General features: G+C 34.0%; 6 protein-coding genes across 7 annotated transcripts; 4 read left to right on the top strand and 2 right to left on the bottom strand.

Annotated features, from left to right (window-relative positions):
* Positions 12,386-18,882, top strand: LOC18592188 (uncharacterized WD repeat-containing protein C2A9.03). The gene is made up of 10 exons (XM_007018760.2): positions 12,386-12,685; positions 13,105-13,267; positions 13,377-13,544; positions 13,704-13,790; positions 17,485-17,619; positions 17,714-17,824; positions 17,915-18,006; positions 18,096-18,201; positions 18,297-18,383; positions 18,469-18,882. Exons 2-10 carry the CDS (start codon positions 13,109-13,111, stop codon positions 18,880-18,882), a joined length of 1,359 nt encoding a protein of 452 aa, XP_007018822.1. The 5' UTR covers positions 12,386-12,685; positions 13,105-13,108.
* On the top strand, positions 30,208-32,294 carry LOC18592186 (ethylene-responsive transcription factor RAP2-4). Its single transcript, XM_018125842.1, has one exon. The coding sequence runs from the start codon at positions 30,813-30,815 to the stop codon at positions 31,947-31,949; it is 1,137 nt and encodes a 378-aa protein (XP_017981331.1). The 5' UTR covers positions 30,208-30,812; the 3' UTR covers positions 31,950-32,294.
* LOC18592184 (endoplasmic reticulum-Golgi intermediate compartment protein 3) lies at positions 35,480-43,065 on the bottom strand. Its single transcript, XM_018125841.1, has 13 exons — positions 42,646-43,065; positions 41,244-41,317; positions 40,858-40,941; positions 40,113-40,193; positions 39,907-39,987; positions 39,396-39,488; positions 38,519-38,698; positions 38,347-38,414; positions 38,184-38,235; positions 37,027-37,080; positions 36,815-36,907; positions 36,480-36,546; positions 35,480-35,890 (listed from the first exon to the last, which is right to left on the bottom strand). The coding sequence occupies exons 1-13, from the start codon at positions 42,785-42,787 to the stop codon at positions 35,799-35,801; spliced, it is 1,161 nt and encodes a 386-aa protein (XP_017981330.1). The 5' UTR covers positions 42,788-43,065; the 3' UTR covers positions 35,480-35,798.
* LOC18592182 (probable trehalose-phosphate phosphatase D) lies at positions 54,392-57,298 on the top strand. 2 transcript variants are annotated; one of them, XM_007018748.2, is made up of 12 exons: positions 54,392-54,575; positions 54,702-55,000; positions 55,109-55,249; positions 55,349-55,420; positions 55,545-55,637; positions 55,802-55,858; positions 55,982-56,083; positions 56,208-56,285; positions 56,460-56,529; positions 56,642-56,712; positions 56,824-56,916; positions 57,028-57,297. In XM_007018748.2, the coding sequence occupies exons 2-12, from the start codon at positions 54,743-54,745 to the stop codon at positions 57,085-57,087; spliced, it is 1,095 nt and encodes a 364-aa protein (XP_007018810.2). In that variant the 5' UTR covers positions 54,392-54,575; positions 54,702-54,742; the 3' UTR covers positions 57,088-57,297. The 2 variants fall into 2 exon arrangements, with proteins under 2 accessions (XP_007018810.2, XP_007018812.2); XM_007018750.2 differs by lacking the exon at positions 55,982-56,083 and having other exon boundaries at positions 57,028-57,298.
* Positions 65,198-66,672, top strand: LOC18592180 (F-box protein At1g22220). The gene has a single exon (XM_007018746.2). It carries the CDS (start codon positions 65,630-65,632, stop codon positions 66,548-66,550), a length of 921 nt encoding a protein of 306 aa, XP_007018808.2. The 5' UTR covers positions 65,198-65,629; the 3' UTR covers positions 66,551-66,672.
* On the bottom strand, positions 67,921-69,528 carry LOC18592179. Its single transcript, XM_007018745.2, has one exon. The coding sequence runs from the start codon at positions 69,253-69,255 to the stop codon at positions 68,113-68,115; it is 1,143 nt and encodes a 380-aa protein (XP_007018807.2). The 5' UTR covers positions 69,256-69,528; the 3' UTR covers positions 67,921-68,112.

The raw sequence follows: 72,089 nt of genomic DNA, 5'->3' as shown, positions 1-72,089 counted from the left end.
TTAAAAGAGTGATTATGGTAATTGATGTTGACATTTATTTCAAAGATTTAACTTCATATATATACACTGAGCCTAGCTTCCTTTTTTTTTTTTGACGTGAAATGTACATTTCCATCCAGGGAGGACTCATAATTGATCTTTATAAACAAGGCAAGCAGATAGCTGGGTAGCCCTCCAGGTTACTACGAATTGATAGCAGGGGAACCAATCGGATTCAACCAAAGTTGGACTGTCACCAAAACACTCATCCATTAATGGTTCCATTCTCTCACAACCATCATTTTCTTTTTATCTCTTCTTTGACAACAAGCACCTTATCTTTGAAGCCATCGATCATTTGAGTATGCGTGTATGGTTTATTTTTTTCTGTTTTAAGCAGCTAGAACAATAGTAAAAAGCATGATTGTTTTCATAATTTACAAAAAGAGAAAGGCCCGCGTGGAAGAAATTTGTGATTCGTTCCGTAGGAATCAATTATAATACAAGACTTTGAGGTAGGATGGCTGTCAATTTTCCATTGTCATGGAGTTTCCTAGAAAAGATTCCGATTTCAAGTTGGTCGGAGGTGAACATGGAGAATGATGCAACGGAATATTGAATGATTGGATTTTACTACAGGAAATCTCGGTTGAGTCTTTGTTTGGGAAGTAAGAAAAAACATCTTCCAACTTCCATGACAAGCAAATATCTAAGCTTTTGCACAGCAATGTAAAGGACATGGATCACTTAAGGTTCAGGCCAGGTAAGCGAAGGAGAAATTTCATGCAAGACCATTTCATGTCGACTGGACCTTGAATTTGATATAAAACCTTTCGAGGATGGGATTTTTGTTTTGAACATTTTAGGCTTGAATTGATTCAATTGAATGCTCCACACCGACTACCAGCATTCAAATTCTGTAGGCATTAACTGCATGCTTGTCTCTTGTAAGTCAATATCAAAGATAGATAGTTTGTAATTAATTTTTCAGTTTACAGTTTCTTTTTTTTTTTTCCCTGAATGATTTTATTTGTCATCTTGAATAGCTGTCAGTCACAATCAAACCTGGCTGGAAACTCTTTCTTCCATCAAAAATAAAGCCAAGAAAACAGCAGATGATATTAGCAATGGTTCGTCACATTTCTGTATATTATGTTAGTATTGATTGGTCCGCAAAGAGGATTAATATTGACCTATTGTCTTCTTCTGTTCTTTTTTAACGGGTTCCCATCTGATATATCATATGAATACATGCTCCTAAATGGGTTGATCCCACTCTGATGGTGGCTTTTTCTAGTGTTTTTTTCCCCTAAACCTCGCTCGCCAGCTAGATCTTGATTGAACCTGCCGAGCTTTTTACTGTCTCCTGGACCCTGCTCCTTGATAACTAAGCTTGGTATTTTTCTTTACTTCTCCTCAGACAGTGTTACACCATAAGTTTGAAATCAGCTTTGTTTTCAGTGATGGTGTAAAACCTCAAAGGCCCCACTGATTTGGTGCACAACAGCACAAGGCACTAGGCTGCCCCATGATCCATTTTCTGCCATTGCAAAAATCCTGTGGCTCAGTGGGCACGTACTGTTCTCAATCAAGAACCTTTGAGAAATCAAGAAGCTCGATATAGTGCTTGCAGATAATGGGCTCTGAACCCCCACTCTATATGTTTGCGTGCATCGACATAAATTAAGGTCCGAACAAGACATAGTTCCCCAATCGAATGATTAAAAAGGGGGGGGGGGGGGGGGGAGGTGATTGGTTACCTAGAATATGAAAGTACAGCCACCAACAAAAAAGTAGAAAGTTTAAATTCTCGATTATGACAGAAGAGTCTTGCCCTCATAATGGTACTAATCTTATAGTTTAACGCAAATCTACCTTTTTTTGCTCTTAATTAAGCTGTGATTCCCTCTTAAAATATGTTCTATTACCCTTCTTTAGAATTATATATTGTCCTCTACCAAAGCTTAATTGATATTTTAATGTTTCGAAGTCTCGAGAAAGGTTGATTTAATATCAAATCGTGTATATATATATATATATAAGTTAGATCCTCAGTGAGGTTACTGCTTAACCAATTATGCCATATTAAACAATGACAAGGAATCACAAATAAATATAATAGAAATATTTTGACACGTTTAGCAGCTCCTCGATCAACATAGAAAACGCATCTCATGACCTAATTTGAAAAAGCAAGAACCACTTTAATGCACAAATCATATTAAATTAGATTAGTAAGCTGTAAATGCCACGATTTACTCGTTGCTGATCACTCCTAAAAAACAAGAAAAACTATCTTTCTTTTCCCCCTTTTCTATATGATTTTTTTAAAGAAGATTTTGTATAGGACTTCAATTCTTTTTGATGGGCAAATTTGGAAGTTTGAAAGAAAACGATAGGCGTGGCAGCTAGATATAATTAGATAAAGTAGATATCTGATTTTTATTAATATTTATTTTTTTACAAAAAAATTATTTATAATGTTGTACTATATATAAAATAGTAAGAATAATTAAAACAAGTGAAGTATAATTTCACCTAAAATAAATAAAATATTATTTTACGTAAAATAATTAAAATAAGTGAAATATTACTTCATGTAGAACAAATAATTTAAGTGAAACAACTACTTTATACAAAATAACCACTTTACACATATGTTAATAATAGTAACTCAGAATAAATAGCAGAGTTTATAGATTACTTTCATTCTGAAATGTTCCGGAGTGGCTTAGATATGGAAGTAGTTAAGAAATGTTTTTCTTAATCTTTTCTTGAAATACAAGTGTTTTCTCTTTTTTGCTTTATTATCATATATCTATTCACATACAACTTCTAATGTACTTGTTCACATACATCTTCTTTTGTACTTGTTTAATAGCCTGTTTGGCCTAATTTTTTTTTAATTTAAAAACTATTATTAAGTTCTTATGAAAAATAATAGTTTTAGAATAAAGCTAAAACTGTTTGGTAAACTGTTTAACAAAATAAATTATATAAGCTCTAATTTCGGTTAAAATTACTATATAGGGTATTCATGCTATCTTCAATCACCTAATAAGTTATAATGTAATGCTTCAAATTTATATATAATTTCATATATTAAAATCAAATAAATCAATAAAAAAGGAATAATTTTCAAACTTGTATAGTAGTAATAGTATTAGATTTTTGTTGATCTAACAAGCAATCGGACCATGATGTTTCAATTCTCAAAAAAAAAAGAGAAAAGAGGAAACGATGTATTTAATATTAAAATTATTTTTGGTGAAAAGGAGAGAAAATCTTTAAATAGTATATAAATACAGTTTTGAATTTTAGATTTTTTTTCTCTTAATCTTTGTAAGAACAAAAAAATTTTAGATTTTGATATTCTGTTGTTGGGTCTTCTATTTTTTTATTAGTTTTTGTTGAGAGGTAGAGAAAAGCAATATCGTTATTTATGTTGAATAATGGTAATTTGTAGAAGGAAGGAGAGGAGAGGGAGATTAATTGAGAGATGGGTATTTCCTGAAAATTAATGTATTTTTAAAAGAAGAGAAAAAAAAAAGCTCATCCTTGGAGCTTTTTTTTAAGCTCTTTTTTTTAAATTTTGTTTTAAAAAAAAGTTTTTTTTTTAAGAACTTATTAAAAGATCATGTTTTGCCTGACTTTAGCTTTTAAGATGTAGATAAGCTAAAAAAAACTAAACCAAACATGCACTAAGTATATTTTTTTCTCTTTACTTGTTTTCGTATAGTTTTTTACACTTTTTTTATTACCTTCTATTCGAGAACAAGTATTATTACATCCAATTACTTCAACAATTATAAAATGAGTTTTTAATTATTACTCATTATATGTAATAAAATTATTTTTTTTATATTTACATAATGAGTTATAATAATAGCTACTAACATTAAACCTTTTCATAATAATTTCATTCATTACGTGCATTAAAACTTATTTTTTAAAAACTATTACTTTTGACACTATATATAAAATCTTCATAATTCATTTGAGAGATTTTAACTTTTTCAAAACTTTTCTCTAACTTTTCTTTAATTCTCTTTTATTTTTTAATTATTTTTTCTTATTCTCTTCTACTTATCACAATACTCTTTGTAAGTAACATAATTAATTTAAAAATTAATTAAAATTTTAATATCTTAAAATATAGTAAAATTGTCTTGTTAGATAAGATCAGCAAGAAGTCATCGACAAGCTCCACTTTTCCTTCTTTCTCTATTTAATTTCTCTCTCCCCCATTTTCTTTTTCTTCCTGATTTTTTTTTTAAATTTCTACTTTATATTTTAATTTCAAAAAAAAAATTCCTTAAAAATAAAAAAAATGGCTTGACACTTTTTAGACATATGATAATTATCGTGGCACTTGTAGGACAGTTGGCACGTCTTCGTTCACCATTTGAAACGCTTCGATTAACTGAGTTAATAAAGTATTCAATTTTCTTAACGTGATCAAAGTTAAAATACTTAATTACGATTTGTTTTGCCGATACCAAATCACACTTAATTTAAAAGCATGATTTAGTTTTTAAAATTTATTTATGAGTGCTTTCATGCTCTTAAAATTTAAATAAATCATATAATCAAGATTCAATTTTAATTCTTGCAAAAAATTAAAATTCGATTGTAATTTATATGACTTATGCATTTGTAATTAATAAAACTTGATAAATTTTATAAGGAATATAATACTACTATTAAGATTAAAAAAATGTTTGAAAACTTATAATCAATCAAATGTTATTATTTTAAAAAATCAATGGTAATAGTTATAAGCTCTCTCTCTCACAGTTGTTTTGGATGGAAATTGTTTATTGTTCAACATGTTAAAATAATCTTGTTAACCAAAAACCTTTTATAATTTCGTCATGTTGACAATGGTAAAGTTACATCTATTTTAAAAAAGCTAAAAAAATAAATAATATAAATTACAATTGGAATAGTTAATTAACTACCTCTGCCACCTTGTACAATTTTTTGTTTTTAAAATAAAAAAAAAGAACAAAAAAAGAAAGAGGTATCTACTTACCCAACCTTTAATTATATTTTTCAATAATTAAAATAGATTTTTCTTATTATTAAACTTGTCAAGATCACGAAGACTTTTAAAGTTAATCAAAAAAGAGGAGCGCTTGATCGTAAACGGACAAATGAGACAAGGTTTGAATAACGGAATTCTAAAAAGGGCAGTAGCATTGAGGAAAATATAACCTTGTTTTATTCTAGGAGAATATTGAGCAGTTAGGCATGAATATTTTTACTTTAACAGCTATGCTTTTGCGGTTGACCAAGTGATGGGCATTTATAAGCAGAAGTTTCTAGGTATACTTTTTCTTTAACAATATTAGGTAGTCTACTTTCCAATGCTTTCGGCTGTCTCCAAAGATGTAGTGAAAATCCATAAAAAAGCATATACTTCTCCAACTAATGTGTATAATCCTTATATTAATATAATTACATGCCTTTATGTTCATTGATCCAAATTTATGAAATTTTGGAAACAAATAACCCAATTGAATAGGAGATAAATATAAGTGATTGCAAAGAGTTCTTATGGTAAAGAGAAGAATATTGGAATAGTTCTTAGTGTTTTTGTGATAGGTGGTGAAGGATAAAATAATATGAAGGAAGCGATGGATTACGATGAATGAGAAGGGCTAAATAGAAAGAATATCTAGAGGAGCCTAGAGAGAGCTTTCAGGATAATATTTACTAAGTTTCTAGTGATTTCTGAGTGCTTCCCAACTTCCAAAACTCTTAAATTTATATTGAATGAAATTATTTTCTTAGGAATAGTTAAAAGAACACGTTCAATCATAAGAGAACATATTTATCATAGAAGAGCAGTTAAAGAATTACCATGTTACATTAGGTAATGAGTATAAGTTTTAGGTAATAGAGTTGTGACACTTGATAGTACACCACGTGTATTTTTAAGAAAAAAAGAAAAAAAAAAGATAAAGCACATATACTTCAAGAAAAAATTAAGAGAAAGTTCTCATAACTATCTTAATATTTGAATCACTAAGCCAAACTCTCTAAAACATCCAAAATGCAAATGTAACTCATTAGCCCTGCCACTTGTTCCGAGTTACTTTTATTTCCTTGAATAAACAACTATTCCATGCTTACTTCTGGACGCTTTTGCGTTTGAAACACTCTTGGGCATTTCTGCGCTTGGAACACTCTTGGGCACTTCCACCTGTGGAACGTACTTGGGTGCTTCCATGTTCGGAATGCCCTTGAATGCTTCTATGTTTGGAACACTCCTTGAAACGCCTCTGAGCACTTCCGCAATTAAAACAATCTTAGGTGCTTTCGAGTTTAGAACATTCTTGAACACTTTTGTGCTTGGAACACCCCTAGGTGTTTCTGTGCTTGGAATGCCCTTTGACGCTTCCGTACTTGAAGTGACCTCGAGCTTCTACACTGTAACGCCTTTGATGTAATTTTTACTGTAACACAATACTTCAAAAATAATAGTTAGTCAAAATTGAGCATCTACAGTGATAATTAACGTGAAACCAGATATAGATTCTCCCATTTAGATCCCTTCCTTTAGTAAAGAAGAAGGTAAATTTGGCAATTTGTATATTTGTGTCTTAATCTTGTTGTGTAAATATAAGATATTAACAGTTACATCGGTAAACATGAATATGTCATGATTAAGGAATCATGTCAGGATCTTAAACACGTACATGAATATATTTAATATATATATATATATATATATATATAACACGACATGAGATAACTAACACGTTTATTAAATATGTTGGGTTAAATTTTATATAACATGACACGATTAACACAATTAAAATAATTAAATTGAAATATGTACAAGTAAAATATTATTCTATGATTCAAATTTATAACAAAAAATTATAAATATTATAATATATACTAAATATAATAAATTTTAATATTAATAAATTTTAATTATTGTAAAAATATTAATATTTATATGCATCAATAAATGAGTTTTAGTTGTGTACTAAATGTATTTGCATGACACGTGAACACAATTAAATAAATAAGTAATAACCATGTTACAAGTTATACAAATACATAATAACATGATTAACTAATCACAAGGACAAACCTACATTCATGATAATTGTGTCACATGACACCACTCAATTAGAAAAATATTTATTTTAATATTATTTTTTAGAATTTTATATACTTAATAATATTAATGAACTCATTAATATTTTATAATTTTGTAAGGAGTGGTCAAAAAGTAGATTTTATTAAAAAATCTATATATTAATAATATTTAAATATTATCAAAAAATAATTTATTTATTAATATTAAATACTACATGAAAAGACACAAAATTTTCTTTTTATAATTTAAAATTTAATTAAAAACAAGTCAAAACGTAAACTACTCCCTCTCCAAAAATTCAAATCTTACTCTTCAGATCAGCAGTGACGTTTCCTCTCCTCAATTCTTAGTTGTGTTTTTCACTCTTTTAAAACAACTTAACTAAGCTTTAATTATAATTAATTTTCAATTCAAATTAAGTTTTTAAATACTTCATGTCTAAATATTTGATAGTTTAAGTTCATAATTATAATATAGCTAATTGAAAATAATATTGCATGTCAAATAAGATCTGAAAATTATGAGTCGTTTTTTTATTTATTTTGTAGATTTTGATTATTTGATTTTTATATTTAATTTTATGTGGTTTGTGGATGCTTATATTTAGTTTTGATCAATGAATTAAAAATTGTCATATTGTTAATTGTTAAACCTAATAATTGTTATGTAAGATCATATTTTATTTAATTCTAATATTGTTAGATGTATTTTATATTGTTTCTATTGATACTATTATGTAACATTTTCAAAATATGAAAAATCGTCATGGACAATTATAGTTTTCTTAGATATTTTTACTTTGAACTATTAAATGAATGTACTGAATTTACATTTTCTGTAATTTAATGTTAAAACTTCTAGTTTATGAATTTTAACATATTTATTTTTTAATTATTATTATTATTATTTTAATTATGACATTACTTAAAAAAATTTTAATTCATCCTTGATTAATCATGTCTTAAACAAGTTAAACGAATTTGATACAGTTAAAACACAATTTATTGATGTTTTTAATTATATAGATACAATTAATACATAAAACACGATTAACTTAAACTTAAATTTATTTAAATAAATCCATATTGTATTTGTATCGTGTACAAACTTCTCAAAATCTAAAAGAAGGTTGAAGGAAGTTGAGAGGGTAATAATTCAAGGGGACATTTTAAAAAGTAGTCCTTAAAGATAAGATATTTTTAAAAATGACCATCTTTATAGTTTTAACTATTTGTAACCAAGTTGGACAAAATTATCCTTAATGAAGTTATACGTTATGATGTTACACGCAATGTACAAAAATCTGTAACAAGTCATGATTAGCGTGTTACACGCCATGTACAAAAACCTGTGACAAGCCATGGTTCGCGTGTGACACGCCATGTACAAAAACGTGTGACACGTCATGTACAAAAATCTGTGACAAGCCATGGTTAGCGTGTGACACGCCATGTACAAACACATGTGACACACCATGTACAAAAATCTGTGACAAGTCATGGTTAGCATGTGACACGCCATGTACAAAAGCCTGTAACAAGTCATGGTTAGTGTGTTACACGCCATGAACAAAAGTCTATTACAAGCCATGGTTAACGTGTGACACGCCATATACAAAAGTCTGTGACAAGCCATGTACAAAAACCTGTGAAAATTCAAATCCTCTCAACTTTTTTCTTTTTTTTTTGGTTTTTTTTTTGACAATTTGGCATAGATTAAAGTGTTTCTAACATGTTTTCATAAATCAAAATACAAATATTTTTTTATCTAAAGCACCCACTCTGACTAAAAATAAAAAAAAAATTCTTTGAAAACCTAGATTTATAAATTTTAAAATTTTGAGTTTATTGATATCTAGGTCCTGAATTGATTCAATTAAAAGTTATTTCATACATTTGTGATTATTTCTGCCGTTTTAGTTTTATCCAAAACACCTAAAAATCGAATCTCCCAAACAACCACCCATCCAAGTATGTCAAAACTATTGTTTGGTGTCTTGAAAGCGTAAGAAAGAGAAATATGAAAACGTAAGAGAGAGAAATCGAAAGTATAGCAGATGAATGTCGAACAGAGAAATTTGATAAAATTTGAGAAATTGAGATGAGAGAGAAATTCGAAACACAAATGAAGGAAAATGAGAAAAAATTATGATGAATGGTTTAATTTATTTAAAATAATTTAAAAAAGTATTTCTGTCAAATCATGATTAAATATAATTAAAAATAATTAAATTTATTTTAATAATTACTTTTAAAATATTTTTATCAAAAAATATCATTTTCCACAATTTTTTCTAATTCAAGTGTAGAGTTGGCACCTCTCCAATAAAACCACGCAAATTAAGCCCAAAGTATCTCACGTGGTTGGCCTCCCAAGAAGAATGTAATTTCATTTCACTTTGAAAGCGATGGTTTTGACCCATGTTTAGGCTTGTAACAGGTCACCTGGATCAGTCCATTTACATGGGCGTGGCAGGAAGTGAGATATGGAATAATGCCTTTCAATGTCCTATTCAAGTCAGGCTCGCTTTTAAAATGTTCAGATATTAAAGATGGTTTTTAGCCTATTAGGCATATTGTCTTTCTTGCCAGCTATGTCTGGAATTTGGGACTTTGATTTATACTTACCGTTCACAGCTTATTTTCTTTGATATACAAGATGTTCACTGTTTTACAGTATAAAAGACAAATTTTTATAAAAAATAAAATTGAAAATTGGAAAGAATTTTAATTCTAGTACCCTAAAAATTACAATAAAGGAAAAAAAAAACACTAAAATTTAATAAAAAGAACGACGAGCAAATACAAATTAGGTGCGGGTGTTTTCCTTTTAAGTTATACCGAGCTGTCCTACGGTTCTAGATTCTAGACTCTGGAAAACACCAAAACACCAAAACACCAAAACGAAAATAATGCTAACAACAAAGAAAAGGAGAGGAGCCTTTAGTACACAAAACTGAAAAGTAGACAACCCAATGACATGATCTGCATTTTTGGTTCTTTGCAGTCACACTGACCGTCATCATTATTCCTCAGCCACTTGTTTTTCTTTTATTCTTTTAAAAGATTATTTAAATTTTATAACTTTGAATTTTCATTAGCGATATATCTTATTAGAATATATTTAAAATAATTAATAATTTAATATGATAAATAAAAAATATAAATATTTATTTGGTATGACTTGTAATGAAAATGAACGATGAAAGAATAATAATTTAATTAAAATACACAACTTTTAAGCCAAAAATTGGGTTAGCTCTTATTAAATTCTTTTTCTGTGTGTAGGACACGATAACCATTAGTTGGCGGAAGGGACAGTAGACGTGTGTGGCTTAAGAGTGACACCTATCGATTTTAATGTAAAAAGTGTCACCAAATACAAACGCAGCCTTATCAAGACGAGCCAAAGGTTTCGTCCTCTGAGGTGAAACCCTGAACGTTACCCGAAAGCGCGAACACCCTAAACGGACCCCACCTTTTAGGCTTTGGAAAATGACAAAATACGGATCAGGAACCTCACCCAGGGGTGGGTCCCTATTTTTAACCGACCCAAATGGACCAAAAGCAAGAACGAAGGCGGTGGACGATAACCCTTCACCAACCAAACCACCACTGTTTTCTAACCCTGGTTTAGACTTTTTATTTATTTATTTATTTTCTTTTACTGTAACGGCGTTCAAAGACGGGAAAATCGAGGGATCCGTCCGCTGCGCTAAGCCACGTGGTGGAACAGGAGGGTGCCAAGGTTCTGGACCTCGTGCTGTGAACCAAACACGTGGACACACCATATCGTAGCTCGTGGATCAGATGGAAGATGCGCCCCACCACGCCTTTGTTTATTTAATTAATTATCGTCAATTTATTTGGATTCATTAGTTGTGAAATGTAATTAATTAATGAGTTTTGCTAGGTGAATTAAGGATTTTTTTAAAACTTATGTTACATTAAATAATATGTTTTAATACGTTAAAAATAATTTTTAAAGATACACTAAGATTTTTCGTTAGTAAAATTTTTAGTTAATTAATTTTTACAGTTAATGCAATTTTTTTATCAAATTTTTAAAAATAATACATTAATAACAATTTTTTTTCTTAAATATTAACTTAAACAGTATCACAACTGTCAGGTCAAGGGGCTTTGTTGGGAACGGAAAGTTCTCAGCAACCGACAGTTGTGGGCGGGCTTCTGTCTGAACAATCAACAATTTAACATTTGGGAAACGAATTTACAGAACTATCCTTTTTTTAGTCTGAAAACGAGGAAAGGGAAGTGGCTTTGAAAAAAATTGAAAAGTGAAAACAAATGCGAGGGACATGTATGAATTGACACTCTGTATATCCGCTTCTGACTCAAATCTGCAATATGCACCAAACTAATTCGTCTAATTTATTTTCTAGCTTAGCTTGACTTTGACAATTGGCTTCCAAAGATGGGCAAAAGTCTTGGGACAATAGTGGCAACGATTCATTGGCAACTTTAGATCATTTTAGTTTTCAGTTATTCAAAATGGATCCCAATGGATAGTCTATTAGTTAAAGAAACCAATTACAGCACGGTGTTGGTTTGAGATGTTAAAATTATGTTTATTAAGCTAGTTTGTTTTCAAAAATTTAATGTCCGGAAATATCATAATTTTTTATTTTTCAAGTATTTTTCATAATTAATAATATTGTTAAACACGCATAATCTAGAGATTTTGAATAATTATTACATGGAAAAATAATAATTTCTAATAAATCACAATAACAAATTTGAGCTTCAAAATTCTAATAGGATGATTTTATTCATTTAATTTTGACATGTAAGGTTAAATGAAGAAATCATAATAAAGGTGCTTCCTCATTTAAGTGGCAATTTTACGCATGGAAATTAACAATAAGTCACCAATCACGTCCCTGGATTCATTCACTTATTTTGGTAAAGTGGAAAATATAAAATCTAGGAAAAGATTACACGAAACTTAAAGGGGTAGTTTGGGAAAGTCAAAACAGGGTAAAAAGAGAGAACTCGAGTATCCGGAAAAGGCCAGACAGAGAGGGCATCAAAGATCTATTCCCGTAAAAAACAAGGCCCTAAATTCATGCTAATTACAGCTTAATTCATTTGTACCTTTCTACCACGGCAGTGATCCACCTGTTTTAAACCTGACGGTTGAGAGTGGACCCTACAAAAGCACACCGATTCCTTTATTTAATTTTTTTTTTTTTTACAGTTGGGCCCCTCACTCTTGGGTCCACTCTCACACTCCCCCGCTATAAGTAGCGCGATGGGGAAGGGCTTCATTGCTGTTTTAGCAAAAGCCTCTATAAAACTTTCTTCTTCGTTTTCCTGTTTTTTCCTCTGTTGTTTTGCTTAATTGTCTATAGCATTTTAAACGAACCTCTTTCAGCTTCTCCACTGCTCGAGTTGTAACTGTAATCTTGGCCGTTGAACTGTTTCGGATTTTCTTTTTCTCTCTCTGATTGTTTCCCGGTAAACCGTTTAGATTCCCGTTATTTTGCGCTTGTTTTCTCTGTTCTTCCCTTTCTTTTTGCTTTTAAACCTCTTTGTGCCTTCGTGATCTACCGTCTACCACTCTTTGGAGGTAATTTTTCTCTTTATTCGCATTTTCTTCTTTGCCATTTTTTCTTTATATTTTTGAATGGTTTTTGCAGGCCATAAATGAACCATTTTATGGCTCCTTATTTCTTTTCTTTTTTTAATTTTCTTTCTCCGAGGATTGTTTGTTTACGTTGATTTTGCGCTTTCCGTTCTCTTTTGTTGTTTTCGTAGCATTTTGCCTTCATACTTAACTCAATTAGCTATTAATATTTTAGTTTTTTTATAAGGAAAAAGTTATGTTGCTTTGTAAAATTCTCTTCTCAATTTCCTCATTCAACAACTGTTTCTTATGTTTTTTTTTTTTTTGTTTGGATTGATGGTAAGTGATATAGGAGTTTAAGGCTCTGTTTTGTTTTTTCTTTTTTTTACTAAAATTGCTTGTAACCTGTTCCCCGACTGTAGAAAAATGGAACACTTTCAAAACGACGATCTCGAATACGTTGTTGATGACTACTACGACGTCGATGATTTCGAGCACGACAATCCCTTCGCCGAACCTGAGCCTCAGAGAGACACCGCCGATTTGGACTCCTTTGACTCCGACGTTGAAGACGATTTGGAATCAGTATGTTTTTATAGTCTTTCACGATTATGCTTGATTCTCACGATTTGGATTCTAGAATCTGTAGTTAACTTCTCTTTTTTTTCCCATGTTTGCTGTTATTTGGAAACAGAGTAAGCCGAAAACTGATACATCAGCTATGGAAGCAAGAAATGGAAAAGATATACAAGGAATTCCTTGGGAGAGGCTTAACTTCACTAGAGATAAGTATCGCGAGACGAGATTGAGACAGTACAAGAACTACGAGAACCTCTCTGGTTCTCGTGAAGAGATGGAAAAGGTTAGTTTCTGTATTTCTTGCTAAATCTAAAGCTTTTTTTTTTCATCCGTTAATTCTAATTTCCATAAACTGTAAGGATGTTTTAGCCCTGAATTGCCCATATACCTACGGAGTCGTTTCCAAAAAATTTTTTGCTAAATACGCATATCCTGTTGACAGGAATGCTTGCAAGTAGAGAAGGGAAAGGCCTTTTATGACTTTCAGTTTAACACAAGGCTTGTCAAATCGACAATTGTGCACTTCCAGGTAGAGAATTTGCTCCTTACTTTTAATTCTAGTGTTGATCTACCGGTTGTTTGCAATTTCGTTCCCATTTTAAGGCATCGCATTGCATTTATTTGAGTGGAGGTTTCAACTCTTCATCTTTTATGACAAGTCCGTCTAAGCACAATTTGGTTGATTTTTAAAATGTCATGGTTCGGCATGTTCAATGTTTTGAATGCATATGAATTTTAAATTCATTCTGCACATAATTATCTGCAGTTTATAAGAGGTGCTATCTTGGAGTCTTTAAATTTTAATTTATTTGTTAGTTTTTATATTCAGCACTGCTTCCCACCATCAAGTTTTCCATATAGTTTTGCATCCTCTTAATTTTGGTCTTGTTAATTCACGTAGTTATCCTTTGCAGGTTTGAACTTAAATTATGTGCATATCACTAGTCTCATAGTTTTGCAGGTCTTGTTGTCATATTATTACATTTTATCCATGTTATTATTTGATTATGGCTCTCTGCCTGAACCATTCATTGGAAGGTATGGAGTTTACATCTGCTTTGTTAGACCATAGGCTTCAGTAGCTTTTTCTCTTTTTGTGATAAATGTAAATTATATGGCTTTGTAGTTAACTTACAGCAGCTAATCTAAGCATGCTAAGTTCCTGAGATTAATTAGGGTTGAGTGAGGCCATATTTTAATTCCAGTTTGACTTAAGAGTTTTTTTGTCAACTTTTTCTTGTTCTTCTGTTAGTTTGAAATATTTAATGTACCCCACTTAAGGAACCAAGATGGGGTTTGTATTCACATGAATCCTTTTTGTGCAGATTTGTGAAGGATGCTTTATTTTTACTTTCACATGCTAACAGTTATACAAATTGTAAAAATTTAAAAGCAATATATGCAGAGGTACGGGTATTGATGCTTCATGGCTGTGGTATGACTTGGGTTTTTTGAAATTTTGTTGAAATTTATAGTTAGAACGTTACATTTGTAGTTTTTGACAAACATTCACAGATTCAAACACTTTGAAGGCACAATCACACACTCCCACACCCCATACTTCTGCTTATATACATGTGCTTGCACACGAAACTGCTACAGCATCTAGCTGCCATTGTGAAGCTTATGATGTTGATGATTAAACTTTGAACTATTCCCTAGATGTAGTCTTTTCTGACACTATACGAGCCATGGGTGTAGAGTTGCCACAGACTTTACATTTAACTCCACTGATCTAATCAAGGTGCTAAGACAGCTTTATCATAGTTGTTAGTAATCTATGTCTTGACCATTTAATTTTCCTTTACTTCAGATTCATTCTCATTTCTAGGGGCTACTATTTGATCCTTGCATTTAGATATATGATTTACCATTTTATTGTTCCTGTAATTTGTGGGTTAGGAATATATTTGTTACCTGTTAATTTTATGTAATTAACCTCTGTGGCATTTAGGAATGCTATTTCTCTCTTATTTCAGCCTTTAAAGCAAGTTGGGAGTAATTTCTGAGCAGCTGGCGCGATAAAGATGCATTGTTATATGGTATGATGGGAAAAATGTTTGAGCATTTGAGAGGCCTGTGTAGTGGTTTCTGTAATTTGAGTAGAGCAATGTGTCCTGCACTTGAAGGCCAATTAACACTTTGCATTTTATCATTGCTAAGAGTATTTTTAAATTACTAGATGCACTCATGGTTATCAGAATGTGTTAGTTTATTATTGCTTTTGAGGGACCATCTGCATTTTTCAATTTACATTTGAGGGACCATCTGCATTATTACATGCTTTTGAGATACTATCTGCATGAGTAATCCAATTTGCATTATCTGATTAATGTCCCATATTATTCTTGGATGATCTCCTTCATGTGCATGCTGAAATTGATTACTGGTTGGGGAACCAGTTTCCTTTCTCAATTTTATTTTTGCATATTTCTTTCTGTTATCAAGTTAGAGGAAAGTCTTAATTGGTGCCAAATTCCATATTTCAGTTTCCGTTGTTGTGAATGAGCTGTGTATTTGTCTTAGCCAATTGGCTTTTGAACTTCAGTTGGAGGGTAAATGTGTTTATCGGATCTGTGTAGATCTATGAATGGTGCCATTTAGGTTTTTCATTGTTGGTTTATGCTTCCATATCATTTTTCCTACCCCTTTTCTTTGATAGAGGTCTGGAGTTGTAGGTGCATTTGTAAACAATGTCCTAACCTCGTTGATTTACTTCTTGAATAGATGCTGGGTAGTTTTATGTCATATGAGCTGTTAAGGTTGGGTCCGCCATCCTTACTTGTGTGATAATTTCTATGCATCATGCTTCATAGTAATTAGTCCATATAAATAGTTCCAAGTTTTTAACTGTGTGATGATCTTTCTGTGTTATGCTCTTGAGTGCCACAAAAATCAATGGTGGTTTGTGCAGGTCCACTAGTCATTACTTCCAAGAGATCGTGAGCTTTTCATTGTGTTGAGTCAACCCTTTTATACCTAAATAGGGTGGGTCCTAACCAGTTCACCATATTGAAGTGTGTGATAATCTTTCATGCATTCTGCTGTGTCATTCTAGTAATAATCACTTAATTTCTTATCTTTTATCATTTTCATTTCATGTGGCAAAGTTTCATGCATTAGCCACTTTCCGGGAATACTTTTTCCCTTTGCCTTTTTTATTTTGCAGCATATGCATTTGTACTGTTTTGTTTTGCTTGTGATCCAAGTGAACTTATGGTGTTATCATCCTTGCTTGCCATTGTGTTGAGTCCTACTTCTATAGGTTAGATAGGGTGAGTCATAAATATTTTGCCATCCTTTACTGCATGATGATCTTTCTGCATTATGCTCCTTGAGTTGCACAAAAAGTCAATGGTGGTTTGTGCAGGTCCCCTGATTCCAAGTGATCATCAGCATTTAATTGTGTTGAGTCAATACTATTATAGCTAAATAGGGTGGGTCCTAACCAGTTCACATACTGAACTCTGATAATCTTTTATGAATTATGCTTTGTTAATTGTCACGTAATTACCTGTGTTTTATCATTTTTGTTTCATCTGGCAACTTTTTCATGCATTAGCCACCATTTGTGAGTACTTTTTCCTTTTCTCTTTATTATTTCCATAGTGGGTATTTTGAGCAAAAGTAAATTGGGGCTTGAATTTTGTAGGGGGTTACATAAGGTCAATGAAGGGTTATTTGACATATGCATTTGTAGTGTTTTCTTTTGCATGTGATGAAATTGAGCTTGTCTCTTATCAAAAATCATTTGGGTGCATTTATGGGTTTTATGGGTGTGAACTGTAATTATGGGCTAATTAATATTTTATTGGTAACTATTTTCAAAATCAATGATCTGCAAAAGAAAGTCAATGGTGGTTTGTCTCTCTTATTTGCTACCCATTTGCACTAAGCATAATCTTGAGCATGATATTGTGTTGAGTTGTACTTTTATATAAATGATGTTAGAAGACAGTAGTTTTAGTCATCCTATTGAGTTGTGAAGCTATTTGTGAGTCTGTAGTTAATTGCTATCCCTATTTTTGTAGGCAAAAGGATTATGTGGTCATATGGTCTTCCACAATTGCACTCTAACAGACATGCATTTTGATTTACTTTTATGACTTTAGTTTCAAAGTGCATTCTAGGTGATGGATGATATAAATTTTGATCTGCTTTTATATATGGCAGAATGTTGTTATTAGTTTATGGTTATGAATCTAATTTATTTTTCTTTGTAGCTGAGAAATCTGTTGTGGGCTACATCAAAGCATGATGTGTACCTCATGCAAAATTACTCAGTAATGCATTGGTCATCACTGCTACACAAAGGCAAAGAAGTGCTGAATGTGGCTAAGCCAATTGTTCCCAGCCTGGTTAGTAAGGATGGCCACAATTAAATTCGACTTCTGCTGTTAACTTACTTCAAAGAGGTCTCGAGTAAAATTCCTTCTCTTGGTATCTTTGTAGAAACGTCCTGGATTGCTGTCTCAGCAACTCTCTAGAGTGCAGATTAGCACTATGGCAGTTAAAGAGAATTTAATGGTGGCAGGCGGTTTTCAAGGGGAGCTTATTTGCAAGGTATGTGTTTGGTCTGACAGATGTTTATTGATTTGATATTTTATTTGCAATTTGGCTAATGTTTTTGAGTTTATTCTTTTGCTTGGTCAGTATTTATATCAACCAGGGGTAGCATTCTGCACAAAATTAACTACTGATGATAATGCAATCACCAATGCAGTGGATGTGTACCGGAATCCTAGGTGAGAAATATTGATTCTCTTACAGGATAATATGGACAACTTTGATAACTTTTTGAAAGGCAAGCAACTAAAATCTTTTGTATCTGCAGTGGTGCAATGAGAGTTATGGCTGCAAATAATGATGCTCAAATCAGAATTTTTGATGCTGAAACTTTTGCTAGCCTTAACTGCTTCTCGTTCGACTGGTCTGTAAATGTAAGTGTTGCTCTTCAGAACCGTGCTTTAGATTTCAATTTGTCAATATTTTTTTTAATGTACTTATTACCTGTATGGTTTTGTGTTCTGTCTAGAATACCTCTGTGAGTCCAGATGGCAAGTTGCTTGCAGTCCTTGGAGATAGTGTGGAGTGCCTGATTGCAGATGCTCAGTCTGGCAAAGTATGTTAGTCTTGCTGGGACTGTACATATTTGGTGCATTTGAGGTTTTAATTCTTCGTATGTCTAATTTTTTGGTACAATGCAGGTCACTAGCTGTCTAAAAGGGCATTTGGACTACTCTTTTGCTTCAGCTTGGCACCCAGATGGGCACATTCTGGCTACTGGGAATCAGGACACTACCTGCAGATTGTGGGACATAAGAAACCTATCCAAGTCCCTTGCTGTGTTGAAGGGAAGAATGGGAGCAATTAGAGCTGTCAAATTCACATCAGATGGTCGGTTTTTGGGCATGGCCGAGCCAGCAGATTTCGTCCATGTTTTTGACGCGGAGTCTGGGTATGTAAATTGCCAAGAAATTGACCTTTTTGGTGAGATAGCTGGAATATCCTTTAGCCCAGATACAGAAGCTCTCTTTGTTGGGGTTGCGGATCGGACTTATGGCAGCTTGTTAGAGTTCAATCGCAGGCGATATACTCATTATTTGGACTCCATCTTGTAGAATGCAAGTCGGCCGATATCTATCAGAGGCAGATTATTGTGAATATTTAGCACAGGATTGGATTAATATATTTAAGGGGCCGTTTCAAAAGTTCCTGGATAATTTTGGGTTCTAGTTTTATGGCCAGAGGAGCAGAGTTGGTCTGAATTGGCACTTGGCAGTGACTTGTTTCTGTGATGGTGAATTTTTTTACTGGCAGAAATGAATGAAAATTTTTGTTTTTGTAAAGCTGTTGGTGGTCGTATGTATATGTGAAAGACTTTGTAAGTTTCAAATTCTTTTGTTAAAAGCACGTCTACTACCGGTTCTAGCTCTTATCTTGCTTTGCAAATTCAAAAAGATTTGGGTTGGAGAAATTTTTTTTAATTATTTTACAAGAAAATTAAATATTTTTTTGTTGTTTGAATTATTTGATGAAAATTATTTTTTACCAATTGGAGTTATTTAAATGTATATAAGAGTTATTGTAAAATAATAATAATATTTGATTTTCATTAATTTGATATTAAAAATAAAAAAATGAATAAAATTAATATTAGTATTTTTCAAAATATTTAATCATATATATACATTTTAAAAAATTTTTATCTTATTAATTTTTAACATAATATTATAAAAATATAAGTATTTATTAATTAGATAAAACATTAAAAGTTTATATTTATGAATGTATATTTAGTAAATGATTATTTTTTAAACATATTTTATTCTAACTATTAGTGAGATTTAAATTTATATTAATAAATGTGTATTCACGATCATTGAAATATTTTTTATTATAATTATTAGTAAAATTTATTCAACTCATAAGTAAAAATTTAAATTATATAAATAATTTTATTAAAAAATATTTTTTAAATTATGATAATAATAAATAATTTATAATTAAATATTAATATTTATTAAATTTATATTTTATTAAAACAAGCGGACTTTAATGTTCTGATTGTTTTGTCAACTTGCGTCTAGTGCAGTCATTCAATGGCCGGGTGTGAATACGGGAATGTAGTTTATAAAAGTCCAAATTACGAAGGCAACCATTCAATGGAATAAACACAAACCTTAGTACCAGAGTGAAGTTTGGGTTGCGTAGCAGGGATTTTTGACTTGAGAGGAAGACTAAAGCTAGATTTCTCATTTCGGTACACAAGCCTAAAGCTAATGGATTTTAGTTCTATTATTCTATACGTCTTCCTCTTGTGTAGTAAAGAACACATACTGATAGAGTTCAACATCAGTTCCCTGGGGCGACAAAAGCAAACACGTTTTCAAGTTAAAAACCATCCACAAAGGGCAATCGGGAGCGGAACAGGACGGCTACAAAATGTTAGGTATCTGTCACAGTGTCGTGTTAAAACTGGGTTCCAATTTTTTGACCAAAAGTTAATGTTTTGATGCCATCTGCGTCACCTGGGGCCTCAGACTGGAAAACTGTCCTGAAAATGACCCATACACACTTTATCCCGCAGCTGCGTACCGGCAGCTCAAGATTTGCGTTAATCCAGTATTTAAATCTGCTTTTCATTGTTTGATCATCCATATCTTATGGTACAAGAAAAAAAAAAAGTTTTGCGGTATAGCAACAAATGGAGCCCGCACCTTGTTGAGGATGGTAAAGGCCAGGACAAAGTCCTATCCCTCGTGCAGGAAGTTGGAGGTGACGGATGCTGTCGGCAAGTTGTAATTTGTCGACGAAATTCTTGATGATATGGTACACACTTCCTAGTAGGATTAACAAAGACTTTTGTCAAAGGAAATCTATCTGTGATCTTACAACCTTAGCCGTATTGCTTGTTGCACTGTTTCATGTCTGAAGAGCGCTCCCTTTGATATAGACCTAGGTCCGTGTTATTCATCCATTTTTCTTGATGCCCCTCTTGACTAGTTTAAAGGTTTAGATTCCTACAACTGTTCTGAAACATTAAACATTATTGTTGTCAAGACTAGGACATGAATTCCAACAACAGCTGTTTTGTTATTTTTATTTTTGTATTTAACGCTTCTCAGTATCAAACAAAAACCTTGAAATTGACGATCTTGGCTGGAATTAAACTAGATAATTCTCATAATCAACAATAGAGTGGGTCATGGTCTTTTCTTTTTCGTGCATGGATTAGATAATTGAACGTTTCCACTTTTGTTTCACCCTTCATATCCAACTGTACCAGCGCTTGATATTTGTCAATTCATGCTTATCAACTAAAGGCTACCTGCCTTAGGGTTCAAAAAAGAATTGGTGGAGGTATCGCTTTACTCACTCAAATCAAATAGACATTATTTATCCTAAGAGCCTGGATGGAAAACCTTATCCCAATATTGGCTCGAAACACATTAATTTAGCCCACTATCACGGGTTGCAACTTGACGAAAATGACAAGATTAAGATTTAACTTTTATGGTACGTTATAAGCCCAAATCATTGCTGATTTAATTACCACTTTAAAGATAGTACGACTTTCGACTTTAGCTTGCAACTTGCCCTGGAGCTACTAGTACTAGGTATTAGGTATTAGATCATCCGCCACGGTTGGGTATATCTGATAAAAAAGGGGAAAGAAAAAGCTTTTGATTTTCGTTCAAATTAAGTTTTCCAGAATAGTGAAATGAAAAGAACATACCATCACAATTTTTAAGATGGATTAAAGAACCCTCTAACCAATATATATATACTTTCTATTAATCAGTTTGACAATCCAAGTTGAACAATGCTCATATTATTATTTGATCGGTTGACGTAGACAAATATAAAACCAAAGTACAAATTGGCTCCCGCTCAAGTTGCAACTCCATTTCCCATGGAAAAAGAGATGAAAACCTTAATTTTCTTAAGTATTTACTTTGACAACTGTTTTTTTTATTTGTAGGGCAATTGGCCGCCTGGTAAGATTAGACCGCATGGAAGTGTCCCGCTTGAAACTTGAAAAGGATCTCAAAAGATTGACCTTCGTAAACCTAATAAATCAGCCCTCCAACATGGTCGGGAACCAAAGGAAAACTTTGTAGTTTGAACATTTCTAATATCATCTTTTACTATGTTTTCGTCAATGAAAACAAAACAGGACAAGTTTCAATATAGCTTAAGAACCTGGACCTAAACAGAATATGAATTTTCCAAGAGCAATCTGAATTACTTCGTAGGTAATATCAACCTATCTAATCCAGAAATCATACAACACGAATTGTTCACAGAAAACGTTTTAGGGTCTTGGGAATGGGTGTAGAAGGACAAATGAGATCAATCTAGTTTTGGGAATGAGAAGATCGGGCCACTCTATGGGCATGGCTGATTGGATTGGCTCAGTTCTAATCCTCAGGGGACAGTAAGCCCACATCCCTCCACTTCCATGCAACTGTTTCCAAAATTGCTTTTACCTGTGCCAATTCAATAAGATGAAAATGTAGCCGAGAACTTCATGCAGGCCAAGTTTCTTAGAAAAAAACCCATATATTTTATTGAATTTTCCTCCCGAGATAGTTTCAACTAGAGTTTATTTCGAAGTAAGGATATTGTATTCCCCACCAAAGATTTTGACAGAACAAGAAGAAACAATATTAGTTGATGTATCAACTTCAATAACTAGGAGGTTCTCCTTCAAATGCCTGTTTCACAGGGAAAAATAATCTTTGCCCTTTGTGAAAGCGTAAGGAAGTTGTAGTAAATTGGGCGTTGTGCCATGTGCAATGTCGTGAGAAAGTTGAATTTTGGAAATCCCCCACCAAATCAGTTGAAAAATCTAGCCTATAGTGACATGAAATTCTAATGAAAATGACAAGAATTCGCTGTCTTCCAGAAATTCTTAGGCAAACGTTTTTTAAGGAAAAAACACATAATTCATGAAAGAGCTGCTTGACTGCTTTCTTGTCTTTCTCACCTCAGCATTTTATGAACACGAAGGAAGGCTTTTCACAAATGTTTTAATCACCAGTTTGAAGTTTGACCCTTCAACAAAAACCTTTTGTGTTGAGGGTCCAGGCAGGCAGCCCCATTGCTCCCTCGATTCTGACCTAACTACTGCTACCACCTTGGAGCCAGTAGCTGTCTCTTCTTTCTTAATTTGTTTAAGAAAATGAAATCAACAATATGATCTGGGAAAAGGAGATATGTAGGTTTCACGTTTATTAATATATAATTTTTCAGATTCTTGCACGCATCTTCATTCTCGTCTAAGTACTATTGAGGGCTGAGTTCTCGCCTTTCTTCTTCTTATAAATCTCCAACTAGTTTTGAACCAGGAACTACATGAAAAACTCCATTATATGCCTAAGGCAAACAAGTATATATCTGATTATTAGTCCATTGCATTGTATTTAAAGTTGTAAATTAGTTCAGCTAATCTAAGTCTCATACAATATTCCCGATTCAACTCATTCATGTAAGTGCAAGTGTTTTGTGGAATTTTAAGTTTTGACATTTAAACTTGTTTATTAATATTTATTTTGAATTTAAATTTCAATGAAACAATTCAAGATTTTTTTTTAAAGATGATTTTATTCAATTTTGATACCAAAACGTCATTTTAAATTTCTTGATATCTTTTACAATTCAAAATTTAACTTTTAATCAAATTCTTCAACAACACTTCACGTTGAATTCAAACAATAAATCAAAATTGAAAAAAAAAAAGAAACAATGAATTGATGTGTTAAGAAAATAAATCAAAAATCGAAAACAGGTCATAATTCCAAACAGCTCAAAAAGCCAGTTGATGAGTTGTTTAATTTACATTCAAAGCCAACCCTATATCCTCCTTGGATCACCCCTCACTTCGAAGTCGTAAGCTGTTACAGGTGATCACTCCTAGTTCACGTGCAGACACACATGGCGCTACCTTATATCAGACTCAGAGTCACATTATTTGATGATGGTCTACTCTACGACTACTCATAAAAGGGTGATAATTGCAGATACTGTCACTGCATACGTACTAGTGGGAGATTGGCCTCCATTCCACAAACCAACCAACCAACCAAACCATTGCTCTAACTAAAGCACCATCCACCACGGATCGAACCACACTTGGCAACACTCCAGGGGTTGCCTGATTGACTGAAAAACGGCCGCCTCATCATTCAGTTCAAACCGCGTTTAAAACGTGTCTGTTTTTGGGTTTCTATGGACCTCGTCAACGTTCCACCCACAGCTTGGCTTCCTTCCTCTTTACGCTCATTTCTCTTTTTCTTCTTCTGTCCACTTGTACCATTTTCTCGGAGTGTAACTGACTGTGTTCCAGCTAATTTCTTCTTGTGTTTGACCTTTTCTTTCTTGTTCTTGTTTTTGCACTGCATGATCAACACTGGGACATGACACTTTGGAGCCAAATACTTGATGATATCAGGGTCGGTTCTGCTGCTTTTAAATCTTTATTCTAAGCACGTGTCAAATTGATTATTTTCTAGATTTTGCTAAAAGATGCTAGCACAAATTCATATGGTTGTTCGCACTCTAGAATCTGGAGTAGCATAAGCTTACAAAATTATGTCAATTAAAAGATTCAGAAAGGAGGAAGAGGTTACAGTGAAGTAACTTTATTCAAAGAGGGGTTTATTTTACTTTACATGCAAATTTGCAGGTTTGAGAGCATAGACAAGGAACACAAGAATATAGAATTATACGATGCTAGAATAAGGTAGCCCACCTCTACAACACTGCCAGACTCAAAGGTCAATCCATCTAGTGAGAAGCTTCCATTGGGAAAAGTCATCCTTTTCTTAAATTATACAAGAAAAGGTCCCCCTTCTACATTGAACTTAGCATTTACTATGTAGAGTTTTGAGACCCTTAATTTGATTCATAGTTATTACTAATGTTTGTCATCATATGTGTTATAAGTGGATATTTAGTTTTTATTTATATAAAATATAAAATTTTTTGAAGTGTGTAATTTAAAATATAAATAATTAAAATTCTGTGATATTATGTTACAAATTATAAAATGATATTACAATTAAGTAAATTTTTTTACTGAAAGTTATTCAATCCAATTAGAATTCTTATTCACAAATTAGATAAACCTTGTTTATGTTTATAATAAAAAATATTTTTAATGATAGTCATTTGATATAATTAAAATTCTTATTTACTAATCAAACGAATTTTATTAATATTTATAATTAAAATATCTTTAATGATAGGCATTGGCTGCAATTAGAATTTTTATTTACAAATTAAATAAATCTTATTAATATTTATAATAAAAATAATTAAAATGAGTAAAAATTCATATTTCATTGATCAAAATGTATTTCAACCTCTTTACTTTTTAGATATAATATAGATAATTATAGGTGGCATTATGTGAGTTGAGTCAATTTAAGATCGAATTATTTGGAATTACAAGTTTTATGGGATCATAAACTGTTTCAGGTTGATGCAAAAAAAAAAAAAAAAAAAACTGTTTCGGATACGAGTTGCTCAATTATCAAAATATTATAGATTTTGTATTATTTTGAGTTAGACCAAATGGGGTTCAGGATACCTCACATGCCAATTTTTTTAATATATATAATATTTATAAAAACACAACTAAAAAATCTAAAATTACACTCAAGCATTTGACTTATTAATTAATACACGATCCTCTTACTTAAAGAGTAAGATTCGAATTTTTTTTCTCTCAATTAAAAAAATATAAAATTATCATATATATATATATATAACATCAATTTTTTTAACTTACATATAATAATAAAATAGATTTTATGTTATAAGAGTTAATCACAAAATTAAATTGGTTACCCAAATATAAAATAAAACCAAAACCAAAATTTAAATTTATTATATGATTAAAACAAAACATAAAAACTGTACATGTATACTTTTTTACATAAAGTTGAATCACTACAGTAAAATTTAATTGCCTCTCTTTCACTTATTTTTATACATTTACTTTCTTTTAAATAAATACTTTGGATCCGCATATATCTGAAAATTTTTAAATATTTTATATCTTTTCGCATTTACATTTAATTATATTTACTTTTTAAAGTTGATTTATGGACCATTTAAATAGATTTGATTAACCTAGTTTTTTAATGCATTTTGGTTAAAGTTACAAAATGTCGAGTCATTTGAGATTTCAAATTACTTTGCATCGGATTAAATTAAATATCAAATCACTTTTAATATCAAATTATAATCTTTTTTCGTATTAAATTAATTTACCATATTATAGGTTATAGGTGAGATCAATTTTAGATAGAATGAGTTGAGTTTCTTGAGTTGAGTTAAATTTTAATTTTTTTGTAGTGAGATGTTACTGCACTAGGACATAAAATTAAGTAGTAAGGATGGGATAGAATATGGGTTTAAAGAAAAAAACTAAAGAGAAAGCTATACATACAATTATTGCTTAACAAAACCAATTGTTTAAAAGAAAATATCCAAATACAATTTCTCTTCGTCTAGGCATACAATGCAATCTCTTCTAAACCAAAATTCATACATTGACTAAGGCCAATTCCATTCATAATAAGACTCATTGAACCACTTTGTGGTGCAATTGATTGATTTGAATAATAACATGGGCATCTCCATATAAGACAGAAAAATAAATTAAAACAAACATTAAAAACAATACAATTTTCATTCATTTAATACCACTCTTGTTCCTTAATAATCACAAACAAAGCTTACCCACCAACATAACTTAACCGACTAAAACACACGTGGTATTTGCAATGACATCAACCCTATTTCGAAATTCTATGGTACTCATTGGAAACACGTAGCAACCATGAAAACTTTATGTGCCGATTTTCCTTGGGAATGCAAATTTTGTCAAATATGTGATTGTTTGAATTTCATTTTCAATTTTCATGTGATTTTTTTTCTGCTTTTTCCCTTTTGATGCCCAAAAGGTAAGAGGAGTTTGCTAACTCCAAATGATAAAAATGACTTTATGGTTTGTTGCAAAACGTGTGTTCGGCTAGATGGCTTTAATCACATTTTTTCTTAGATGTGGGGCTACAAAGGTAAGTGAGGAAGCTAATGCATTGATGAAGAGATAGGCCAACACACACAAACAGTGCACAGCACAGCACAGCTTACGATTTTGATAGAAATTGACCTGAGTAGGCATTGGGCAATGTACTTAAACAGGATAGGTTTGACTTGGATTAGCCCCCCTCTTTTCAATAATTAAAGGGTGGAAAATTGAGTTCTGAGTTGCAATCAATCATGGGAAATGAGGTGTTAATGGGTTGTAAAAGTACTAACAACAGCTATTTTATTCATGACAAATTTCAATTAGTTCAATCTATTATTGATCAATATATTTAAACAATAATGAGGATATATATTCCACTTTAATTAAGAAGAAACCATTTTCCATGTTTTTATACTATACATATTTCTAGATGATCAAAGCCCTTTAATTTGTTCACGAATTTATTAGTTTCTTATTTGCTTTAGATGATGCCAACTTACCAAATTCATTTTCCATCTACATATTAATCAAATCCATCACAAAAATAATGAATGAAAGTGTGATCTTTCAACAGAAACCAATGATTCTAGCAAGCAAGAAATGCCATGTTTCTTTCCATGGTATGGTGTTATTATTTTGGTGACAAGATTGTTTCATCCCTTGAATGGAAGTTAAAAGTTCAAAAGTTGAACACTTTTGCCTGTAGCATTGCCCAAATGCAACGGCAGACGAAGGGAAAAGAACATGGTATTGATGAAACTACAGGGTAGTTGAAATTAAGAGAGTAGATGCATTGATGGAGTGTTTTACCCGCAATTAAGATAAATTGCAAATAATGCATTGACTATGCATAGAATGAATGGGGGTTGGTCTACCCATAGATTTGTAATTAATAATACAAGTAATACGATTCCTTCATCAACTCAATCTTCGTGCTCTTTATGCGGACGTCGTGCTTCTCAATGCATTAACAATGGAGATTCAGCACCAATTTTGTCCCAATTTTTCTTTTTAAAGCTCATATATGATTACTAATTAAATATTTTTTATTATTATTTAAGTTTCATCATTCATGTATTACCCACGGCTACATAGCTTACATCAACAACATCAATAATCTTATCACGAGAACACTTATTTGATATTTCCTCAAGAGCAAACCTCATGATCCCAATGTAAAATGTAGACTTGAAACTACCTATTAAGTTTTATCTTAAGGAACAATGGATTGCACCACTTTGAAATGTAAGAATTGATTCACTTTGTATCCGTGTTAAATTAATTAAATTTAATTCAAACGTTGGATTTTATATTCTTTTGAATTTTAAATTAACATTAAAAATGACTAATTATTTATTTGATAAAATTAAAATTTTAATCATTAAATATATACTGAAAACGAAAATAGGAGACTAACTTGAAATTTTATGTGCATATGTATGTCTAAAGAAAATGATTGAATAAATCAAGCAAACAAATGAACCTCTTTTTAGCCATTAAGATAATTTCGGGTTGGCCAGAGCCTTCGCTTGAGAGTTGGTGTTTGCATGAGGGTTTCCCCGCGAGACAAGGTCCAGGATTATAGTACAGGGTTGTCTGAACTCCTAAACCCTCCGGTTGGGTCAACTAACTTAACCAACACGTCTGCCCAGCCCAGGGTTCCGTCCTCTTGATTTTCCCCGCTCCCTAGTGTAATTAATGATTTCAGCCCCCAAATCATACTCTTACTTTATTTCTAAGAGCCGCGAGTTTTCAAAAGCGTGAACGTCACATCCTCCTACGACCACCACCAGAAAGGCTTAAGATCTACTTTGCACAACACGCGCTACCTCTGATCGTGGGTCAAAAACTCCAACAGTACATCAAGACTTTGTTTGGGACTCTCCAGTAACTGCCGCCGCAAATGTAGAGATTGTCAGACTGTTCCCATAGCCTCCGCACGTGACTTGTTCAGCTGTGAACTCAACCATGCTCAACTCAAATTAACCACGGTCAAGTCTCAGAAGAAGAACAAAAAAATGCAGCCCGTAAAAATTCTGCCACGTTGGCAGTGTCCGTTTCCAGCCTTTTTTGCGACACTCTGTTTTGACCTTTTTTTTTAAGTAATGACATCAAGTGGACGGTCTTATCCGTTAGATATAAAATGATGACGTCAAGGTTTTTAATTCTTAATCCGACGGCTGTCATTTCCTTTGGCATCATATTCTTGTATACTTTAAGCGTGGTTTACTAATTTTTGTACGTTTCAATGGGACCATACCTTCATTTACATATTAATTATTTTTTGGAACGTTTTGAGTATCATATAATTATTAATTAATTAGGATAAAGCATGGTGATCGTGGAAGGAAGTTGGCGTTTGATTTAGCTATCCATTAAATGATAGTTAATGATGGAGTGCCCACTCTCCTCCCATCTTTCAAATTGCCTCATTTCCTATCCTACTCATCTCCATAGCCCCAAAATAAATAAATAAATAAATAAATAAAACCTAACTTTCAAATAGTTAAATATTATAATTTGATACATTAATATTATTTAATTAATTATTTTAAAATAAAATATATTCATATCAACAAAATTGTAGGAACTATAATTAACATGCATAAGAAATATTTTTAATTTGGTGTGTTGTTATGATCAAATTATATTACATGAAAAATGTTTTATAAATAATAGTATCTCCACTAATAACCATCCCCATTGGTATTTTTTTTGCCACAAAGTACCATAATTTTTTTTACTAATTATGATATGAATTGCATTATTTTTTTTTTGTTATCATTTATTCATATTTCATACTAGACTTGTACGAAATTATTACTAATAAACGATATGTTGTTCAATTGGTCAAAAAGCCAAAGTGGAGCCAATTTGGTGATGCATTAATAAGGGTCACAACCACTTATCAACTGCCCTTTCCTTCAAGTGCAAACCTAATCTGATGAATTAAATACATCAAACTTTAATTGATTTATTTTCTTCTTTATTTTATTAAGGGTTTTCTTTTCATAGAAAAATAAATAAACCCCAAAAAAAGAGAAAAATAACTCGAAGTGTGAACGCAAGCAAGAAATGGTCAACACCCTCTGAAGACAAAATATCCGTGACAACTACGAGAGTGTCCACCGACACGTGACGGTAGGTAAACGGACAGGTGTCGGTCTAGAAACAAGATTGGGGTACGTGTCATGACATGAGTGGTTACGGACCACTGATTGAATGAGTCTTTCGTCAGAGAGCGCAGAGCTGACTACAACCGAGAGGGACGTAAAAGTTTAAAAAAGAAACATGTGAGGTTAACACAGAGGATTAATGATGATTAACAGAAGTGATTAGGAGAGTTAATTAAGGAGTTGGAGTACTATATAAAGTGAAGGAAGCTCGACACGGAAAAAACCAAGTGAGGCTGAGAGTCTTTCACACCAAAAAACTTGAGAGGAAAACACTAAAAGCTGAAAGAAAAGAGTTCTTTGTGAGATCTAAACACGTTTGAGTGATTCTGGTTTTTGTCCTTTAAAATTCTTTCCCCCCCTTTTTCTGTTACACCCCGCTTCTCTGAATCCCTTTCTGTTAATCATCTGTCTTTGGAAAAAAAATCTGATTTTTGGGTTTGTTTTTGAATACTTAACATTGCATAGAAAGCAAACTTAGACAAGGATTTCTTCAAAAGCCAGGTGTTTTCAGAATCGAGATCCAGGATTTTTATTTTGTTATTATAAAGTAGCTATCTTTTTCTCTTTCACCAAGCTAAATTTTATATTTTTTTCCCATTTCTTTTTTCTGTAGATAAAATCAGCTTAGAGGGTTATTTTTGTTCCCTCAAGTTCGATTTTCTTAGGCTTATCTTGGATTTCAAGGGGTTGTCTATTTAAAAAAAAAACCTCCTTAATCCTTCTTTTGGTTGTGAAACCTGTTCTTAAGTTTTGGTAAGAAACAGGTTGCTTTTTTTTTTTTTGATCTTCTTTCGAAGTTTCAATCTTTTTTTTTTGTTTGTTTGAAGAGATGGAAGCTACAATGGATTTCTATAGTAGCAGAGCAGTTCAGTCAGATCTGTATGGGGGAGAGTTGATGGAAGCACTTGAACCTTTTATGAAAAGTGTTGCCTCCTCTTCCTCTTCTTGTCCTTCTCCTTCTTACTCTTCTTTTTCTTCACCTTCACCTTCACCTTCACCTTCTCCTTCTCCTTCTCCTTCTCTTCCTTCTACTTCTCTTCCTTCTACTTCTTACCTCTCTTTCTCTTCTTCCCAAACACAACCCAATTTTTACCCAGATGTTTGTTGTTACTCCACAACAATTGACCCATTTTCAGGTCTCCAGCAGCAGCAACAACAACCTCAACCTGGTTCAACGATTGGGCTAAACAACTTAACCCAAGCTCAGATCCACCAGATCCAGGTTCAATTCCACCTCCAAAACGGCCAACCAAGCTACCTTTACCAAAATCCCCAACCCCAAAACAACCACCACCATCACAACCATATGCTTAGTTTTCTTAGCCCCAAGCCAATCCCAATGAAACAAATGGGTTCACCACCAAAACCCACCAAGCTTTACAGAGGAGTTAGGCAACGTCACTGGGGAAAATGGGTCGCTGAGATCCGGCTACCTAAAAACCGGACACGTCTTTGGCTAGGCACTTTTGACACAGCCGAGGAAGCAGCCTTGGCTTATGACAAAGCAGCCTATAAACTAAGAGGTGACTTTGCGAGACTCAACTTCCCTAACCTTCGCCACCAAGGTTCCCACATCGGAGGCGATTTCGGTGAATACAAGCCTTTACATTCCTCTGTCGATGCTAAGCTTCAAGCCATTTGTGAGAGCTTGGAACAAAATCAGAAGCAAGGAAACAAGAAAAAATCGTCAAAGGAGACAGCTGCAAATAAGAGCAAGAACAACAAAATCCACGTGGCAGAGCCTGAGCCTGAGGAAAAGACAGTCAAGGTGGAGAACTCCTCCTCATCTGTGTCTCCGGTTCTATCGGAGAGTGAGGGGTCAGCAGAATCTTCGCCCTTGTCGGATCTTACATTCTCGGATTTCAACGAGCGGCCATGGCCGGAAGTTGTTTCTCCTTCGGAGAATTTTATGTTGGCGAAATACCCTTCTTATGAGATTGATTGGGATTCTATCCTAAAAGCTTAAAGAAAAAAAAAACCGTGCTTTATTTCCTGTAACAGTCCTTTTGTGTTAGGGGTTCTTATTTTTGTGTATCTTTTTTTTTTTCTTTTGTAAGCTCACTGCAATGAAGTTTTTGGCAGTTGCAGTGGCCAGTTCTTTAGGTTATTATGCGTCTGTTGATGGGTAGGGTTTTAAGTATTTAATTGTGTAAGCCTTATGTTTATAAGACTATGAGATCTTCTCCATGGTGGTCAGCTCGTTTTTTGTCTTGCGGGACCAACGGAGAAATTTGTTAGTGTCCATAAAAGTTCTCATAGCTTTTGTAATTGGTATCTATTAATGTCATGGTCTTTATCTATTTTATGTACCTATTTTGCATACTATGGCTTTGTTTATGTCTGATTTTAGCACTAGTAATTCATGTTACTACTTCTGGTTCGTTACTCCATTAATATTTGGTTACTTGGTTTGTTTTGATGGTTCCTCTGATGCTGTTGTTTGCGGCCTTGTGTTCTTTGTAGCATCTCTACTGCATCTTTGGGTAATAAAATCAATTGAAATTCTGTGGAAGATTGTTCTAGCTATGTATCTATCTATTGCTTGAAACGTTATTGAAATCAAGTAGTCTTAAAGTCTCCTTAAGGTCAAGCTATTAAGTAGGTGAAGATGGATGTTCTGATAAATGCAGTGTGAAGCACCAAATAACATCCACAGGATCTAGTTCTGTCGGCAACCAATGATCTTCATCTACAACATAGACTTTTTTTTTCAAAACATCTTTGCTGCTTCCACGAAACTGCCGTGGTTACAGGGGGGGCAAGTTACTGAACAGTGAATTTTGTGAATTTCTGGATATTTTAATGCCTGGAAAAGTGTTTCAATCCCGAAATTGGCTCAGAGGGTCACGAGCTTGGCACAAGGGGGGGTTGTTTCTTGGTATCTTCGCACCAATTGCCATTAATTGCCATTCTACAAAATGCAGACAAAGACGTTTGTATTACTTTATTATAGATGTCTTCTACTATACTATGTTTTTGAGCAAATCATGGTGAATATGGCAAAGGGAACTTGTCTCTTCGGTTGAAATCTATTCTAAAACTTGTTCAATGAATCCATCTGGGGTCACAAATTCTTAAGATTTTGTCTTACACAAACAAAGGCTTTTCTTTAAAGTAAAGCGTTTCCCAACAGCACCTTTCTTTTGATTGCATCCCCATGATGGTGATGGCGGCACGCGTGATCCTTTGGCTCACACATCTCACCACACCACTTGCCCACTTTCTAATTCTCTGTTTTTCTTTTCTTTTTGAATGTTCAAATTATTGCTACTATGCGAAGCACAAGCACCCAAGCTCCCCAACATAATCATGCTTCAGTTAATAAACTCTTTATTTATTTTTTTATTCTTAACTCAATGTACTAAAAGGCAAAGCTTTTAGGTTGAATTTTGTTCCCTCTCTTCTATGAGAAAATGAAGACACAAGCAGCACATTGCATCTCCAATATTCTTATCTCTCTTTATTCTTTGTGTCAAACTGTGACAAATCCTTTCCCCTGTGAATCAACTTTTGCATAAAATTTGTTTAATTATATTTCTGTTTTTCCCCCATGCCTTTGAAAAGCAAATCCTTGAGGAACAAAACGGTGCGTGAATAAGAGAAAGGTTAGATATTAGGATAGAGTATCTACACTTTTGAGGATTTTGTTCCTCGTGGAAAAATAAGTGTAGGTTTTATAAGTGGTAAACTAAATTCCCAATACAATACCAAAAAAAAATGTAGGTTTTATAGGTTTTATAAGTGTAGGTTTTAAGTGTAGGTTTTATAATGGGTTGTGTTCTGGCCCATGTCGCTTTTATTCCTTTCAATCTTTTGCGCCATTAATGAGCTCAGCTCTGGCCTTATCCAGTACACCTGGGGTAACAAGGCCCACTTCAAGTAATGGAAAGTAGGCTATTTCAGTAGGTTGCAAATCCTGTGACTATTAAATAATGTATTACATGGATTCCTCGCACCGAGGAGTTTAAACTCGTAATTTGTTCATTGGAAGAAACAAACAGTAGTTGTTGCTTGGATGCGATTGACATTTGACACTACGAACGCCGATCGTACCTCTAGGAGGAAAATAGACGGCTGAATTATAAAGATCACTTTCTTTCCCGCATGGGGTTGTGTCTATACGATTTGTGCTGGCAACATTGTACATTGGATTAACTGGGTTTGGCCTGCCAATCTTGTGGTGAGGATTGCTCACGTTGAGCAATGGGAGATAATTTGTGTTCCGTCGAGCTAAAATAAAACCGCTACGTGCATGTGGAAAGACTTGCATGCGAGTGAATGGAGAATAAAAATTTTTCATCTTTTTAATAATTTTACACCACGTGTTAAGTAAATTTGTATATAATATTTAAATTATTTAATTTTATCCTCAAGTTGATAATGTTACTCTTAGTTAACATTAGGTTTTATACAATACTTCATGACTTTCCTTTTTCCTAGAAGTCCTTCTATTGCGTTCTCTTTTTACAGCACTGCTCTCATCAAGGAATCATTCTCGTAAGTTTTCTTCGTTTTCTTTATAACATAGCCCCAGCTTTGGCCCCATGGATTCTTGATCAACCAGTACTAGAAATGTTAGAAGATCGATTTGAAGAAGATAGAAAGCTATGATCTAGGTACATTCGTGTCAAGCAACGATCAAATTATAGTAGAAAATTGGTAAAAATGTATGAAGAAATTCAAAAACTTGTGGATGAGAAAGGTTTGTCGATTGATAAACCTATAAAACCTTGTTTTGAAAGTGAATTGCACCGGAGAGCAAACGATATCCTAGCCTTTAGTGGCGGCTAGAACATGTATTAGAGCTGTTGAGAAATGACAAAATGAAAGATACTGAGATTTGTGGCATGTTGAGGCTTGGGAAAAGCAACAATAATGCAAAACTTGAATGACCATGATGAAGTATCTTAAAATGTTTGCTTGATAAGGTCATTTGGGCAAAAGTCTCAAGTGGAAGAATTGCAAGAGGATAAAATTGCATGACGGACTTAAACTAAAGATTGAAGGCGTTGAGGACGTTGCCAGAACTACATAAGTAGAGCTGAATAACAACATAACAAAAGGTATTTGCTGCTTTTGGATGACGTCATGGACTCAATTGAGTTGAAAGATATTGGAAATCCTGACAACAAAAGTGACAGTAAATTGGCATTGACAATTGAATTTCCTCATATTTGTTCTTCGAAGGCAGGAAGATCGATTTAGGCCCGCCCATTATCGCTAAATGAGGCTTGGAAGATGTTTCAGCATATGATATTCCCACAAGATGAAGATGTGATTTTTTATTGGAAATGAAAAAAAAAAAAAAAAAAGAAATTCAACTTTCTCATTGTTTTGTGAAAGTTACAATTATTTACTTTTCAAGTTTGAATTATTTATTTTCTTTTGTTTGGTAAAGCTTGCTTCAACCATGCCTTGTTAGTTACTGCTTCAACCAAAAATGGGTTAAGCCCAGAACAAAAATGTATACATACAGCTGGCTAGCTACCAATAAAGTTTCCGAATTCTGATTCTCCAACACTCACCCTTTTCATTTCAAACATGTATTCATATCCAAAGCCTGTTTTAGGACTCTTTGATTTCAAGGCTACAAAAACTAATTGCGATGAGGCATCATCCACAACTAGACTATATAAATCAGTCTAAATCAACCATGGAATGCGTCAAAACAAAATTTCAGTCATGATTACAAAGAAGCTAACAACTGAACCGGTACTGCATCGCAATCATCTTCTCATTTACTCGGTTTGATTTTTCCCAAGCACCAGTTCCTGGCAGACAAAACAGCAACAACTCATGCTACCTAGATCTATCATCAGCTATATTTACCGATTTCTATTTTCTTCTTAATTGCTCTTTGACCATGGTATATAAAAGAGTCTAATATTCCCGAAACTGTGAAAACACCTGAAAAGATAAATTTTGAAGAAACAGTTAGCAACCTAAAACCAATCATACTCAAGGGCATATGTGCAAGTCCATAAACTCGTTTACAAAGCCAAAATGTTAAGATTAAAGCTCTCTCGAATTGAATCCAGTGGAGAAAATTGTTGTGATTTAATGAAGATGACGAAAAACTTGGAAAGACATCATCTGTCTTCACCCCCAAAAAGGAAAATCTTCAGACTTAGTCTGTTTGCTCAGTTATGAGAGATGATTGCTGGACTTAAAAATTTTCTACATGTGTGCCCACATGCAGATATAAGAACTTCAATTTTCATTTTTTTTTTAAAGTTCAGGGGATGAGGATATGAACTTGTGATGTAAATTTTTAGATTTTGTAAGTCATGTCTGGGAGATATCGGGCTCTTGCCTCATATGATATACATGAGTTCATAAGGAAAAAAAAATCTTATTAATTTGTCAAAGCAAAAGGAAAACAAAAACAAAATTAATTGATATAAAATCAACATATGTAGTATGTTTATTTGACTTCCATTCTTACTTTAAACACAGAAAGAATTATTAGCCTATGTGGAGGGGAAAAGATCATTACCTCCAACTATAGCACACACATTTGTTAGAAAGTGCAAGAATGAGACATGCTGCTCTGTGAAAGTGACCTGCAAAGTAAAGTTGAAAAATAAGCTCAGAGAATTAGCAGGGATCAATAGAAAAATTTGAAAAACAGCCCAGACTTCAGCTAACAGTTATTATCCTCTTTCAGAGGGTTTAGGTCTAAGGTTCAAATCCCTTCACCCCCTTAGACTTCCTCATACATATAAAAACAAATAAATAAATAAATTGAAAGTTATGCAGCATCTCTAAGACATCAACATTTATATATGGGACATAGATCTTGCATGTAGAAAAAGCAGAGGAAAACCCAACCTTGATAGGTGAAAGGTCATAAAAGAAGAAAACTCCTGGGAGGGACTGAAGACGATTTATCTCTGCACCCTTAAAATGCTCTGTTACAGAAAACTGCCGAAAGCAATGTCTCATGCATTAATCATTTTGAATAAATGACCTTTCAAAAAAAAAATCATTTTGAATAAATGAAGAAGAGGTCAAATAAAATCTTTTGCAAGTTCTAGCCATACCTGATTTGACTGGATAGTGTGTCCACTCACATCTGTATACACAGTAGGTACAACCTACAAATAAAACGATATATAGAAAATCCCTCAAACTAAAAGACGCTTTTCTCGTTTAAAGCTCATTTAAAAGCTACCAGTATCAAAGACAAAAGGAAAAAAAATCAATGCTCCTATAGAGATGGCTTTGTGCCATTATTTTACTAAGGGTTATAACATTAGTAAGAATTCCTGCTACCTAGTCTTCTTGAATGTATCATGCTCTCCTGCTTTCAAATAGAGAAGGGAAGACACTACATTTTACATTTATATTTTTAAAAGAATTGATTACACATTTGGTTCCCAAACTATAGCCAAGTTTTTTATTTGGTATTTAAAGTTCAAAAATTCGAAATTAGATGCTCAAACTTTACTTCTGTCCATCAGTTTGCACACAAACTAAGACCATTGGTCAAATGGCTGACAAGTCCAAATACAGCCAATAAAAACATGCCACATCAGCATGCCACATGTCACAATTTATTGGATGTTTTGGACACATCTTCCATCTGACTAATGATGTTAGTCTCATGTGCAGTGATGGAAAAAGTAAAGTTCCAAGTAACTAATTGTGAATTTTTAAACTTTAGGTACCAAATCAAGAATTTGATTATAGTTCAGATGCCAAATGTGTAATTAACCCTTTTTAAAAATTTCTCAATCAGAGGAAACTACTCTCTCAATAGGGTCTCATTTTTATCTTCATTGATCTGTTTGCTAGCAACATTAGCATTTGAACATTCATATGTTTCTAAATTTGCAACACACACTATGTTAAAAGAAGAAACGGTAATCAGGCAGACTTTAACCTGTCATGCCATTTATGTTGCCATTTTGACAGTTCAGTGAGGGACAGTTAAACTGATTTTATCAATATTGTTAAAGTTTTTACTGATATTAATCAAAACTTTGATATGATTTCATGACATTTACATACATAGCATTAGGATTGGACATGTTACATGCTGCATACACTGATTGGGTAATGGAATAAAAGAGGGCACAGAAAGGCAAATATTCTAGATCCTGGAGTAATGTCCTGGCTTCAATTACTACATAGATGTGATCACGATTGGAGAATATGATAATAAGGAACTAAAGATGCATTCATGCATAAAACTAACCTTGATAAAGTACTGATACATCCCACTTGGTTGTTCTTGTGTCCAATGAACACTGAAATTTAGAAAAAAAAAAAAGAAAACAAGATAACATATAAGAAACATATGCCAACATCCAGCTGTTGTACATGGCCAAGGTAAAAGATTAAGCAGAAGTAGCAAGTACCCATCAAGAGGATTCACAACACCAGGGAAGTAATCTCCAAAAGCTAATCTATTGATCTTGTGACTTATCTATATCAAACAGTCATGAAGCATGATGATTTAATTAGATGATCATTTTCAGATAACAGATACTTACCTACACAAAGAACAGAAACAAAAGGGTTATGTCTTACATTAAAACTGTCCTTTTGAAATGCCAGCAAGTCATGTACATGAACATTTGATTGCTGAAAGCTTTTCCCAGGTGCAAAATGAAAATTCCCTGCCACCTTATTAACTTCTAAAAAGCCATATATATTACACCCTTCACCTTCTTCATCCTTAATCTTCTGAAGGAAACCCTCTCTCTTACACTGAACAACAGAAAACAGCATAAACAAGAAGCATAAATCAAGGTATAAAACAGGGTTCATGTAGGTCAGCTGAAAAGATCAGTATTATAGGGGGCAAAGACGAAATCTTAGGATAGGCAGGCCAGAAAGCAGTAAACTAGAAATACACTTAGACAAGGCATACAGAGTTACTCACTAAAATATTAGCTCAGGCCATATTCTGCATAATTTGCATGTATCAACAACCAAAAGTTTCAATTACTATACAACAAAGAATTGTCTATCAATGCCGGTACTCGTTGTTCTGATATAAGATAACAAATAATGATTTATCTTAAGATTATTGAAAAAAAATTAAGCTTATTAATGCACCTAGAAGTGAGCATGGGAAAGTACCATGTTGATTACCTAATTACTAGACAAATGACTATTAGACATCTTGCTAAAGGGTCAGTTCCTTGCCATCTTAACTGTCCAAACAGAGGCTCTGGGTGAGTGGGAATCCAGAATTGTATCAATAGGCATTATTACGTCTCAACTCTTGTATGTAGCTTACCAGAAAGAAAATGATGACCAAGTGAGTACAAGCTAATTATCAATAAAACAACAATGAAGGCAAAAACAACATTTTCTACCCCAGTATGTCTGTCTGTGAGTCTCATTCAAATTAAAGTTACTTCCAATATCAGATAGCATATAAGCTCTTATGCTGACAGACCTGGTCAACTAAATCTGGATTTGACAAAGCCCAACCTTTCTTTCTGTATGCTTCACGAACATCCTCACAGGAGTTGCAACAATCATCATCAGACTGCAAGATGGAAAGAGAAAAGGATGTTTAAGGAGGGAAAAAATACATCATACCTGGAGCAAAATAATACTTCTTATATAGGTGGACTGTTTTCAATGATTATTCACTACCTAAATACCGACCACATCTACAGCATCTTCAAGAACAGAACAGAATACAACACAACCAAAACAACAGAGATTGAGGAAATAGCCAAAAGATAAAAACAACAATGACCAATAAATGCTACTAAATCAAATGTTTATATCATATTTAGGCAAATTGACAAAGGGAGACTTTTACTATGATTAAGAGGATATGGTACTGGGACCTATAAGAACAAAGTCATAGATCCTTCATATTCTGGACAAACATGCACCCAGTGGATCGATTTTATCACAATGAACAAGCAGATGGAAACCAGATAGATGAAGCATACCGCTTCCGCACCATAACATGAACCACAATACGTCTCATTGTGCTCGAGCCTGCCACCATGCCTCTGTAAAGGCTTCTCAATCTGTGTGAAGCAATAGTAATGAGCAGAAAGATAAGCAAAGCTGAATGTGTTGTTACTCAGATACTCTTAAGTTAAAAAAATGTAAATAAGAAATCAACTTCAAGCATTACTATCTTATAGCTAACCTTGGGAGCACCAATTCCATCTTGCCTCGATTCTATAACATTGCCATGTGCATCTAACCTTTTCTTAATTATGTCATGTCTCTGCAAGTTTACAAAAAAAAATGACATTATAACTTCAACAGCAAAAGCCATACCATTTAAGCAGCATATGCAGAAAAGATAAGTTTTGTGTGCACGCACATGTCATGGGCCCACACTTCTAACCCAAAAAACATGCTTATTAAGTGGAAGAAAGCCCTTACTTATAAGCCTAACACCCATCCCATCTCTTACTGATGTGGCATCCATGACATTCTCCCTCACCCAACTGTGCAACATCCTAATTGCATTGGCTCTTTCACCTATAAAGGAGAGAGACCCACGTTGATCTAGTCCTACCTTAACCTTAGTATCTCTCATGGAGGGTCTCTCATCAATGAAGAGTTGAGCGAGCTCTAATACCACTTGTCACGGGCCGCAATTCCAACCAAAAGATATGCCAATTAGGTGGAGGAAAGCCCTTATAACCCCAAAACTCATCTCATCTCTTACTGATGTGGGATCCGTGACACATACACATAGCCATAAACTTCTATCTATATTATGTATGCAAGCTCATTTATGTGCCCATGGTGCGTGTTTGTGTGTGTGTGAGAGAGAGAGAAAGAGAGAGAGAGTTGATGAGAAAATTCTCTTTATGACACTCGATGTAGGGGAAAAAGTCATCAACATAGAATAAAGGAGCATGACTCCTTGCAATACATACCACATCAAGATGTTGCTCTCCACTGATGTCCATTGCATCAAGGCTGAGGATTGAGCATGCAAGAGCAGGAAATGTGACATCAAACTGCACTTCCAAATGCAAAAGGAACATAAAGAAATTAGAGGGGATAATTCCAAAGTCCAAAGGACTGTATCAGTACAATAAATAAAACTGAAAAGAAACAATATAAAAATGTGTAATAAAATAATTACACTCATGTCAATAACACTATTCTTGATTCAAACAAATATAAATCAATTTGTACATAAAACATGAAAAACGGTCAGAGAAGAATCTTTGGGAAATTTTATTTGAAATTTAAGGCCATAGGGAAAAAGCTGAAAAGGAAATCTTGAGGTAAAAGTTGGATTAGCAGATGACATTACATTGATGCGTAGAGTTTCCCCTCTTGAAGTATCTACCACAAGCTTTGTTTCAGTCACAGCATGCAGATATAATCCTGCGACCAAGACCAGAAAAAGAAAAAGTTTGATGGAAAGAAACCACCTCACTAATATCACCAATGTCAAGAACAAGAACAAAAAGAAAAGCTATATTTAAGTCTATTCCCAGGGAACACCCCCCCCCCCCCCCCCACCAAAAAAAAGAAAAAAGAAGTTGAAATTTTCACCTCCTAATTAAATGAAAACACATATATGTGTGTGTGTGTGTGTGTGTGTATCTTCATCAACATAGGTTTAGGCCCATAGAAAATAAAGCCCACCTAAACAACAAACAAAGTCCAATAAACCAGTTAAAAGCCCATAAAAGATTAAATCCATTTCCTAAATCAATGCCTAAAATAGACATTCTTCCCAAACTTACAAGAATGCCATCCATCAGTATTCCAGACAGAGTCCATATACAGGAAGATCGTCCATCAATGAAGATCTTTATATACATATACAATGAAACTTGACATCAGCACAATAAGCATAATGACTTAGCAATGAAGGTGCATGTGATTATCAAAAAATACCAAGTTCCCTGAATGAAGTCCAGAACAAACCAAAATTTGAATTTTTCTCACTTGTTATCACTATCATAGTCACCTGACCAGGATCAAAGACATGCCTCATTTAGTGGCATGGCTTTACTTGACATGCCCATGAATTCAGACTATTTAGGCATAGAAAAAATAGTGCCAGCAAAGTTTCTTCCACAGAAATCACTGAGAATTGGGGGGTAGACACCTCCCTCTGCCATAACATGTGATCATTCTTTCCAATCCAAACATTATCCAAAACAAGATGAAGTGCAAACGACTTCAAAGATGGATTATAAGTTGTTCCTTCCACAAACAAGAGGCAACATTTGCCAACTCTTCAACATAATACTCCAATAAGCTAGGCTACATATCCGTCATTCATAAACAAATCCTGAAGCATTGTTCCCATAGAAGTCCAACAAAATAGAAAAAATTACAAAAAAAGAAGTTCAGCTGGCATATGACTCCAGCTAACTGCTATCATGAGTAAAAGTACTCAATACTCAAACAGTCAATAAAAACTACTCTCGAGTAAAAGTATCAACAATTGATCTAGGAAAAATAAATAATCGATCGTCATGCTTAAGTTACTAATGCATCCATAACCCTAGTCACCATCTTGATTAAAGCTAAGCAACCAATTCCTTTTAACCTAACATCTCAATCCATCACAGTTCACACCTAAAAAATGCCATCATTTGAAAACTTTAAATAACCACCTCATTACCAACACCTAAAGAAAGCTAAATAAAAATCAGATCCAAACAATTGAGGAGAGTTCAAGAGAAAAGGAAACGTACGGAGCTCGGAGAAGAAGAGAAAGAACATAACAACGGAGGAGACGAGAGTGATAACGCCACCGGAGAGTGTACGGCTGTAGAAATCCTCGTTTATTTTAGGGTACGCATCTAAATTCCTGAGCTTATTCATTATTCCGTCCATCAACTCTTATCCTTTTTCTTTTCCCAATTGATTTATACAATTATTCCTAAAATCCAAATCTAAAAAAAGAAATCTAATTGGATGGAATAAATATACTTAAACACCTCGTAGAGAGAGAGTTATAGAAGAATTTTCTTTTCTTTTTCTTACGAGGAGTTTAAGATGTTTCGGGGAAGGATGACCTAAGCCTCTCTGGGTCCTTGTTTTTTCTTTTCTCCGTCTCCGAATTGATAAAGAAGGCGTTGCCTACTCCTTTTCCCGGTATTTACGGTCAACGCATACGCTTTTGTATTAATCCACTGTATTTGCAGTTTAGGGCTTTCATTTTTCCTATTTTATCAATTGAGAAACAAAGGCTATAGCCCATTAGGCTAAATACGGTTATGGCCCAATGGGCTGTGGAATATTTGGCCATGTGTTTTAAGGTTGACCCTAAATGCTAGTAAAGACCATAATTAGAACAAAATGGTAATTGAGAAAAATAAAAATTTATATGGAGGGAAAAAAGGGGTGAGAGGATAAAACTTATCTTATCCTAATATTACTGGAAAAAAATGGTATAGTTCTCTTTATATATATATATAAGAAAAAAGATAAAAAATATTACATCATCCTAGGCCATGATATGCTTAGATTGTCTGTAAAAAAATAGAAAACAATACCATGTGGTGGATATTCGAAAATATGTAAACTCAATTCTAGATTTTCTGTATGTGTTGTCATCCAATTAACACATAAGAATAGAAAAAGGAATTACCATATGCTTCTATAATGACTTTTTTTTTTAATAAATAAATGAAGCATGTCAGTAGCTAGAGAATGAAGGGGGAAAAAGAAGAAGAAAATTGTGCTTACCCTTGACATACTCATGTATATACAAATACATGTTTCATCCCCAGCGATTGTTCTAAGTTTAGCCAATAACATTGAGCTATAAAATAGAAGAATGTTGGATCAACTCCTGAACTTGTAAAAGACTTCCAAGACGATTGGGCCGAAACACTCTTTCCTTTCAAAACTTAGTTTACAATAATAGCCCAAGTGGCAGTTTTCAAGCCCAAATTAACCCAAAAAGAGATGCCTGTTTTAACAGGAACTAAAGTTGTTTTAGAAAATGATTAGTTCACCATACGTATTAAAGGTAGCAGATTCTTGGATACATATTCCAAGGCTATATGCAGATTCGAGAATAAAAGAGACAAAAGAAAACGTGAAAAATAATCCTTCATATATGGGTATGGAAACCAACTGCATTAGAAAAAACAAAGTCACAAGTCCATTGGGCTAAATCCTTAATTAGTCAATAATAATAGAGTAGGGGCCTAGTTGAGGGAAAACCACGAAACTTCATTTTGGAACCAAAACAAGTACTGATTCACATTGGGATATATTTTTTAGGCAGAATGATTCCCATTAAATAAAAGTGAAACGAACATCTGACCTCTCTTTGCTCTATTCAGCCATTACTTTTTCTTTTATTATTCCTATTTTTTTAGCAGAATAAAGGCGCTTTAAAATTCCTGATCTTTGATAGGGGAGATTAATTGCACCGCCGTACTTTGGTACCTTGACAAATCAAACATATTTTTTGGATTCCTTACTTTCCTATTCTTTATTTGTTTCTCGTTTTTCAAAGAACTTTCTTGTGATCCTACTTAGCTCCACGAAATCTGAGAAGCTTTCCAGGCACGTGAAAAATTTGATGTATAGCTAACAACATATCCAATTCCGGTTCAGTTCGACCCATCTGTCTCAATCACATATTCACGAATGGTGGGTGAAGATCTAATCAAATCATGGGGGGTGCAAGTTTGTTGATTCAAATCGAATAATTGTGTCGAATTGGCTTCTCTTCCTTTCATTGGACTTGGAAGAATATTACAGATCAGTGTTCAACTCAGAGATGATTGTGATTTGTGAGTTTTGGGACCTGTCACAATTTTCTAGTCACAACACACCTTAATGTCATCATTTTGACTTGGACTTGTAGCAATCAGCTCCACATTTTCTCAACATCAACTGTTTTCTTATTTTTGGAAATTTATAAAAGGAATTTGGAGAGCAAAAAGCTAGGTTTTTAATAGTGGTGAAAGAAACACATATATATATTGATAAGAAGAAAAGAGCAGCTGATGAGGATGACAGCTGAGACCCAATGAACCTTCTTGTATGAAAAAGAGTAATATGTTAGGACTTCAAACTCAAACATCCAACTTAATTTTACAAAAAGGATTATTTTTATTGCGTAAATTTTTTCCAGAAAGTTATATGTTTCATGGAGTTTTGCAGTTATTCTTGTAAAGGGTAGAGTTACGGAACTTGGATGATTGGAAACGTTTTTCTGCCCTTGGCCTTGGCAAAGGGGTCCTGATCAGACAGGCTGTGCTGAGCATGCCTTTGCCTTGTATTGTTTAAGTGGAGCATTATTTTTTCTAAATTTTTTTTCCGTATAGGAAAGAAACCGCACTTGTTATCTAGAAAAGGAGTAAAACCCAATATCCTGTTGAACTTTTTGTTGTATGGGGAGAGCATTATACATTTATGTGGGCGGTATTGTGAATTTGTGATGCTTGCCCAACCCTCCCTTCTCTTTTCCTTTCCATTTCAATTCAATATATTAAAACCAATATTCAAGAACAAGAACCCTAAGACCTCTTCTGTACCACACAAACTTCACCTCTCCTAGATGAACTCCCTCTGGCCGGAGCTATTCTATTTCTAATGGTAAACTTCAGACAGGCTTAATTTGATTCAGTCTCCGTGTGCTGTTTTCCTTTGTTGACGCTGTCGTAGCGTAAAAAGGCAACTTCAAGGCTTAATCCTCTTTTCCATGCCCAATTATGATTAAGAATTTATTCATCGAAACAGATGTGTTTACCCTCACGAAATCTATAAATTCAACGATCAATGAGTAGAGGAAAAATGTGGAAGAAAGATTACATGTCTTTGTTGTCCTAATCATAATGTTATAGATGATCTGGAAACCTAAAAGTATAGGAGAGTAACCTTATCAGATGTAGGATGCTTTGATATTGGCTAATCAATTCTTCTTTAGACCATCATTAATTCTTGGTGCAATAAGCACTAAAATAAAAAGCTTGAAAGTGAAAATATATTTCGGGAACTTAAAAAGATCTAAGAGAAAAGAGTGGAAGCAGTGGGTTACTTTTGCCAAAACATTCTAAAGATAACATAAATATATAGCAATAATTATGTTTTGAGAGTGTTCCCATCCATGGAAGTACATTAACCTTGATTTTCCCAAATTTAAAACTATGGAAAAGAGAGCTACACCACCATTTTACAACAAATTAAATACAAAAAGGAAAGAATTAACTAAGCTAATCATTGACCATAAGTTGGCATAAAGAGCCACCACAATCTATACTTCCTTTTTCTTAAGTTTAATCTTGGGTGATTCCATTTCTATTGGAATCTAGAGGAAATCTTCTTTGCGAACCATAGAAATGATCTTATTAGGCACCTTACTTAAAATATCTAGCCCTCTAGTTAGAAAAAAAATGCAAGAGAATATTGATTGGGATCATGAAAATGATATTTAATCTGCCCTCATAACATTCTTTCAATCAATTTGAGGTGGAATACAAGGAACAAATGTTGCAGAAAATGCCCCATAGGTATCTCTTTTATCTTTATGGATAATCAAGATAATCTAAGATAGAGCGCATTGTTTGAATACTTTACATCAAAACACTCTTACACATTAGTTTCCCGACCGGTAAAGACTTTTATGATCAATTCCAATTGTCTTTTATTCGATCTTAAATCTCTTTTTTCTCTTTAATATGTTTTGTTTTGCTTGGAATAGTACTGAGAGTGGCCCATGCAGCTTGGTAGATGCTCCAAGCACACAATAACAACATTCCACTTTTCATCCACCCCAGTAATTAGTTCTCTCTCCATGCCCTTGCGCCCTAGCAAATATTATAGTCCATAAAAATCTTGAAAAAAGGAGGAAGAGGGAGGATATCCAGATTTTGGGAAGGTGATGCTGCCGCGGCTGCTGCTGCTGCTGGTGGGGGGGCCTGCGCCTGGGAAAAGGTGGGGTGGTGGGCTTTTAGTGGGTTTAGCACTATGGGCATAAATCGAGGGCCCCTGGTGAATCATTGCCTGGGCAAAATGACTTGTCAAATCATGGAAAGGGGAGATTGTGGGCCCCTTTTTTGCGATGCAGCGTCTGGTTTTTCCTTCTTTCCCCAGGGGCCCATGTTTTGCTAGACCGAAAGTCATCAGATCTCTCTCCTAGTTCTGGCAGTTTTTTCAGTTGGTTACCTTGCCCCATTTTGAATGCCCTTTCCCCGAAGATTGCCTTTCTATTTTGGGTCAATTTATTTCTCGGAAACCAACGATCAATTTTCAGAACCCTTCTCAAAAAAGCTTTCAAAGGTCGCCACTTCCAATACTGTATCAACAATTAATTTTATTAATGAGGATTCCCAGTTGAGCTTTCTTTATGAATTTCACTCAAAAATCCTGGTCAAGCTTATCCATATATGGATTTGAGGGCTTTATAATTTTTTCCCTTTCTTTTTTTCTTTTTATGTAATATCTGATCAATAGCTATTTTATGTTCCTCAAGCACTGGACATGCATACACCATATTTCATATATACAATATTTTCTTATTCTTATAGTCCCATATATATATAAAATAATTTAAGATTCTGGTTGATGCATCAAATATTGATGCATCACCAAATTCATAGCACTAACTAATTTACCTTTCGTACAATTTGCCACTAAAGGCACTTCAATGGATCAATTATCTAAAACACTTACTACGTACTTGAGCACGATTGATTATTAAAGATAATTTGCACGAAAATGATATGCATCATATCATGTGTTCTCTCACGTCCAATTTGTGATGTACGACAATTGCATGAAAATGATACATCTCTTTAATTACCCCCACCCCATCTTTTTTCCTCAGCCAGAAAAGAAGAAACTGATGCATCATATCATATGTTCTCTCACGTCGAATTTTTACTAAAGCTCTTTTGCCATATTTCATTTCAACTTTTTTATATCGCATGCCTATTGCCATAGTCATTGGCTCTACTCCCGATGACGCGTACTGGCTAGACTTAGCCATCTACTCCAATAAAAACCCTTATGTCCTCTCTCCTTCCTTTATACAAGAAGATCATGATTCATGAGCATTATTTTGTTTTGACTAGAAACCTAAAATGTCTATGTTGTCAGCACTTGGAGAGGTTATTCATTCCACAAATCTTAGAACCCATGGACAATTTTTTTTTTTAAAAAAAAAGAACAAAAAAGGTCAAAAGAGCACATGATAAGGAGGTTCTTTTGCTATTATTTGTGTCTCTAGCTGATATCTCTAGATCTTTCAGATAATTTATTCCGTTTTTCATATTCACAAAGAAGCTGACCAAATCTAAGCCACCACGTCATCATGGATCATACAAAGACTAGCTAGAAAACTAAGATTTGAAGCCGCTTAGCATCCACTTGCAACTTCGTCCGAATATCATGGTATCCGATAATGGATGACATTGGATTATGCAAACCGGCCAAAGATTGCATTCATGGCAAACAAGTGATACAGCCAAGTAGCCCAAGGTTAAGTACGCCTTCGGGGAGGTGGCATATTCTCTACCCTCACTCGACGTAAAAACATATATATGAAAATGCAAAGTAAAAAAAATACCCTTAATCTGCCTTTGATTCGTTCAGGAAAAATGCATACGATGCCTGGAAGCATAATTTTAGCTATGGCCCCCCTTGAATAAGACCGGCCCACCGCCCATCACAACAATTTGGCTCATGGGAAATTAGGTAAAGAAAAATAAAAAATCGAGCACAATCGATTCTGTTTTTAGTTAGAAAATCTACATTTAATGTAGATATACTATATTGGTAGAGAAAAGGTTCCTATACTAACTCCAACACTTATTTATATTTTATTATAAAAAAATATTTGATGCATTGATAGTATATATAATTTTTATACACTATCAGATTATTAAATTTTGATACCTTATTAATGATATATTATTTTGAAGGAAATAAAATGTTGATATTAAAATCTGATGTTGTTTTAAAACTTTAACAACTTTTTATATCTTTCAAAATAATACTCATTAATGAGGTGTCAGGATTTTGTAACTTGATTATACGCTGTCGATGCATTAAATATTAATTTTTTATTATTTATTTTATATTTTTACTTTTTATTATTTTTTATAATAAATAATAAAATAAAGTTTAAACTCTCATCACCCTTAGGATAAATTAGGCAAAAATAATTAAATACCACCATACTAGAAAAGAAAAAAGAAGAATATTTCAAATTTGATGTATTTTGACAAGGACTTAAAACTTTTGCCAAGTTAGTTTTAAAATAATGATAAAACACATTAAGTTCAAATAATTGAGTTGACCACGAAAATTAATACAAAAAGCAATTTTAGTCATAAGCATATGTTGTTTAAGTGCTAGTGTGTATGCTTAATTAGTTCATTTTGATCTCCCTATTTAGCCAAAAACAAAAAATCGATTCCCTGTGAAAGGTTAAAATTGTCACAGCAACACCTTTGCATTCATGAATGAATTAAGTTTAACAATTTTTATAAAACAAAAAATATTAATTGATACATTCATTTCATGTTCAAATGTTTAGTTTAATAATGTATGTATTTTTTAAAAATTTGAATTTACATTTTCTTTCTTTTGAATTAAAAAAAGACTACTAATAATACGTTCTTTCCATATGAATTAGTTATAGTGTATGAAGAATTTTGGAACAAAAAGTGTCATAATTTGCCATAAGAGAAATTAAATAACAATACTATATATAGTTAGAAAAGAAAAGAAATACTTTTCAAGTGACAAGTGGGCTCCCAACGGTGGGCCACGTGGGGTGAAACTTTTAAGAGTTGAGAGCCATGCGCAAGCAAAGAATAATTGTGTAGAAAATAAATATAGGGAATCCTGACCGTTCCATACCAAACCTGCAGAAAAAGTTGGACCCCAAACCGGGTCAGCCGACTGAGGGGATCCGCCGGTGTTTGAGACCCACAGAACAAACACGTGGCTATTTTGTAGCCATTATGAAATTTGGGGCGGCCCTACCGCCCGTGCCAAAAGTGGACCTACCACCCAATCAAATGCCACCCATTTTCCTTCAGTTTCCTAGAAATGTGCAAAAGAAACGACATGAGTAAATAAACACACGAGTGGCGTTTGGTAAGCAGGCAAGCAGGCAGGCAGGCAGGCAACTGTTTCAACTAGCAACCTGCTCCTTTTACGGCCGATAATACTGTAAAGCACTATTCAACAGAGTGTTAGTATTACTTTTTTTTCTTCTTTTTGGTATAACAGACTCTTCTCCTTTGCTTGCGTGCATGGTGCGCCCTTGCAATATGTCCATTTCGTTAAATCTATGGGCAACGTATAATGAACCAATGAGGATTAACGAACTCGGTAGAGTATGGGTTGCGACAAATTAAGTTGTATCTGATATTATTAATAGAGATCTTAAATCATATTTTTCTCAGTCAAATATAGACTGTAGAATACTTATTTAATAAGAAAGATGAAAAGGGGAATGTGATAGAAAATTATTTCATCTTTCGTAACTATATTCTCAGAGAAACCGTGTTTATGTGAACACAAGTTAGACGACTATTGGTCATGTTAGAAGAATTAAATCTCTTTTGGAAAATTCTCGATTCCTTTCCAAACTACGAGCCACGAATCATAAACCACAAGATCATCAGATTACTCAATTTAATTAGGAGAGACATGCATGACGACGACTAACTATAAAGAGATTCGTTTCATAATTGTTTCGGTCAAGCAGAAAAACTAGCTAGTTTCTAGAAATTAGACGGGAAAAAATATCTTAATTTGCAACACCAAAAAAACGAATAAAAAAAAACTTTCTTATTAAGAAAGTTATTCCCAATTAAAGTCGTTTGGTTCTGGGGCCTGAATCTAATATTTATTCGGATCTTCTGCAACAATCTAACTTTCGTTTGCCTAACTCTCTCTTTTTGACAATCTTTCGTCTACCCGAATTTTGAAATTAAAATTCATTGTCACATGGGGTTGGCTTCCAGGCATCTACCAATGCCTCCGGTTTTGACTACTCACGGGAATTCAAACAGTTGAAAGCAACTGAAAGACAAAAGCATAATTTTTAATGTGTCAAAGAGATGTGAAAGTCTAGAAATTATAAGCAGTTCAAAGCATGATATAGAACCTGTTCACTGCAAAAAAACGAATCTCGTTGCTTTTGCTTACTTAATTAACGCACCCTAGAATAAATTAGCGTAAAGACTCAATAATTATGTGGGATTTGAGGTCTCTAATGGAGTTGGATACCTAAATTCTTTTGAACTCTCCCTGTCTTTCCTACGAGTGAGAACTTTGTGTGGTAATTCTTTTTGTTGGTCCATCTTGTGGGCGTACAGTACACGTATTTAGATATCTGTAGTTTATGAGATGGTATAAGTACATGCTCGGTCTTTATTTATTTATTAGAAACTTTTTTTAATTATAAAAATGTAGTAAATTAATTATGAAAAGTGAAAAAGAAAAATTCAAGGAAACTTCAGTCATCTTTACTTTCGTGGCTTAGCTACTGCTTGGAAACATAATCATAAGCAAAAAGAAACGAAGGAGAAAGTACAAAAGTTGTAATTGTCTGCTATCGGACATGAAAGGTCCGGTCCCTTACGCCCGAATGAAAATAAATTTTTAACAATGTTTGCTTCAAAAAGCTGTTTCACACATATGACAAAGTGAGATCTTTTAAGCAATGATTAAATGAAATGGTTTTGGTTGATCAAAATCATCATGATACGAAGTTTCGTTGCCGACCCAATAAAAATAAGCCATGCAGAGCAAAGGCTGAGTCACTAAGACGTAATGTAGACAAAGCAGAAAGGCTTAATGTCAAAATTATGAGACAAAAACGCTGCTGGTTTTGGTTCAAATTGCACAAAAGGTTAGGTCGGAGCTGCTTGTTTCCATAACCTTTACAAGGGGCGGTGTGGTGAAAGGAATGCCATTTTTGGCTGAATTTACGTTGAGTACTTTTGCTTTAGTTCATTGTAGAGTGCCCAATAATGCAGTTGTACTATCATAAATGAAATCAATAAACAGAGGAAAAGAAAGAGAGAAGAGAGAGTGAAAGAGAAAGAAAAAGAGAGTTTGAAGCTTACTACATAATTTCGTTATTGCCACAAGCTGCATGGGTTGAAAAGAATAGTCCAAAAAGGCTTCTTTGACTGTTGCTTTGGAAATTCATGATATTCAGCCTTTTCTTCTATGCAATGTCAATAATTAAACGGAGAATTTCAAGGCAGCGGCAGAAATATTTGTGAGATCTTGAGTAGACGACTTTTTCATTAGCAGGCAATAGCATGCATTTTATAGTATTGGGAAAAAACATGAGGTTAGACAATGACCATACTCAACACTCTTTAATAAAACTAGTCTTCATGGGATTCACGCAATCAAAAACAATTATACAAATTCATTCTAATTTACTTTATGTCAGATCAAACTTACTACTAGTGTTGAATTTAGTAGCTACTAATTTTCCAATGCAATTCCTCTCGAAATTTCTTTTTTGAAGTTTATGATCACGTGTTCAGGTACCAACAAACAATTGTTAAGAAAATATAATATATAAATTTTTTTTTTTTAATTTTAACTAGTGTTTATAGATATGTATTTTTTAACATTTCAATTTTTCGTTATCTAAGATTTTCAGAAAAACAAAAATGTCAATGTTGGGCCAAATTGAGACAAAATAAACCACAGAATTTGTTTTAAAATGATTGTAATTAACCAGATAATGTAGCTGGCAAAGCTGCTTTGGAGGTTAATGCAAAGGGAATGGCTACCTGTTGTGTAGCCAGATTGAGAGTTATTGCAAAAGGGATTCATCTAGCTTGTTATTGGAACAAAAAATATATATGGCATTCATGTAAAATTAAGTTTTAATAAGGATCATTTTAAAGAAAGTATTAACACCTAATATCATTACTGCATAAATAATTTCAAATTTTTAATTATGAAAATATAAAAAAATGATTCACGATAACACTTTAATTCCATATAATCTATGAAATTGGTATGCACTTGTATTTAAATCGGTATTTGACCCTCTCAAATAGAAGTTTGAGCTCTCTTAATGTTATGTATCAGAGACCGAATTGGAAAAAAGAAAATACATGTAGAATAAGGCATTAATTTCTTAGACTTTCTAATCCTCTAATTATTGCTTAATTAGAATGCCCCTAACAAACTCTCACTTTCCCTTCATGTCATTTTACTTAACTTTATGCCCTATGGTGTAACCTTGAAATATGCATGCCTAATACCCAAATCCTTTTTTAATTTACTTGACCGCAAAAAGGCTTGTTGAGTTCATACTAGTAGGAAAATGTGGAAAAAGAGAATAAAAAAAAAGGAAAGAATTCACAAATTGCAAGAAAAGTCACCATTTTGACTCAATTTTTAGGAAATCATTGGTAAAGAGGTAGAATAAAGACTCAGAAAATAAGTTTTCTTAATTTCACTAAAGAATTAAGAATAAATTTCAAAAATTAAAATGATAAAAAATAATCATAGAGTTGCATTACATCAGGCTTTATGTCTTATTAAGATATTACATGATGAATGATTGAATTACACTTATAAATTGAGTATGGAAAAATTAAATAAAAAATATTTCACTTTTTTTAGTACTTGTGTAGTCATAACATATTACTAGATATCGATTTAGATTTATAAATATAAATTAATCAAGTAAAAAGTTGATGATAAATACAAATTATTTGATTCATCTTATTCATATTTGATTTGATTTACAGTACCAATATATTAAAAAATTACAAATAAAAAACAAAGAATCGAATTACAAAGAACAACGTGGGACTCCCTAGGTGGTCCTTCACCATTTTTCTGATGAGACAGTCCTTGAATGAGTCTTTCCCGATGCTTACAAATCAATGAGAAAATTCCATTGACCGCAATCAAAACCCAGCACAATTTCCTTTGGCTCTTTCTTTTTTTTTTTTTTTTTTAAATTTTAACAGGCTTTCGAACAGGGCAAAACCGTCGAATGATTTTTTGCCATGATTACACCTACCATTAAGTACGTATAAGAATGCAACTTTATTTCTCAATGCCAAAGCTAAAAACAAATAGTACCCTGAAACTGAATAAGACAGTGTAATGCTTAAATCCTGCTGATCCATGTAATGATGGTTAAATTAGTTTATTCCAACGTTAACAATAATGAGTTTTAAGTACAATTTTTATCATTTGCCAACACAACAAGTTGCTGTAAAAAAAAATATTCACTTTTTTTTTTTCAAAGATGGTTGAGAAATATTCCATGGGATCAGATCAGTGGTCCCTCAATTCAAAGCTAAGGAAAAAAAAAAACAAAGAGGAAGGAAGAGAGGGAGGGGGGTGGGAAACTGTTGGGTCGAAAAGTACAGGTGGCCAAGGAAAGTTATGGCTGTTTCGTCGCTTAGTGCCGTGAAACCAAGTTTATAAATTGACTAGACAACCCCAGTTTTTTTTGTGACTCTTGAGTGTTAGTGCGCCTCTGTGATTTTCACCTTTTCTTTTGAGTAGCATTTTTATTTTATTTTTTCTCTCCATAGCTCTAAGCTTTGCTTATTAAAACCCTGCCCTCTTCCTGTTTTTCTTACTCCTAAGATCTCACATTGCCATCTCCCTGTTTTTTCTCCTCTGTTTCTTTCTCTACTCTGTTCAGGTATAGACGAAGTCATAGAAATATTTGATGTTTCTTTGACAAGTAGATGTAGCAAGGTTATGTGTAAGGTTTTAATGCTTTGCCTATCTGGGTCTAAAGTTTGATTTTGGATTTTGAAACATGCAGAGCATAAGATAGAAAGAAGAAGAAGAAGAAGTTAAAGAAGAATGACTAACCAACAGAATGTGGTGGTTTTTGATCTGAAACCGCGTGGTGTTAGGCATGTGTTGCCTCCTTCATCTTTGCCGGTGGCAAAGCCCTTGTCACGGCAAGACATAAAGATGCTATTGATGAAAAGGTTTGAAACTGAGAAAGCAGGGGCTAAAATCAATGCCTGGGTGGATTCTATGAGAGCTTCTTCACCTACCCGTATCAAGTCTACAGCTTCCTTGCTTCCTGAAACTGATGAGAAAAGTTCCTGGATTGTAGGTTCCATTTCTCCATCAATATTCATTACTTCACGCCTCTTCAACTGATGTTGCTATATTCCTTTTAATTAGCATTGATGACCTCTTTTCTTTTTCCTGAAACAGGTTCATCATCCCTCAGCTTTGAGCATGTTTGAGCAAATAGTGGCTGCTTCAAAGGGAAAACAGATTGTGATGTTTCTTGATTACGATGGCACACTCTCTCCAATCGTTGAAGACCCGGATCAAGCTTTCATGCCAAGAGAGGTTTGTTCTTATTCCACTACTGCTGATAGCTGCCTCTGAGTTACTCAAAAGTCCCTACTAATCCACTCTTTTGGCAAAACTTCTCTATCTATAAATCAGATGAGAGCAGCCCTAAGAGACGTTGCAAGATATTTTCCAACGGCAATAGTAACCGGCAGATGCAGAGACAAGGTACATTTTTTTTGAAGTGAAAAACGTACTATTGTGCTAAAGTTCATAGTTCGATTATTACATTTTTTTTGTTCTATGTATTTGGTTAAAAATGTTGATTGATTTTTATCATGGGATTCTACAGGTTTACAGCTTTGTGAAATTAGCTGGCCTTTATTACGCTGGTAGCCATGGTATGGACATCAAGGGACCATCTAAAAGTTGCAAATACAAGAAAGTAAGAGCATCAGTGTACTTCTGCAGCTGCAATTTCAGCTGTTCTACACCTTTTTTTTTTCTTTTCTTTCCCTCATCAGTAACCCGCTTTTTCTTTGTTTTGTTTTGTTTTTCAATGGCTGCTTCTAACTTTTTTTTTTTACTGTCAACTTTGGAGTTATTCAGGGTAACCAGGGAGTTCTCTTCCAGCCTGCCAGTGAATTCTTGCCCATGATTGATAAGGTTTGTTGTCTCCCACCATCATCTTGATTTCACAAAGCAAAAGAAACGACAAAGATCTGCAGCAATGCGTACAGGAAAATATCAAAAAATTTTTTTAACTTTTTCTTTTTCTCTCTCTCTCAGGTGTACAAAGCCTTGGTAGAGAAAACAAAATCTATTCCAGGAGCCAAGGTGGAAAATAACAAGTTTTGTGTCTCCGTACACTTTCGTTGTGTTGATGAAAAGGTTCAAATAAAACCCACTTGTCGTTTCTTTTCTGTTGCAACTTGTAAACTGTAAAGTCCTCCAGGAAAATTTCAATCCCAATCTCACTGATTTTATAATTATTTCCCCTTTCTGTCTTTGGCAGAGTTGGGCTGCATTAGCTGAGCAAGTTAGATCAGTGCTCAACGAGTACCCTAAGCTTAAACTAACTCAAGGGAGGCTGGTATTTCCTCTTTCTATATCGGTTTTCCTCCTGTTTCCCGTCTCTCTTGGATAATATAACTTTTCTTAAAGAAGCAAAAACGTTCCATCACTTTGTTTTTTTTTTCTTTGATAAAATTGTATTGGCATGTCAATGTGGTCAATATTTAACCACCTTTTAATTTGATTCAAACAGGTATTAGAGATCCGTCCAACCATCAAATGGGACAAAGGAAGAGCCCTTGAATTTTTGTTGGAGGCACTAGGTGATTATTTACTCCATTTTCTCCCAGTAAATAGATGGGCTGGCCTGGCTTTGTAATTATTTTATATACCCTAATAGTAATTTAATTTACTTTGTATTTCCTGGCTCTTTAGGATATGCCAATTCAAATGATGTTTTACCGGTCTACATTGGCGACGATCGAACCGATGAAGATGCTTTTAAGGTATCTAATAATTACATGTAGTTTCTACAAAGTTCTACTTCTGATAAAGTGTTCTGTCTAACTGAGTTTCAAGTCAATTTAAACACATCTTTGTCTTGCTTTTATGAACAGGTTTTACGTGATAGAGGACAGGGCTTTGGGATCCTTGTTTCCAAAGTACCCAAGGAAACAAATGCTTTCTATTCTCTGCAAGAACCATCTGAGGCAAGATTACTAATCTTAGCTTGAAATTCCTATTATTCTGGTATCATTTAGTTGTTATTTTTGAACCTTTTTAACTAACATAAGATTATTTTTTGTACCATAATTTAACAGGTTAAGGAGTTTTTGCGGCGTTTGGTGGACTGGAAAAAATTGTCACAACAAGCACCCTAATAATTTGCTAAATGTGCTTAGACATACTGAAGATATTTGAATCCCACCCTAAATATCTGATTGAAGGGTGGAATGAATTATGTAATTTTCTCATTTAGAGAGAGTTTCTGATTGTAATTAACTACCGATGTTTAGAGGCTATAATTGATATAATTGAGAAGATCTAAAAGAAAAAACAGAAAAGAGAAGAATTCCATAATTTTGGAAATTCTTTCAACTTATCTCTCTCTCTCGCGTATTTGCATAGCCATTTGCTTCTGAGATATTCTTGGATATCTTGACCACTAAAAATGAAAAATATGGTATTGTTTTTCATGATGCAACCACGTGTCGACGCAGTCACCTGCTATCTGCCATGTTAATTTGTTAATTTATGAAATGAGATATTGTATTACTCCATACAATTAAGCCTGGCCGGTTAGAGCTGCTTTAGATAGAGATATAAAAGAAATAATGCAAGCAGTTCACGTTGTTTATAATTGGCAACCTGATACGGGTTCTGGTTTGGCTTAAACCCTTACTAAAATAATTCTACCCGGTGCAGGATCTGCAGCAAACAAACATTCAGAAGCTACAAATCCATTGCTTATTTTCCCTTTATTGAAAAGCAAGCAAGTACAGTAAAAAGGTTTAATTATGAGGTTACCAAGCTTCATGTAGTGGGAAATTATCGAGGCAACTCTATTTTTCTCTGTCCTTAAAGAACAAAGAAGATTGTTTATTATGAGCTCAACAAGCTATGCTACGTTTACAACATTCACCAAAACAAAAAAACAACAACAACAAAGGTTAAAGGAAAGGAAACTTTGACCAATGCAACAACACATGTCATTTCTTTGTTTTAAGTGCTTAGGAAATCCCTCCTTTTTTTATTCTAACAGTTAAGCATGGGAAGGGAGAAATCCTACCGTTTGAGACTTATTCTATCTCAAAATAAGTTGTTTAATTATAAGCAGCTAACTTAGTTTTGCAATACTTCCATGGCTTTCCACTATTAATCAGTTGAATCAGTAAACTATGGAACTGTCAGCTTCATATTCACACATCTGTTGTTACATCACACCTATTTTGTGGGGGCAGTGCTAGACCCATAGCTAATAGTAAGGTTCATTAACCGCAGGCACATGATCGTGTCCGGTCGTGTGTGCATATGTATGTGTGATAAAGAAAGAAAGAAAGAGAGAGAGCGAGAGAGCAATATGCCAATCTTTGGAGAAAGAATGGTAAACGCAAACTTGTTACAGTTCGGAATATTTGGAGCTTTCCTGAATAAGTTCATGCAATGAGAATCCAATAATTCTGAAAGTTATTAAAATACTTTCGCATTCCCTGGCCGGGGACCATTGTAGGTAATGTTTTTGACACCTGAAAGTCTGTTACTTGTTGTGTATTTTACTACCATCATACCAAGAAATGGCAATGGAAATTGCACAAATATATAAATATGCAGTCAAAGTCATCAAAATGTGAAAATAGTTGTTGAAGTTGGAGTCCCACAGGTTGCATGGACACATTAGCACCCCTTGTTTGATTACTCAAAATAATGGGGAGAGCACCTCTTAACAGTTGTAAAGATACCTTGGGGCTTGAGAGTCAGACAAAAAAATGCTCTCATAAGACATTAATCACGTATATTCTCTTGCATTAAGCTTTGAATATTTAGGCTTATAATTGAGTAAAGAAGCCAAGCAAGTACTCTTTAGAAGCGCCAAGACCCATCACTTTCTGATGACTGATATGTATACCCAAGTGGTTGATGTTTACACTCTTCTAACAACATGTAGATCCTCGCTAGCAAAAAAGCCTCTTTGAGCAAAATGCATTAATCAATGGTTCTACTCATTTGCTTCAGAAAGGATATGTTTCCTTATTTGGCAAAAAAAGCATCATGCAATTATATTTTTCAAATAGTGAAATGCAAGAAGCTCATCAACGCCTCAATTTCATGTGCACAGTTTTCCCACTTTCGGGAGGAATTTATCTTGTATGCAACCCAATGGTGAATGCCAGTACTAGAAAAGTCCCCGATGCAATTTATGACAATTTGTACATCTTGCACTCACCTTGTAATTATTCTCATTTGTGACTTGGATTCTAAAGAATGGGACCCTTAATCGATGAATAATTACATAGATTGATGGTAAAATGACCACATACGAACAAAGCTTTGATGGACCTCTTGACCACTTGAAGAAAGGAGATTTACTTCTTGTTTGAATATTACTAATTTTAATCTCATTTAACTATTTTATCTAAGTTTCACCTATCCATTATTTAGCTACGAATTGGATGTTTTAGCTCAAGTACTCAAATCATTTAATCCAGACCTCAATCATGGGGTGACAATACATGGGGAAAAATCTTTATCTCCCCCTGACCAATCAATCCTGTTGAGGATACTTTGTCATCTTTCAGAGAGTAAGATAAGATCAATAACAGATTCCAAATGGGTATAGTAGATGCATTTAGTAATAATCTTATCCACATATTCGCAGTAATAAGCATATGCTTGTAATTATTGAACATAATATATCATAACGATTTGATGTTTAATTAAGTCAAATTAATTAAGATTCTCATCCCAAGGGTTCTAACTTCCTGCACCCACCTGCCATGAATATTATAATTCTTAAAACCCTTGTCTCGGACAACAAACTAAAACTGGCCAACGTATATTTGTAAAAGCATGCTAAATTAAAAAAAGAAAAAACAGACAAGGAGAACTGGCACCATTACAGGGTACAAGGAGATGTATAAAATACAATTGCTATATCTTTAAGCAGATATTTAAGTACAGAAAAACGCACAGTGCTTTTGCTTTAAAGCAAGAAACATTGGCTAATTGGGTGATGGACCGTAGATGATCCTTAAACACATAAAAAAAAGGAGGAGATCTGTGAATGTTTAAGATATTAAGAAGTGAAGGAGTGGGAAAGATGGCCATTGCTCACAAACAGAAGCATAGGCCTACACCATTGGGCACTTGGATTTGAGGGAGCCCACCTCAAAAGATTAAAAAGGAATCTCAAAGTTGTATTTTAATGGATCTAAAATTGCTATGTTTTAATGGGTTATAATTTCCAGAAGGTTAGGTGGTGAAAAGGATACCCACTACTTAGGTGAAGGGAAGGAATCCATGGTTGAAAGAGGAGTTGGAATCCACTTGAAGTGCTTGATTTGAAGAGGACATGGACATGGGGGTTTCTAATGGGGACATCCAAACATGCTTACAAGCCATGAAATCCCTCTGGCTCTTTCATACGTGTAAAGAAAGCTACCACTAGATTCAATTCCATCATTGGGTCCTTAAACTCAAATAAACTAAGGAAGTAGAAGCTCCAATTATTGGAGGAAAAGAGCCACTTCCCTTCCACATACCAGCCGAGCCCTCAACACTTAGTGATCCCATTTCATTAAACAGCTTTCACTCAGATCATTTCATTGCTAATTGACAACTTATGTGTCTCAAAAATAAAGCATGTTAGATCTCCTATAAAGTGGGTTTTCGAGGAAAATTCATTTAATACTACTCCTATGTTTTCTTTAATGTTGAATCCTTCCTGCTCCCAACAAACCATATATGCTTTACAATATTAAAATAACCCCTAACCGGTTTTATAAAACTTTTGCACGCCAGTTGCCAGAGTCACAGGCTTACAGCCTCAAACCCATGACGTGGAACAGTTGAAACCCATGCCCATGATTATTAAAAAAACCCGATTCTTCTTCTCTGTTGAGTACATTATATATTTGAAATATTTAAACGATAATATGCCTCTGTATTGAGATGTGATTGCTCCCTAGAAAATGGTCCTGTAGTGGTTTTCTTTTTTCTTTTGCTTTCAGAGATTCTCAAATAATGGATTGTTCATGGACGTGTAGCCATAGGCGGATGGTCCCCGCATAGAGGGCCGAGCAAAGGGGTGGCATTCTGATATGAATAATCGAGGTTTTTTTTTTCCTTGTACGGAGTTGGTCAAATTTGGGGGAGATGCATGGTTTAACATTGGATAATCTGATTCCCATGTGATCCAGATGACCTTGCTAGAGGGAGCAAATTTATCAGGTGTTTGTGTATCAGGGTTGTTGTTTGGATCTTACCCATCATCATTGCTGTAAAATGATTACCCCCCCTTCCCCACCCTGACAGAAAGGACACAAATGACCAATCACAGATCTAGTATTCTCCTAACAGCACAACCTCTAGCCAATTAAGCAAGTGAGGAAGGAAGCTTAATATTGCTTTGGCCTTGCTAAATTTTGAATTCGTATAGGAAATTGACCATATAGGCTGGCTCCAAGAAAACTTTAATATATATATATATATAGAAAAGCATTAAGTTTTGAACTTGGTCTGAAAGTCCTAAAAAAGGAGAAGCCAATGTACATAGAAACTGGCACTTAATCCGAATCAGCTTACCATATTTTAGTTGTATTTTTCGACTTTTTTAGACCAGCCAGGGCCAGGGAGGGCTGTTTTCCACCATCCCTAATTGATCTAATATGAGATGTTGACTCTGAAAAGTGAAAAGGTTCCCACCTTTAAAGCGGTTATCTTCAGTATTATATATAATACAAAACATACGGGCACCCGGACTTGTATAAGCTGATTGGTAGATGAAGATCGGTCCAGATGTTTCTGTTTGAAGCTTGAAGCACTATAGTGCTGCTTTATTATCTTGTACCTAAAATATAGATAGACAGAAATCCTACACCTTTCCAGAATTCTATTAATATAATCAGACGGCGAAGGACAGGATCACAGGGTGTATTTTGAAGTAAATAAAGCTGAAAGTACTTGTTTTGTTACCATATTTTGGTTAGTTAAGTTATTGCCACGAGTCATGACCAGCCTAGCAATGCAGGCTTGTAAAACACCCAAAACAACTTCAAGCCATAACCTTATAAGAAAACCATACTGAACCTCAAGTACTATATTAAGGTCTCGTATACATGTGAACATTTTCTAATATTATAAATACTTAATTTAAGTAATTTCAAACTATAAAATCTTAAGATCGAAGCTTCTTTTTTTTTTAAACAAGTTCAATGTGATTATATAATATGGAGAGTAAAATTAATAAAATAAAACATGAATTTCTAAATTATGCTTCGAGCTGATTCTTAACAAAAGAGAAAACCCATGCAATCCGACTACCATGTTTGGTCAAGGAGGGCCCGCTGGATATAGTCTGGCCCATGTATTCCTTTAATTTATTAATGTTAGATTGAGGTTTTTTTGTTGCTAACGACCGAGTTTAAAATAAAATTATTTGCCCTTTTGATAGCTCATGATCTCAACAAAGTTAAACACGCAATCCTGTATGAAAATAATAGGCCTAATTTAATTATGCATTTCTAAGTAGTGTTAAATTAATTGGAAGCAAAAGCAAAAACTGAAAAATGGGCAAATGGTGATTATTTCTAAAGAAAAATCCTCAAACAAGTTTAGAATCGGCAACCTTTGCAATCAACTCAACTCGAACTAAGACTCTCCAAAAACAAAATATTCTCAATATATATTAATAAATAATATAATGACAAAAATGTTAATGTTCGGAAAAAAAAAATAAATAAGTAAACAAAAGTGAAAGTTAAAAAATTTTAAAATTCTAGATTAATTAGACTAGAAAAATAAACATGTCCACTGTCTATCGTGTTACTTCAAGAGCTTCTGAGTTCTTAATTGATTTGGATTAAGACCTACTTAAACTTATTTTTCGATTCAAATTGTAATATCCATATAATCAAGGAGGCATCCACTTTCGATTTTCCACCATCCATACTTAAATGAAACTCTTAATAGAACTATATACAGGAACATTTGTAGAATTATTAGCTGGTGTTTGCCTAATAGAAAGAAAAGCAGGTCCATATATATAAACACAAAATCCCTGCTTTCCCATTTCGATTTCTGACTTCGCCAACTCTGGCTTGAGACATAAATAGTGAGTTATTGACGACAAGGACAGGATTAACGCTTTATAAGGTGCATGTATACCGTCCATGCAATGATGCCGAGAAGCAGGACAAGGATGACAAGGGAGACAAACCAAAACCAGGGCCAATAACAACACCGTCGTCTATTATTATTAGCTCGATTGTTCAAATGGCGTTCAGCTATCAATGCATTTTCCGGGGGCGGCACGCTATAGATTTGATCTTTAGGGACCTGAATGACGTAGGTTCCTGGCCTAAACACTACATACTCGGATTCTTGGACTTGTACAACTTCTGGCTGAGGATTAGGGTTATTCGTATTGGTAGATGAGGTGGCCCGCTCCTCCATAGGAAGATGGGGAGCGGTGGAGAGGAGAGGTGGAGGTCGGTCTAGGAGCAATAGGAGATTATTGGAGGTGGTGGCAGCTGCATGTGCATGGGACGATAGGAGGCTGAGAGAGAAAGAGAGAGAGAGAGGAGAGGATTGATAATTTTTGGTTGATTGAAGACATTGACTATATTTAGAGGGTATTTACTGGGTCAACTGATAAAGAGGCCAAATAAAGGGTAGCTCGATGCCAGGATCAGTTTGATCATATTTCTTACACCAATGAAATTAAAGATTAGTCTAGTAAAAGTTGAATTATCGTTTCTATTTCTAGTAAAGTTTAGACTATGAATTCTTTCCCAAGAAAAACAATCAAGAGTTCTAAAACTGAACTTCCTTGCATAACTAATGCACTGTAAAACTGCAGGCCAACTTATAAATCGCTTAAATATTGTAATTATATGGTATTATTTCTTGTAAGGATCTACCTAATAGAAACTTGATCGACCGTCCTGTTTTCTTTGCTGGATGAATAACACATGAAGTCTAGGGCAACAGCAGGATTAAGACAGCTTACAGCACGAAGAAATCAATGCAGTCTGCCAAAGCCCACTCTCTTCTTGGGATTTGGGTTTCACCCAAAAGTGTGTGCATTAACCCAATGAGATGCCTGGTTGGGGCTGCTATGAAGTTGGAAACTTCAAACACCCAACTCTACAGCCTGCATATTCAGAATGGGCCTATTTTTTTATTTCAATAGGAGCTGTCTGGGAAACAAACAATAAGTCCAATTTCGATGTTTACCCTCCGTAAAGCCCAAAGTAGAAGGAAAGGGAAAACCTCCCTAATTGGGGACCTCTATTGTTTAATAAGACATTTGAATTCTATAAACATTTTATTAATACTGTAAATATTAATAATTAAATATCTTTCTTTGTTAAATATTTTATAAAATTTAATTTTAAAATTAATTTTTATGTATATTATTGGTGAAAATTAAATTAATAAATTAAAGTTAATTTATAAAAAAATAAATTAAAGTTTAAAGTCATTTTTAAAACAATTAATGAGGTTTAATAAGTATGAAATTAATTATAAAAAATATAAACAAAATATAATATGTATATATGGTTAAATTTTAATATTAAAAATTATCATTTATAATCGAATTTAAATAGTAGGCATTTAAGATCATTATCTCAACTCTATTCGAATATGTGACGGATAACAATTTAAATTCGATTATAAAATATTTTAATTTTATTAAATCAAGTAAAATAATACAAGATAATTGATTTTAAAGTAGTCATTGACATGCCTACCTTGGTTGCCAGCCTAAGCCTGCCAAAGTTCTCTGGTGGACACAGACAAATAAACAATGACGGATACTAAACAAGATTTACAATGACATACCGACGGTTGGATTTTTGTTTGACAGTTTGAATGAGTCCATTAAACAATGTAAGGAGCAATGTTTCCTTTTTTTTAAAAAAGTGATCTTTAGCAAGACTACAAGTTTAGACTTACAGTAGAAGCCTGCCCCTCTTCATTCTTCAATTCAAACTCCCAAAGCATTCCATGAAAGGCCTTTTTGGGAAGACAAGTCATTCCTTCAAATGGGATTTCCCGAAAGATACAGTCAACAGTTATGATTGTGTTATACTTTGCTTTTTCCTTGTTTGAAATAATTTGTTTAAACTTCAACGAACTTGGTGCAGGTGTAAGATATAGAATTGTGCTCTTAAACTAATCCAACAAGACAGTATCTAGTAATATAAAATATAGTCCATATTCCCCACGTACATTTGACTAAACAATATATTTCTGATTGGACAATCGTTGCAACTTGATGGGCTGTCTTAATTGTTTTCGATTTTTTCGGATTATATTTCCAGATGTAGCCCACTTAAATATCAAACACGGATTCATCATTGTTCAGATATTTTCTTAGCCAAATCCTCAAGGCTTACGTGGAAATTTAATGAAGCTTTAATGTAACATAATAATTATATTTAATTAAACTTTTCAAAAGAAATTAAAAACGGATTGGGTGCGATAAGTAAACGACTCCGCCATATGATCTGATCATGACGCATCACTCGCCAAAAGGAATTAGCCAATTAGGGCCCCCACGCTTTCACATGTCAACGGTCAAACGTACTCCTCTGGACCCCCTTAATGCCTTCTTCATTTTCCTGATCATCAATATACGTGGTCTTCAAAGCTTAAAACCTCCGAAGCCTGAAAACACCAAAACTAGAAAACAAAAAAAGAATGGACGGCTTGGATCAGCTTCCAGATTCTCTGATCCTCCTGATCTTCAACTCAGTCTCCGACGTCAAAACCCTGATACGCTGCCGTTCCGTCTCCAAGCGATTCAACTCACTCGTTCCGCAGACCGAGTCACTCCTCTTAAAAATCGACCGCGTCATCTCGTCCGAGTCAGACTCCGACTCGCTGTTCCTCACCCTCTTCAAATCCTTCCTCTACCTCATCTTTCCCAAACCCACCGTGGCCCAACTCCCGAACCGGACCCATACATACCCGGCCCAAATCCTCTCCCAGTTCCAACGAATCAGGGAACTGCATGTGGAATTACCCGCCGGTGATCTTCACTTGGAGAAAGGCACGGTCGTTAAGTGGAGAGCGGAGTTCGGCGAAACGTTAAAAACCTGTGTCATTTTCGGGTTCCGTTTGGGAAATAGGAACAACGGAAATTACGAAGCGGAATTCGCAGGAGGGTTGAAGACGCGAGTGATGTGGACAATAAGCGCGTTGATCGCGGCGTCGATTAGGCATTTCCTGTTACGGGAAGTCGTTAGGGAACATAACGGAATGGAAAAGTTAGTTTTAACGGACAGGGAAGGGGAAGGGGTGGTGGTGGTGGAAAGACAAGGGTTGAGGGAGTGGAGGACAGCGCGTGAGAGTCACGTGGATGTGGATGTGGATGAGGAAGACGAGGAGAGAGGGAGGACCGTTATCCCTAGCGCGAGGATGAGGATGAAGCATGAACCAAGGTTGGGTACTACATTGGTGGTGGTAAGGGCTGTGAAAGATGGGGCCCAGATTGGGAGGGAAGCTGACGTGGAAGATGCTGATTTAGCTCTGAAGGCTTTCGGGAATGGGGCATATGGGGATTGTGTCAGGGAATTGCTTAAGGTGAAGAGTTATCTTCTGGAAATGAACTCCTTTTGATTACTAAATTTGGCTCTTCTTTTCTATTTTTTTGCTTGTTTCTGTTGTTTCAATATTTGTACATAATTGTGTAAATTTGAAGCTTTGAGATAATTAAGATTAGATAAATTTACATCACTCAATCATCTCGTTTACATATTTGTACATTATCTAAATGCATATTGGTCGTCATCCATGATGACCCTACTAAAATAACATCGCATCTAATGGTGGACATGGATTGTGCTAAATAATCAGAAAAAAAAAAAAAAACCCTCATTGAATATATAATGTGTCCTTGAATTTCAATACCCATATCTCTGTATAAAGCACTTGACCAAAGCCAGTACAGCCATGACGAAAGCAACATGAAGCAGCCTTGTACTACTAATTCTGTACGTCTAGCTGTTTTATATACATATACCATGGACAATTTGCCATTCTTATAGACAAGTTCCATGGGCTACACCTAGCATTCATGTATAAAATTAGTTATTTTTGCTATCATTGCTCCGACCATCAACCTACCATGACAGTTCCCAGTAAGTCACTGATGACCACTCTGCAATAAATTATACCTGAGCTCTGGAAGAACATTTTAAAGAAGGTAACTTGCATATAATTTCAAGAAACTCTATCTACTTGGTTGTCTAAGAAAAAGAGAATTACTGTGATATAACAGGGAGTAGCAAATGATAGCAAATACAATTAGGTGATAAGCTTGTGACAAAAATAGTTCATGGTTGTAGAGGAGGAAGAAATATAATAAGATGTTAACCAAAACAACATCAATTATGATGAAAAGCACCGAAGCAGCAGCAGTTACAAAAATATCATCACATCTGATACATGTTCCACTACAATGAAAACATGTTACTCTTCGATGTTTTCTATTCAAAACAATCTTAAATATATTTCTGCTATCATGTTTGTGTAAAAGATAGATTCCTGCAATTTCCTTATTAAATATATTTCAGCACCAGCCAATACAGGTTCTGCCTTTGATTGCATTTGAATATGCAAAATGACATTTAGATAAGCATTTCACCTCTGGCAACAGAATGACAATTTACAAGCAAAACTATGGCATACCAGGATGGAAATTCAATGACCAAAAATAAGAATTTAAAATAACTACTGCTATGACCACATGCGGTATAAAACCACAGATGTGAGCATACAGATGCAATTAGAAGGTGAACAAACAAGGGAACTATCACAAGCGCTTGTGCAGAGACTGGGTGCAAGGACAAAAACAATAAAAAATTACAACTTCGGGCATTCTTACTAAGACAGTATTGGGGATATTCAAACATAAGGCTTAACTAAGCAAGCAGTTTGAAGAAACCAGTACATTGTATGATAGATAATAGAGGAGTCGGGAAAGAAATAAAAAAAAAAAGTATGATTAATAGTCTACTGCAAAAAACATATCTTAAAAAGTACCTAAACACCATTCAAATTGCACATAATCTTTGCTGATTTAAATCTTATACAAACAGTTTGACCTGAAAAGATGGGTTATGAATCCCAAAGAACATTATATGTTCCCAAGCCTCAATGAATGATATGAAAATCAACAATTATGAGCCCACAAAAGCCATGGATGCTTTCTCAAGCTCTTTTAAATAAGGACGAACGTATTTGTCTCGGAATTTCTTTTCGGGAATCTTAAAAAGTGTAGTCAAACTAGGTTTCCTGCTTAGCAAATCCTTGCTTACCAGAATCTCAAAAACCAGTAGCCGAGGCTTCAGCCTACGCTCAACACTACAAATGAGAACCTCTGGGTGGTTTATTATGAATGAAATATCTATATTCTTTCTGCTAAGCAAAAGCTCTGTCACCTCCTTAATTTTTCTCTCAGATACAGCAAACGCCTGGGGCACCCTCCTAAAAGCAGACCTGATGTCATCTTCAGAAAACCCCAACCTCCTAAAAAGCTTCAACTTCAATTCCCAATTCTCTTCAGTCATTGAACTCAACGTCCTAATAGCAGCAAGAAACATATTTGATTTCCTATTGAATCCCATTTCATCCGCCCTTTTAACAAAATGCTTAATGCTCTCAGGTTTATGTAAGAAAAATCTAGGAAAGCTGAACACATATCTAACAATTTGAGACAAACTAATCCCGCAACTTCGCATGAACTCTATATTAGGCATCATAGTCTTTTCCAAATCAGCTTTCAAAAACCAAGCAGAAGTTTTTAACACCTTAACAACACCGGCATTGGAACCTATAATGCTCTTTAACCCTGAAATTGATGGTGCAAGTCTATCATCTGCGCTTCTAGTCAAAATCCAGGGATCAGCAGATACAATATCAGCAATATCAGTGGTCGAAAATCCTAAGCCCCGGAAAGTCTTGAATTTCGGTTTGATGGTTTTCTCAAGACTAGCAGATAGAAGGCTAGGCTTTCTTTTGACCGCTTCATCAATATGGGATTTTGAGAAACCGCTTTCTTTAAGAAATGAAAGTACATTATCACACTTATCGGGTTTCCTCAGATAGTTTAAGGAAGATGCAGCTTTCAAGGCAAGCTCAGGGGAAAAGTTGTGTTTTTTAATAAAGTGATCAGTAAAATCGAAGGAGGGTTTTGATTCCCGGGTGGTAGTGGAAGATGAGAAGAAAACAACAGAGATAGAGTAACTGGAAATGGTTTTTGGGAAATGGGAAGATCTATAGAGGGAGAGTGAGATTAGAGTTCTGATTATTGGAGGTGTCATTTTCTTGCCCGGGGTTTTGTTGAGGTTTCACTGTTTTAGCAATTGTTCTTTCACCATAACAAAGAGAATTCACAAGACTAAATTCTATTGCAGGTTAAGAAACTTGCCTGTAACACCCAGCTTTGTCTTGTAACTGGAACTGTCCTCCTTTGCGACTGATGAATTTGTTGCTGATAAATCTGGGTTTTTGACATCGTGAGTCGTGACCTGTAAAAATGCTGGATGCCTATAACCCGGCTTTTAGGGTTTCGGCACAACTCAGTTTCAGCATCTCGATGTTTGATTGGATTAATCCCCGACCAGCCCAACAAATTCACAGCACCGAGATTGCTTAATCTGCCCAATAATCTTGGGCTTGTGGGCTTTATCTTTGCCTAAAAAAGTGATGAGCCCATTTACCAAGTTCTTTGTTCTATAAGAATTCTTTTATTTTTTGAATAGATAATATTTTTATGTAAATTGACATTAACTTTAATCAATAATACGACAAAGTCAACATGTGATGGGTAATGATGGTGGTCACCTCTTAATTTTTAATTTATTATTATTATATATGTAAAACTTAATATATATAATATGATTATTTTTATAGTTATTTTTTAACAACTCTTCATGTAAAATATTAAAATCGTCATTATAATATTTAAGTTTTTAAAATTACTAGTATAAAACCAATTAATTATATGAGTATAATTTTTTTATTTGAGAGAAGGATGATTTTAATTTTACTTTTTAAATAAAAATTGCATATCAATTATTGAATCAAATTCTCAAATTCTCTATGTAGGTTTAATTTTATTAATAAATTAACAATTAATCATGCAAGCATTAACACGTTTAACATGTTAAATGAGTTTGATTTGCAAGTTCGAATACAAACCAACCATGGAGCCTATTTCCTAGTTTAAAACTCTTCTTCAAGTAGACAGACAGACGCAGCACATTGATTGTGAACCCATTGTTACAGTGTGGCAGCTTTTCTCTCAATCTGAAACGACCAATGCTGCACTGAATTACTTGACGCTCTCTCTCTCTTCATATGACCTTTGAGAGTATAAAAGAAGGTAAACTTAGTACCAACATTTTTTGCCCTAATGATTTTTCTAGCAGGCTACGATCATCGCCTAGCAATTATTAAAATAGAACTGTTCATCGTCCAATTTTACATTATTCCATCCATACAAGATGCACCATCATATGTAAATTCAACAGTTTTGAAAAGGAAAAAAAATATGAAAATCATTGATGAATTCAAAGTGTGGAAGAGCCATGGTGAAACCTTGTATAAAACTTTTCCAACCTAAATATCATTGATGATCTCTTCCTTCCAAAGTTGATGACTATGCCTCTCTCTATTTTTCTTTTAATTCCTTGAACCCATCAGTTAGAGTTAGATAATTATATATACCATAAGATTTTGTGGTCACTGCCAATTTAGGAAGCATGCATGTTGGTTATGACTTATGAGATGTAGCCCAACTTGTTGTTGAAGGAGCCTTAATACAAAATGAGAATCACAATCATTTGAAGACAAAAATTGTTAATGCAAATTAAAATGACAAAGAATCCATATAACAGAAAAATAATGATAAAAATGATTGATCAGAGCCGTCTTCTCACCTTGGTAATCATGTCTTAACAATGGTCTGCATTATGGAAATAAAGGGCCACATGTGTATATATCCTTCACCACTTTCCCTAAAACGCATTTAGTTTCGAAAGGATTGAGTGGAATAAAGATTTGTTCATTGCAGAACCTCCCAAAGGGTGGCCAAGTAATATATCTTATTCATGACCAAAACTTTAAATAATTTTCTGCTTAGAAGCTTCAATCATGTATTTCCTGGTGTACTAGGGCTTTCGATCACACCAAATGTGTATTAGGAGAATCCTACCCTAATCATCAAAGGATCTTAAACAAGAACCACCCAATGTTTTCTTATGGCAAATTACAAAAGCCAATGGATCAAAGTGAATGCAACTTCATTGATAAATTAGATTTGATCATCAATCTATGACTCAAATGATTCGGATCAAGTAGTGCCTTTCGGTTTTGAGTTCTCTGAGTGCCATAGATTAATGGGATGGATGGTCAATAAGAGCTGCTAATCATTCTTTTAAAGTGCTGGTGAGTAGTGACCTTGTATTTTATTGATATTTTCTTTTTAAGAAGCTTAAAAAATTGTAACTTTTAAATTTGAGGATTCTCACATTCTTGATATTATATATATACACATCAAATGATTGAGTTATAAGACAAAAGAATATTTCCTCTTCTTATTATTATTTATATAACTTAGTGAATAAGTTTTAAAAAATATTATTTAGTTTAGGTATAATTTGGAAATGTTTGCTCTCAAATAATAACATCAATTTATTTGCAAACCTTTTAACTTGAACCATAACAGCACAAAATCTTCATCAGCTTTGGGCTTTTAACTTTCCCTTTCAATTATCTAGCTGTATTCCCAGACCTATATATTAGCCTGCACCTCGTTTCCTTCTAGTTTTGATAAAAATACTCTTGCTTGTATTGTAAACAATAAAAAGGATGGACCGAAACGAAACCGGAGGGTACGGTGGCCGCTATCTTAAAAGGAAGGAATCCTTGTGTTTTAAAATCGTCTAGTCACCCCCACAAATTAATGAATGTGGTAGCTTCCTTTCAAAACCAAACCTCTCCATTGCATTCTCTACCATTTCCTCCAAGCCCCACATGTCTCAACTCTCAATGATATGCTAGTATTATACAGTCAAGAGCAGAATTTTCAAGGTTTATGGTTCTCCCCCAGATAGAATTCATTGATTCCAGTCACCTAACTTTAGAGGCTTTG

The sequence above is a fragment of the Theobroma cacao genome, chromosome 8 (assembly GCF_000208745.1).
Source record: "Theobroma cacao cultivar B97-61/B2 chromosome 8, Criollo_cocoa_genome_V2, whole genome shotgun sequence".
Classification (NCBI taxonomy): domain Eukaryota; kingdom Viridiplantae; phylum Streptophyta; class Magnoliopsida; order Malvales; family Malvaceae; genus Theobroma; species Theobroma cacao.
This window is presented reverse-complemented; position numbering and strand designations above follow the sequence as displayed.

Coding starts and splice junctions, on each gene's coding strand:
- LOC18592184 (XM_018125841.1), bottom strand. CDS start 42,787: ATGGACGGAATAATGAATAAGCTCAGGAATTTAGATGCGTACCCTAAA. Junction 38,699..39,395: donor ATCCAGATTTAGTTGACCAG/GTCTGTCAGCAT, acceptor TCTGTTGTTCAG/TGTAAGAGAGAGGGTTTCCT. Junction 37,081..38,183: donor TGTATCAGTACTTTATCAAG/GTTAGTTTTATG, acceptor TTTTATTTGTAG/GTTGTACCTACTGTGTATAC.
- LOC18592182 (XM_007018748.2), top strand. CDS start 54,743: ATGACTAACCAACAGAATGTGGTGGTTTTTGATCTGAAACCGCGTGGT. Junction 55,001..55,108: donor ATGAGAAAAGTTCCTGGATT/GTAGGTTCCATT, acceptor TTCCTGAAACAG/GTTCATCATCCCTCAGCTTT. Junction 56,713..56,823: donor CCGATGAAGATGCTTTTAAG/GTATCTAATAAT, acceptor TTTTATGAACAG/GTTTTACGTGATAGAGGACA.
- LOC18592179 (XM_007018745.2), bottom strand. CDS start 69,255: ATGACACCTCCAATAATCAGAACTCTAATCTCACTCTCCCTCTATAGA.
- LOC18592188 (XM_007018760.2), top strand. CDS start 13,109: ATGGAACACTTTCAAAACGACGATCTCGAATACGTTGTTGATGACTAC. Junction 13,268..13,376: donor TTGAAGACGATTTGGAATCA/GTATGTTTTTAT, acceptor ATTTGGAAACAG/AGTAAGCCGAAAACTGATAC. Junction 17,620..17,713: donor AGCCAATTGTTCCCAGCCTG/GTTAGTAAGGAT, acceptor GTATCTTTGTAG/AAACGTCCTGGATTGCTGTC.
- LOC18592180 (XM_007018746.2), top strand. CDS start 65,630: ATGGACGGCTTGGATCAGCTTCCAGATTCTCTGATCCTCCTGATCTTC.
- LOC18592186 (XM_018125842.1), top strand. CDS start 30,813: ATGGAAGCTACAATGGATTTCTATAGTAGCAGAGCAGTTCAGTCAGAT.